At 43.0% G+C, this 70,686-nt stretch overlaps 2 long non-coding RNA genes across 2 annotated transcripts; one reads left to right on the top strand and one right to left on the bottom strand.

The window, feature by feature from the left end:
- The first annotated feature begins 21,696 nt into the window (after positions 1-21,696).
- LOC129624079 (uncharacterized) lies at positions 21,697-47,928 on the top strand. The gene is made up of 4 exons (XR_008700733.1): positions 21,697-21,932; positions 32,399-32,531; positions 33,499-33,766; positions 47,695-47,928. It is a non-coding gene; the product is annotated as an uncharacterized LOC129624079 (long non-coding RNA).
- On the bottom strand, positions 22,338-28,050 carry LOC129624080 (uncharacterized). Its single transcript, XR_008700734.1, has 3 exons — positions 27,951-28,050; positions 27,016-27,149; positions 22,338-22,622 (listed from the first exon to the last, which is right to left on the bottom strand). It is a non-coding gene; the product is annotated as an uncharacterized LOC129624080 (long non-coding RNA).
- Positions 47,929-70,686: the final 22,758 nt, after the last annotated feature.

Below are 70,686 nucleotides of genomic sequence, written 5' to 3' on the forward strand. Positions count from 1 at the left end.
GAAGATAAATCACTCCTAGTTTGTAAGTAAATAGGGGTAGAAATTTTGCAAAGCATTTTTGGAAGAAGCAGGTAGGATAAGTAAAGTTATGCTGCAGTAACAAACAACACAAAAATTTCTGTGGCTGAACACAAACAAAAGTGAATTTTTGCATCCATCATCCATCGTCAATGTGAGGTGGTAAGACCTCATTCTACTCATTTTAGCTACCCCAGGATGCAAGTTCTATCTCAAAATGTGAGTCTGTGTTTGTTGAGGCAGGAAAGGAGAACATGGTGAAGTATGCACAAGCTCTTAAAGACTCTGCTTGAGAATGATGCCATCGCTTTTACCAAAGGAAATTATTAATATATGGCACATCTAACTTTAAGAAATCATGGAAGTATAATCCCTACTAACCTACTGGAAGGAGAGCGGAACAATTTGGGGAATCATCCTAGTAATACAATTGATTCAAAATTTGTACTTAGAGAATTTTGAGCAACCATAAATGTATACATAAATGCAGTGGATATGTACACAGTATGGATCATACTGTTATGGCCAACAGCAGATGAAAGCTGAGACAATAGAAAAAGAACAACAGGATTCAGCATTAAAAGAAGAAATATGGATTTAAGTCAGATCAGATTTGTCACTGAAAGTCGCTCAGTCATGTCCAACTCTTTGTAATCTTATAGACTATACAGTCCATGGGATTCTCCAAAACAGGGATCGAACCCAGGTCTCCCGCATTGCAGGCAGATTCTTTACCAGCTGAACCACCAGGGAAGCCCAAGAATACTGGAGTGGGTAGCCTATCCCTTCTCCAGCAGATCTTCCCAACCCAGGAATCAAACTGGGGTTTCCTGCATTGCAGGTGGATTCTTTACCAGCTGAGCTACCAGGGAAGCCCTTCTCAATTGGGGTTTTGTGAGAGATTTAATCCTGAAAGTTCTATGCATCAACAATAGCACTAGGGTATTAGCTGTATTCCCTCAAGACAATTGAAAAAATAGTCTCTCAAATAACATTCTGTGGAGCTTACTCCTGTCATGGAACCCTGGTTGAAGCAAGGCTGTTTGTCATACATGTATAAATGTTTTCACCATCCTTAAGTAGGGGGGCATGGGAAGCACTGGGGAACCAAAAAATTCATATGACCTGTTTTTTTTTTTTTGTAATATTTGCTTTATTATAGTGGTCTGAAACAGAATCCACAGTATTTCTGAGGTATATCTGTAATGAATATATGTACATCTGTGGCTGATTCATGTTGATGTATAGCATAAACCAGGACAATATTGTAAAGCAAATATCTTGCAAGAGAAAAAACAAAAAACAAAAAAACATAATTGGGCCAGAAATCCCTTCCTTCAGGTAAAAGAAACTCAGAGAGTTGAAGCTTCTTTATTAAAATAACAGGGACTTCCCTGGCAGTCCAGTAGTTAACACTCCATGCTTCCAATGCAGGAGATGTGGGTTCCATCACTGGTCAGGGAACTAAGATCCTACTTGCCGCTAAAATTTTTTAAACAAGAAAAATTAAACAGGAAAGTCCAACTAAAATTGAATCTGCTGGGTTGGGACCAAAAATACGTGATGGGTTATGAAAAAGAACTTTGTAACAAGCTGATGGTTTGGCCTTGGAGACACCTTCAGAGAGGTGCCTTTTGGGGGGGATTAGTTAATGTAGACTCTGCCCAGCTGGGATGACTTGGTTGGTGCAGCTGCATCCCAAATATCCAGTCTCTCTTTTCCTGGTACCAGCGGGCTAGTCTGCATGGTCTTCTCAAGGTGATGGGAGAAGTACAAGGAACCCTAGGAAAAATACATAAGGCCTCTTGAGGCTCTGGCTCTGGATGGGTACAGTATGACGTTGGCCTTATTGGCAAAAACAAGTCACAGGTCCAAACCCCAAACCAAGAATCACAGAAGTACATCCTGCCCAAATCGAGTGCACATTGCACAGTTAGGTGGAAAGAAGTGAAGATTCAAGGAGAGGTAAAACAACACCCCCCCGACACCCCAAACTGCAAAGAGCTAATAAGACTTTCGATCACAAATTCGAGTATATAAACAGATTTCTAATAAATAATAATTTGTACATTACATGTTTACCGAAGGAAGGTTATTTGCCTTCTTAGCAAGATTCTGATCCTATTCTTTCAAACAAAATCTATCTTTAAAAATGTGATGAGGAGTATTGTTTGTTTTTCTCATCTACCCGGAGTTTTGCGGCAGCGTAAGCTCTGGCTAATTTCTTTGCTGTCTGGCAAGAGCACAGCTTCCCTCTAAATGGTTTTGATTCAGTCTACCTCTGAGAAAGAGCAGGGCACGTAACAGCGACATGTGCAGGGTTGAGTGGAGGGGATTAAAAACATCTTTTTGCCACTGGGAGGAAAACAAAACAAAACTGTGTTTAGATTTTAACTTCCTTGTGGGCAGACATGTCTTACCCTTCTTTGGATTCCTGCCCGTGATAAAAACTGGGGGCAGAGGGCTGCGGTAGAACAGACACTGGCCTAGGAGTCAAAAGCCTAGATTCTCAGCTCAGCAGGTCACTACAGCTCATAAACTTAAACCAGTTGCTTTAGCTCTCCAGCCCTCAATATCCTGTTCTGTGAATGGGAACTGATGGTAAGGCGACCTACTTATCTCCAAAGGTGTGTGAAGAACAAATAACACAGCAAATAGAGAAGATGTGCTCCCATATACGTGCAGTCCGTCTAAATTCTGTTCTTAGGACATGAGCTTAAGGAGACTAAGGCTATGGATTTAAGCTCCTTAGGTTTCAGACTCAGGAAAAAGCTGCTCCAACACCTACATGTTGCTTCTTTCCCTGCTGATGAAATCAGGACTTAGGAGGAGCAGAGCAACCTCGATGCTTCTGGAAAGAGTGGTTCTGGGAAGCCCTGTCCCTAAGCAATTTGTTTTAACATGTTTTTTGAAGTCATGGACTACATTAAATATCTAAAGAAAGCTATGGCTCCTCTTTCCGGGGCAAAAAAAGTGCACCTAAGTCTTATGAGGTTCCATGGTGACTCAGTGGTAAAGAATCTGCCTGCCTGAATCTGTAAAGAGTGCAGAATTCGCAGGAGACATACGTTCGATCTCTGGGTGGAGAAGGAAATGGCAACCTGCTCCAGTATTCTTGCCTGGAAAATCCCATGGGCAGAGGAGTTTGGTGGACCACGTACAGCCCATGGGGTCACATGCAGTCGGACATGACTGAGTGACCAAAGAACCACCAGCACACGTCTCTGAGCACACGCTCCTCTTAGAACCCTTGCTTTAGAGAAATAATTGCCCTGAGCATAGTCTAGCGCTCAGTCCGGCACTCCTGGGAGCCCTATCTATATTTCCTCATGTCCCTTCCGCAAGACGACTTCACCAGAGCTCCACCGACAGAACTAAGCCCTCACCGGGCTTCTTTCTCTCGTTTTCTGCTTCTCCTCTCCACAGAGAGAGAGATTTAGCTCCGAGATGTTAGTGTATATTGGCCCAGGATGTTCTTCGAAGGCTGTTTTGCAAAAGGATTTTCCTTCAGCCATCCTCCTCTCCGCCCCTCCTCCGTCTCCCACTCCTCTTTTCCTTCTTCCAGTTCTTCTCTTCTTCCTCCTCCTCTTTCTCTTCTTCCTTAGAAACAGCTCTTTTCTATTATTTTACAGAGGCATACCATGATGATGCACCTACAGCGGTCCCCAACGTTTTTGGCACAGGGACTGGTTTCGCAGAAGACAGTTTTTCCACGGCCCGAAACGGGTGAGGGGTGAGGGGTGGTTTCAGGATAATTCAAACCCATTACATTTATCATGCACTTTATTTCTAATCTAATGTCCTTGTTGATCTGACAGGAGATACTAATCCACATTCAGAGGCTGGGGACCCCTGCCTCAACAGACGTCATAGAAAGGCACATCGTTAATTAGTATAAGCTCTGAAATTGTTTACTTTGGTCTGATAGCTCAGTTGGTAATGAATCTGCCTCCAATGCAGGAGACCGTGGTTCCACTCCTGGGTCAGGAAGATCCACTACAGAAGGAATAGGCTACTCACTCCAGTATTCTTGGGCTCTTCTGGTGGCTTAGATGGTAAAGAATCCACCTGCAATGTGGGAGACCTGGGTTCGATCCCTGGGTTGGGAAGATCCCCTGGAGAAGGGAAAGGCTACCCACTCCAGTATTCTGGTCTAGAGAATTCCATGGACTGTATAGTTCATAGGGTCACAAAGAGTCAGACACAACTGAGCTTCTTAAAAACAAAAGTAGGGAAAGAATCCAAGGCATTCATTTACATCCCTTCCTGTTCAGTTGCTCAGCTGTGTCTGACTCTGGGGCATCCTAGACACCAGACTACCCTGTCCTTCACTGTCTCCTGGAGTTTGCTCAAACATCCCTGGAGGTGAGTAAATCATAGCACCTTAAATAAACAAATAAGCAACTAGTCCCTTCCCTCCAGCGTTTCTTTTGGTGACAGAACTGCTAGTTTAGCTCTCCAGTATAGGTTACCAGTTAAAAGTACACATAAACTCGGTTATCATCCATAGCATCCCACCTTGGAGGACATTTAGGCTTATAACCACCGAAGGATGAGGATCACTGGAAAAAATGAGCAAGGCATATAAGGACTAAGTGCGGGAAAAGAAATTATGACTCCGAAAATTCGCAGACCATGACAATTGGAAAAAAGATGATATCAGCAAATGTGGTGATTTTTCTACAGCACTCAAATTCCTGTCTTGTATGTCAACTGAAAAGAACTTTGTCCCAAGGATATCACACCATAATCTACACACACGCTGAGGTTTTAAAATTTTTTTAAAATAATAATTGCAAAAATTTTTAAATAGTCTTCTACTCCAGTTCGTCCATTACCTTTCTTGGTGATATTTTCTGATGGTTGGACAAGTGATCATTTTATTCTATTGACATTATTTTATATCTGTATCATTTTTATACTTACTGTACATCACATTGCTCAGATTTAATTTATGAGCAATTAAACAGAGGTGCTGCCCTTTTAAAATATCTTTCTATGTGTTTAAAAGTTGCCCAGGGAAAGAACAGCAAAAGGAGGACACTGCTGAGCCATGGATTTAACGGTTCTTCTGCGGTTATGGACTTCATCGAATATCTAAGGTAAGTGATGGCTCCCCACCCCACTGCCCGCCCTGGGGAGGGGCACACCTATACAAGTGAGTGTGTGCTAAGTTGATTCAGTCATATCTGAGTCTTTGCAACCTCATGGACTGTAGCCTGCCAGGCTCCTCTGTCCATGGGATTCTCCAGGCAAGATGACGGGATTGGGTTGTCATGCCTTCCTCTAGGGGGTCTTCCTGACCCAGGAATTGAACCCACAGAACCTGAGTTTCTTAAGTCTTCTGCATTGGCAGGTGGTTTATTTACCATTAACGTCACCTGGAAAGTCCCGCACCTATGCATATGGACACACAATTTCAGGATTTACGTGGAGCTTTGCTCCTCCTAGAACTTCTGCTTTAAAGAATTTACTTACTTCCCATGCACTGGTAGGAAGATCGTAGTTTCTCTAGTTCATGCTTGCAATGATTGTTTTCTCCTTCTTCAGGCAATAGCCTACTGGAAATAAACCTTAATAAACAAACCAGGTGAACTCTAATAGAAAATAACCAAACTACTTAAAAGAAAATGAAGGTGAGCAACCACGCCGTTCTATGTGTTTTTATCTGGCTTTTATGAAAATGTTTTGGGTGTGGGAATTCAGCGTTTACAGCTGTGAGATTCTCTCATCCTTTGAACCCCGTTATATGTATAGCAGCTGCAGAAAGAGGTGAAGGTCACAGATAAAGATTTAATCATCCATGCAAACTACTTCACTGCATATTTTGCATAGCATTTCAAAGTGTTTCAAATAAGTGCCCACCTATTTGAGATGGCTGGTAAACACAAAAGAGAACTAGAAGACTGCATGGACCGTGATTTCCATACCATTTGCATGACTGTTAAAAGACATTGCTATTCGCAATGATTGCTCAGAACTGGTCTGAGAGGGGCATAGGTTTGGAAGAGGTATTGTTTACTCTGAAGGAAATATTGTTTCCTTTGTTCTATGGGTAAATATCTCATCTAATTGCTCTCATTAGATTTTTCTCTGGAGAAACTGGCACTGATCAATATTTCTCTGGAGAAACTATCGAGTGATAGATCATCTATATTTTTTTTTCTTTTATTTGCTAAGATTAAATCAATAAGCCTGCTGATACTACAGTAAAATGATTTACACATAAAATAAATACTAGTCAGATGTCCATGATCTAGACTTTTATTCCTTCTTCCTATTCCCTTTTCTTTTCTGCCCTTATGGAAATTAATTTTGAATAAAAATCTTTACCAAAGAGTGACCCAGAACCTGGGGAAAAAAAGAGTACATTTCAGCTACTGAGCTCTACTGGTTAAGAAAATCTAAAGGCAATAATTTGGAAGGAGATATTTCTTGTGGAAACCGCTACCACCATAATTATCACCACCCTGACCGCCACCAGCAACATCAACACCAGCAGCACCACCTCCACCTCTACTACCCCCATCATTACCACCTCCATCGCCATCGTTATCATCGCCATTACTGCCTCTATCATCAACGTTGTTAATATTATTAACCATTACTATGTGCCAGGAACTGTGCTGGGAACTTCCCTTGCAGTGTTTTAATAAACCTCCTCTTTCGCATGAAGCGGGGCATTTGCACACACTAGTTCCATTGCTCCAAGGCTCTTCCCTGCCCCTCTCTGATTAGCACTGATGAGTGAGTGACTAACCAGAGCACAGCATAGCATCCTTCAGAGAACACTTCAGACAACACTTACCTGGTGAAGAACCCCCCTCCCTGATTCTATGTCCTTCTGTGCCCTTTGCTCTTCTCCATTACTAAACTGTAAGCTCTAGGAAAATGGGGATCACATCACTTCCTACACACCAGGCAGCATGTCACGTACAGCACACCACTGAGGACTCAAAACTGTAATTGTTCAATACGTGCTGTGTTGGGCCATGTGTGCAACCACAGAGTGTGGAATTCAGGATGCCACTCCAGTACTTCCCAACATTAGAGACTTACCCGCTGTTGCTACACCTTCCCCGCTTCTCCTCTGCCTTCCTTCTTCTCTTCCTCCTAAGCGCAACAGTATAGTGTATTAGTAAAAGGGATGGTTTCATATTTAGACATCTGAGTTTAAATTCAGAAAGTACTAGAAAGCACAAGTGCTCAATGTTTATTATTACTTTGATTACTGTCCTTTCCACTTTTGATCTATGGGTTCAGCTCAGTTCAGTTCAGTCGCTGAGTCATGTCCGACTCTTTGTGACCCCATGAATTGCAGCACGCCAGGCCTCCCTGTCCATTACCAACTCCTGGAGTTCACTAAAACTCACTTCCATCGAGTCGGTGATGCCATCCAGCCATCTCATCCTCTGTTGTCCCCTTCTCCTCCTGCCCCCAATCCCTCCCAGCATCAGAGTCTTTTCCAATGAGTCAACTCTTCCCAGGAGGTGGCCAAAGTACTGGAGTTTCAGCTTTAGCATCATTCCTTCCAAAGAACACCCAGGAGTTATCACCTTTAAAATGGACTGGTTTTAAAAAAAAAAAAAAATGGACTGGTTGGATGTCCTTGCAGTCCAAGGGACTCTCAAGAATCTTCTCCAACACCGCAGTTCAAAAGCATCAATTCTTTGGCACTCAGCTTTCTTCACAGTCCAGCTTTAACATCCATACATGACCACTGGATAAACCATAGCCTTGACTAGATGGACCTTTGTTGGCAAAGTAATGTCTCTGCTTTTTAATATGCTCTCTAGGTTGGTCATAACTTTCCTTCCAAAGAGTGTCTTTTAATTTTATGGCTGCAATCACCATCTGCAGTGATTTGGGAGCCCCAAAAAATAAAGTCTGACACTGTTTCCATTGTTTCCCCATCTATTTGCCATGAAGTGATAGGACCAGATGCTATGATCTTAGTTTTCTGAATGTTGAGCTTTAAGTCAACTTTTTCACTCTCCTCTTTCAGCTTCATCAAGAGGCTTTTTAGTTCCTCTTCACTTTCTGCCATAAGGGTGGTGTCATCTGCATATCTGAGGTTATTGATATTTCTCCCAGCAATCTTGATTCCAGCCTGTGCTTCTTCCAGCCCAGCGTTTCTCATGATGTACTCTGCATATAAGTTAAATAAGCAGGGTGACGATATACAGCCTTGAAGTACTCCTTTTCCTATTTGGAACCAGTCTGTTGGTCCATGTCCAGTTCTAGCTGTTGCTTCCTGACCTGCATATAGGTTTCTCAAGAGGCAGGTCAGGTGGTCTGGTGTGCCCATCTCTTTTAGAATTTTCCACAGTTTATTGTGATCCACACAGTCAAAGGCTTTGGCATAATCAATACAGCAGAAATAGATGTTTTTCTGGAATTCTCTTGCCTTTTTGATGATCCAGAGGATGTTGGCAATTTGATCTCTGGTTCCTCTGCCGTTTCTAAAACCAGCTTGAACATCTGGAAGTTCACGGTTCACGTATTGCTGAAGCCTGGCTTGGAGAATTTTGAGCATTACTTTACTAGCGTGTGAAATGAATGCAATTGTGCGGTAGTTTCTGTGGTAGATCTGTGGGTGGGCTGTCAAATCAGACGTATGATCATGTCATTTGAATTAGCCAGGGCACCTGCCAATGAAACTGTTAATTTAAGACTGACAATATTGGGGCTTTCCTGGCTACCTAGTGGTTATGACCTTGAGCCTCCCCTGCAGGTTATGAGCTTGATCCCTGGTCAGGTAACTAAGATCCAGCATGTCATTCAGTGTGGCCAGAAAAAAAAATGGCAATATTGGTTCAGAGAGGCATATAACACAGAGAATTAGATGAAATTTACTTAATTAATAGTTTGCTATGACTATAGAAAAGGAAAAAGATTAGAGACTAGTTATGTAGATAATGGTGATGGAAGGAGGATTTTAGTTAGAGGAGGCTTCGACCAATTAGGAAAATTTGGGAGCTCTTTGAGTGGTTTTAAGTCAAGATATAGTGAAACCTTGAAGACCTTGCCCTAAGAACCAAGAAGGGCAGAGAGTAGAGGATGAGAGAAATGAAGGGTACCTACAAAAATTTCCGGAAATGGTTGGTGGATATTAGCAAGGATATGAAATGTGATGGGAATTTACTGCAAATACAGAGATTGATCCAAATACTAGGTGGCAAAGATAATTATTAGCTAAAATGGTGGTGAATTAAGATAAATTTTAAGATAAACCATGGATTTGCTTCATTTTTTCTTTCTTGTTCCTTTCTTTCTTTCATTTTTTTCCTCTTCTTTCTTCCATTAGTGTTTTCAAGGATTTGTTGTTGTTGTTCAGTCTCTGTCATGTCCGATTCTTTGCAACCCCACGCGCTGCAGCACGCCAGGCTTCCCTGTCTTTCACTATCTCCCAGAGTTTGCTCAAACTCATGTCCGCTGTGTTGGTGATGCCGGTTTATGCTAATACACTGAGTGTGTTATCACCTTCACATTAAAAATCAACTAACAAGGAAGGCTATAAAGCAGTATCAAAAACTCTCTTAAATTTAGTAAAATCATTATGGCATGACAAACTGGATTTACAGGGTCAATGTGTGAGAAATAAATGAGAAAATTGTATATATCAGTGTGCATGTTGCAAAAGAGAGAAAAATCAACATATCCTAGAAATTGGCGCTATAATTGCAGGTTTAATTTTACCAGTGGTTCTATTTCTCATAGTTTCCTGTGTTGGAGTTGATGGCATGGGAATGAATGACCACAGAATTAGTAATTATCCCATAATTTAAAAAGTGTGGTCAAATTTGTTTCTGTTAGCACTAAGTTTTCCACTTGCCTAAAAACTTACTAAACAAAATATTTGGGGGAAATGGACCAACCTTAGATTCCCTACACTAGAAGCTAGTGAAGATAACGATATCATTAAACTCAACATCTTTTTGAGAAAATGAAAAAGGATGGTTGATATTTATCTCTATATAGCTACATTCATTAAATCCCACTGTCTTGAGATGTGGACAGAATAAGAAAAAGTATTTTTTAATTTTAATTTTGCACAGTAAAATTGATTAAGATTATTCTGGCCATTCTACTTATTTATAGGATAAGAGTGACTTAAAAGTTGGAAATTCTCTGTGTAATGTTTCACCTACAGTAAGCTCACACTCTCATATTGTTATATAAATTTCTCTTGATTCTAATTTCTCAAGACAGGAAAATTGCAGTAATTTCTTTATACCTACAGCTTTACCAGATGTAGAGAGGATATCCAATGAGAACTGATTGATGAAGATAGATACATCTATGGTGTTGAGATTAAAGTTCTATAACACTAACTTAATGGCTAATGACCTGGGAAAGAATGTAGGTAGGGAGACCTGGATTCACCAACAAATTACAGAAAAGTCACAGAAATAGTCCTTTCCTTAAATGAAGGTGGAAGTGTGGAGTGTTAGGGAAGAAGGAGAACTGGATGCTTTTCTAGACTTCATCTGTTTGGTCTTCAGGTTACTTGTCTTGAACACACCAGTCCACATCACCTTCCAATGATGGTGATGGGCCCTCATCCTTTATTTTATTTTTTATCACTTAATTAATTAATTTTATTTTTCATTGGGCTGGGTCTTCATGCTGTGCTGGGGCTTTCTCTCATTGTGGCGAGCGGGGGTTACTCTCTAGCTGCAGTGCTCAGGCTTCTCATGCGGTGGCTTCTCTTGTTGTAGAGCAGGGACTCCAGGCACGTGGGCTCAGTAGGTGCGGTTCGTGCGCTCTAGAGCATGGGCTCAGTAGTTTTGGCCCACAGGCTTCATTCCAACTTGGCATGTGGAATCTTCCTGGATCAGGGATCAAACCTGTGTCCCCTGCATTGGCAGGTGAACTCTTATCCACTATACCACCAGGGAAATCCTGCCCTTATCCTTTAAGAGAAACTCTGAGGTAGATGGTCAGAAACTGTGCCTAGATGGAGCAGCTGGATGTAGATTATATGCCTTCTTCCTGTCTGCTCAGCCCAAGAAGAATATGGAGAGGCTCTTGGAAGGGCAGGTTGTCCCCCAGCCAGAGATGGCTGAGAAGCCAAACACTTCAAGACAAAGAACCTGGTTAGATGTTCGCTGACTCCAGCTACGAGGGAGGCAGAGCACCCCACTTCTTTCATATATAACTGGAAGACCCAGCCCCTCAAAGGACTGACTTAACCATTATGAACACAACTAGTTCTTTAGGTATTGGAGTAATTGGTATGTTTGAACTTGAAAGTAACAATGATTCCTTTTTCCTGATTCTAAATGCAATGTACAGTGATTCCAAACATTTTGTAGAATACAGAAAAATATAAAGAAGATAAACATTGGACTTCCCTGGTGGGGCAGTGGATAAGAGTCTGCCTGTAGGGGACACAGCTTCGATCACTGGTCTGGGAAGATTTCACAAGCCGCAGAGCAACTAAGTCCATGCTCCATAACTACTGAAGCCCTTGTGCTCTAGGGCCTGCGAATCACAGCTACCAAGCCTGTGTGTTGCAATCCAAAGATAAATAATTTTTAAAAAGAGTTTGAACTCCTTTTTTTTTTTTTTTTAAGGTAAAAATCACTTGGGATCATCCAGAAATTATAACATTTAACCTTTTGGAATTTGTCCTTCTTTTGTCCATAAAATATATGAATAAATATGTAAAAGCAAATATGATCATAATGTACATAGTGTTTATAACCTTATTTTTTTCCTTAATATACTATGATCACTATCCCATATCCTTACATGATTTTTAAAAAATTTTTATTGAAATATAGTTGATTTACAATGTTGTATTAGTTTCAGATGTAGCCTTAAATGGTTTTTAATGACTGCAGAGCGTAACTATATTTATCTAAACTCTTTTGGCCATGTAGGTTGTTTACAGTTTTAGAATTAAAAAGAATGCATCCCCGAAATAGTTGGAATAATCCTCCCACTCATTAGCCTATGAAATCACCCAGCCCATAAAAACAAGTTATGCTATATTTGGGGCCACTCTCGCCTTCTGAGATGGCCCACACTCTCTCTGTGAAGTGTGTTTCTCTCTAAATAAATTCACTTCTTACCTATCAAAAAAAATAATGTGATGATGAATCCCCTTGTCAGTAAATCTGTACACTTTTCTAAGATATCCGTATGGTCTGTTTCTCTACAGTGATCATGGTTTTTCTTAATTTAGAATCAGATAAAAACACCTTTAAAATATATTTTTTTTAAATGCCGTTGACCACATACCCATATACAGATGCACACTAGAAAAGGCTTAAGCAATTTAAGAACACCTCAGGCTTGTCTCAAAAGCGTTAGTGGCAGAATCTTCCACTCTTAACCTTTCCACACAGTCACCAATAAATTGTGACTAGGTAAGTCTGAGAAAGCACACCTCATTTAAAAAGCGTCATCTGGGGTAAGGTTACCTTGGAGAGTGATGGATTCGTGATATACTGAGAATAATGAAGTGAAGTCCAATTTGATAAAACCTCTCATCCCTTACTTCACTTTTTTTTTTTTTTTTGGCCTTAGGGGATGAAGGAGAAAGACAATTTTCAGAGCTGAATTACTGAGATTTTCCACAGGCTGGCATTATGCTCCATGCCCTTCAACCTGCCACAATGGGAGCCCTTCATTTTTAATTTCCTGGTCCCTGTCTTTCACTCCAGATGGAAAAAAGAATCTCAAAATCTGTCCTTGTATTGCCTCTAAAAAGGTTTTTGCAGGTTTGAAGTGAAATGTTCAGCAAATCACCAGGTATTAAATATCACCTGTGTCATTACTCACATGCATCATTGACACAGCCTTTAAAACTAGAAGTGAGGAAGCGGATTTTATTTCCATAACCTGTAAATCCACCACAAGCCTTGACCAAGCTCCCTGGGGACAGCCTGTGTCGTATGACTTCCTCCCAAGCCACCTTGATGTGACCTTGCTGGCTCAGCAGCCTGAGGGCCTAGAGTAATGGCAAGACAGGACTGACTGTGCAGAAGCTGAAAACCGTGAACACTTGGGAAGAATCTCAGTGCTGGGAGGCATTCAGTTCAGTCGCTCAGTCATGTCCAATTCTTTGCAACCCCATGAATCAAAGCACGCCAGGCCTCCCTGTCCATCACCAACTCCTGGAGTTCACTCAAACCCATGTCCATAGAGCCGGTGATGCCATCAAGCCATCTCATCCTCTGTCATCCCCTTCTCCTCCTGCCCCCAATCCCTCCCAGCATCAGTGAGTTCCTTGTCTCACTGTGCTCCACTAAATATCAGGTCTGTCCCTAAAGCCAACTTGGGGTGAAACCAAGACGGTGGTGATGTTGGTAAAATGTCGAATCCTGGCTCTTCAGCTGTTTTCTACCTTGATCCTACTTGGGTTGCCTTATTTTACTCACATGCTCAATTTTTTTTTTTTTTAATATCTCAGCATTAACTAGATTGGGGCTTCCCAGCTGGTGCTAGTGGTAAAGAACCTGCCTGCCAATGCAGGAGATGAAAAAGACATGGGTTCGATCCCTGGGTCGAGAGAATCCCGTGGAGGAGGGAATGGCAACCCATTCCAGTATTCTTGCCTGGAAAGTCCCACAGACAGAGGAGCCTGGCTGGCTACAGTCCACGGGGTTGCACAGAGTTGGACACGACTGAAGTGACTTAGCATGCACGTTAACAAGATTCTCTCTCCAGAAAGACTCTGATAGGAGGTTTATTACCCCTACCCCTCAACTTTAGCAGAAGGCAGGGTTTGGTAAGATGGTAGGGAAGGTGAGGGTACCTTGTTGCCCCAAATTTTACCAATCGTAGAGGGCTCCCCGAGAGTAATTTGGCTCTTTTTATTTTTACCATCTGTGGAGAATGTTTATTAGTGAAAATGGATTAGAGTTGGCATAGGTGACTATTCAAGAAAGAAAGCATGATACTTAAAAAAAATAAGACTCTTGCTCCACATAGTGTATTATTTGTTTGAAGTCAAGAATAAGGGTCATATAATAACAAAGATCCCAGTTGGTCAGCAGATACAATTACTCTCTCTTTGCCTTCTTCTTCTGGGTGTCCTTGAACTCTGATTCTTTGGACAGTGTTGCTGACTCATTTGGAATGGTGCAGACACCCACCTTGGAACCAAGATTCAACTGCTGCTCTTTGCTTCTTTGCTTCTCAATCCCACTCCTGCTTGAGTTATTCAAAGTCACCACTAGAGTCTTTCTACAATGCTAATGGCAGGCACCCTCTATTAGCTAAAATGCAATGTCCTTGAAGCATACATTAATTAATGGGGAATAGAGCTGTATATTAAAGTTATTTTCTAATCAGTTTCTCTGGCGTTACAGTGAACTACAACTCAATAAGCAAGGAGGTTAGTAAATCATAACTGGTGAGGAGAACTCATTTTCTAAACATCTTAAACATTCCAGGTTGGCTGCAAGGATACAGGGAAGAAAAGCTCGGGAAGGGAGGACGCCAGACGTTGAGCATGAAGCAATGCTTGCGAAGCTGCTGGGCACCTGTGTGTCTGTGCAGGCATGTTTTGGCCCATGTGCAGGGGCTCAGTGGGATGACTTTGTATAACTCAGTATCATGAAGACAGGATGGCCAGATTGGAACCTGGAAGCAAGAATCCCAACAGGCTGGCCTTTCTGATGCATTTTAGTACCATGTCCAAGAAAGCTGGACTTTCTCATATTCAAGGTTTCAAATAGTTTTTCTCCATGACTATCAGGAAATGAAAAGAATTAACCAAAATCTCTGTGGACAGTGACTGCAGCCATGAAATTAAAAGACTCTTCTCCTTGGGAGAAAAGCTATGACAAACCTAGGCAGCATATTAAAAAGCAGACACATCACTTTGCTGACAAAGGTCTGTAGAGTCAAATCTATGGTTTTTCCAGTTGTCATGTACAGATGTAAGAGTTGGACCATAAAGAAGGCTAAGTCCCAAAGAATTGATGCTTTCGAACTGTGGTGTTGGATAAGACTCTTGAGAGTCCCTTGGACAGCAAGGAGATCAAACCAGTCAATCCTAAAGGAAATCAAGGAGGTTAGTAAATCATAACTAGTGTTATGGAAGGACTGATGTTGAAGCCGAAGCTCCAGTACTTTGGCCACCTGATGTGAAGAGCTGACTCATTGGAAAAGACCCTGATGCTGGGAAAGATTGAGGGCAGGAATAGAAGTGTGTGACAGAGAATGAAATGGTTGGATGGCATTGTCAATTCAACGGCCATGAGTTTGAGCAAACTCTGGGAGACGGCCAAGAACAGGGAAGCCTGGCGTGCTCCATGGGGTAGCAACTGAACAACAACGGCAATTAGGAAATGAAAAGAATTAACCACGAGATAAGGACTAGTCTTTGAGTTACTGCTTTGAATTTTCTGGCCATGTGGGAGCAATTTGTTTCTCTGGTCTCTTATGACCTGGTGTTAGCTGGATAGGAGCTAGTGCTGATACCATTGGCCAGGTATGCCTTGTCTGTCTGGATATCAAAAAGTCTCACTGTTCATCTCTATCAATCATCCCATAGTGAAAGGAATTATTTCTGAAACTCTGAAGTCAGGATTTGTTGTGGATTCAACTGAGACCCACCTTGACTTGTCGAAAAATGGGAGGATTACTTTTTCTACAGACTGGAGAGTGATCTTCAAAAACACTGGTCAGGAGTAGACTCTTTTGGCCAAACACAATTTTATGCAGTATGTCAGCATGAAAAATAAATAAAAGCGTGTCTTCTCTGGCACCCCTGGCATTCAACCATGAAACTCGACAGCACAAAGTCGTCTCTGGATGAGCTATACTAACCAAAGTGGAAAATTCCTCTCCAAATTTGTATGGAAGCAGAACCTGCTTGCGCTAAGCGGTAGCCCATGGAAAGAACCTGGCAACATTGACGGATGTCCTAGAAGCAACTCCATGCAACTCATTTTGTGTTTACAGTAGGGATGTTGTTAAGGATGTGGTTGATGACATCCCACAGTGCTTCCTTTATGAAGATCTGCTGAAGACATTTTTCTCTTCCCTCAGGGCCGTGATTAACCACATTTCTCCTGAGCAGCTGGGTATAGCTTACATATTGTAGCTACTGTATGTTGAGGCCCATCCCTACCGATAGCCTGGGGCTCTATCACAAACCTGTAGCACAGGATTCTCCAAACTTGCTGCACACTAGGACCATCTGGGGAGCTTTGTACGTGCGAGTGTCAGGGCTGACCCCAGACCAATTGCATCAGAATCTCAAGAGGGACATTGGCATTTTTTAAAGTTTTCTGGTTGATTCTGACATGCAGCCAAGGTTTAGAACCACTGCCCTGGGGCCTTCTTGCACATACTATGGGCCCCACTTTTTTCTATCCAGTTGTCCAATTTGTTCATTCTGTACATGTCTTCACTAGCCTTGTAAATCTTTCTTTGAAAGCGAGCGGATGTACATTGTTGTTCTGTCTCCAAGTCGTGTCCAACTCTACGCCCCCATGGACTGCAGCATGCCAGGCTTCTCTGTCCCTCACCTTCTCCCAGAGTTTGCCCAAATTCATGTACAGTGCATGTGCCCACATACATATATACACACCTTGTTGATGATGATTAATGAATGAGTTAAGAATAGTCTCTTTTGGGTGGGGGAGAGGGGGGGAATCTAAGTTTTCCAACCAGGGATTGAACCTGTGCCCTCTGCATTGGGGGCATGGAGTCCTAACCACTGGACCACCAGCAAATTCCCAGTCACTGTTTTTAGATTAAATTCAATAATTCTTACCACCTTGTCCAATAGTACATGTGTTAGTCTCCAAGAAGCAGACACCAAATCTCAATTAGAATATCAGCTGCTGGAGGGCAAGGAAGCAATATAGAGCAAGCGTGAGGAATGTGGGCATCAGGATCCCACCCACTTGGGCTGAATGCCGGTTCTGCCCCTCACTCTATGACCTTGGTCTGTTCATTCATCTGAGGAAGTCTTTTTTATCTGCAAGAGGGAGTGCTCAGATCAGATCAGTCACTCAGTCGTGTCTGACTCTGCGACCCCATGAATCGCAGCACGCCAGGCCTCCCTGTCCATCACCAACTCCCGGAGTTCACTCAGACTCACATCCATCGAGTCAGTGATGCCATCCAGCCATCTCATCCTCTGTCGTCCCCTTCTCCTCCTGCCCCCAATCCCTCCCAGCATCAGAGTCTTTTCCAATGAGTCAACTCTTCCCAGGAGGTGGCCAAAGTACTGGAGTTTCAGCTTTAGCATCATTCCTTCCAAAGAAATCCCAGGGCTGATCTCCTTCAGAATGGACTGGTTGGATCTCCTTGCAGTGCAAGGGACTCTCAAGAGTCTTCTCCAAAACCACAGTTCAAAAGCATCAATTCTTTGGCGCTCAGCTTTCTTCACAGTCCAACTCTCACATCCATACATGACCACAGGAAAAACCATAGCCTTGACTAGACAGACCTTTGTTGGCAAAGTAATGTCTCTGCTTTTGAATATGCTATCTAGGTTGGTCATAACTTTCCTTCCAAGGAGTAAGCGTCTTTTAATTTCATGGCTGCAGTCACCATCTGTAGTGATTTTGGAGCCCAGAAAAATAAAGTCTGACACTGTTTCCACTGTTTCCCCATCTATTTCCCATGAAGTGGTGGGACTGGATGCCATGATCTTCGTTTTCTGAATGTTGAGCTTTAAGTCAACTTTTTCACTTTCCACTTTCACTTTCATCAAGAGGTTTTTTAGTTCCTCTTCACTTTCTGCCATAAGGGTGGTGTCATCTGCATACCTGAGGTTATTGATATTTCTCCCGGAAATCTTGATTCCAGTTTGTGTTTCTTCCAGTCCAGCATTTCTCATGATGTACTCTGCATATAAGTTAAATAAACAGGGTGACAATATACAGCCTTGATGAACTCCTTTTCCTATTTGGAACCAGTCTGTTGTTCCATGTCCAGTTCTAACTGTTGCTTCCTGACCTGCATACAAATTTCTCAAGAGGCAGGTCAGGTGATCTGGTATGCCCATCTCTTTCAGAATTTTCCACGGTTTATTGTGATCCACACAGTCAAAGTCTTTGGCATAGTCAATAAAGCAGAAATAGATGTTTTTCTGGAACTCTCTTGCTTTTTCCATGATCCAGTGGATGTTGGCAATTTGGTCTCTGGTTCCTCTGCCTTTTCTAAACCCAGCTTGAACATCAGGAAGTTCATGGTTCACATATTGCTGAAGCCTGGCTTGGAGAATTTTGAGCATTACTTTACTAGCGTGTGAGATGAGTGCAATTGTGCGGTAGTTTGAGCATTCTTTGGCATTGCCTTTCTTTGGGATTGGAATGAAAACTGACCTTTTCCAGTCCTATGGCCACTGCTGAGTTTTCCAAATTTGCTGGCATATTGAGTGCAGCACTTTCACAGCATCATCTTTCAGGATTTGGAATAGTTCAACTGGAATTCCATCACCTCCACTAGCCTTGTTCGTAGTGATGCTTTCTAAGGCCCACTTGACCTTAGAGGGAGTGCTACTGCCCTACAAAGTTTAAGGATTTGATGCATGTAAAACATTTAGTAGCTCGCTTACCTCAAGCACTCAGAAGTGGTCATTTTAGCCATTTAAAAATGTTTTTCGGTCACTTGTCCATAGAATATCTAGTACGTTAAACTTGCCCAAGTTGACTGGCTAAATTAGGGCTTCATCGAATGTTTATTTAATAAACTCAGATGTTCTTCTTAAAAAACAAAAAAGAGGAGGAAGGTGAAGCAGATGCCATGATGGGATGTATGTGCAAAAAAACTTGCCTGCAGAAACAACTAGGAGGGAAATGAAGGAGGAGCTGGGAAGGGCTTGGGGAACCAGCAATGCGTCTGACCTCAGGGAAGGAAGAAAAAAAAAAAGAATAAAGTGTAGGTGATCCAGGTGGTACAGGGACAAAGTACCTGCCTGCAGTTCGATCCCTGGGTGGGGAAGATCCCCTGGAAGAGGAAATAGCAATCCACTCCAGTATTCTTGCCTGGGAAATCACATGGACAAAGAAGCTTGGCAGGCTACGGTCCATGGGGTCACAAAGAGTCAGACACCACTGTGTGACTAAACACACACACACCAACGGTGAGTGTTGCGGCTCTAGGTAAATTTGGCAAGGCCAATAGGGAGCCCTAGAGCCCAAGTCACCAGTAAGAGGAGCTTGAGGACCCCAGGGGCAGGCCAGATTTAGGCCCCCCCACCATGCTCAAGCCTTGGCTGGGAGCCCCCAAGGGAAGGGTGGCCTCCTGCTAACAGGTTGGTAGATTTCAGACCATTGCACAGGACCCATCATCGGTCAATCATGCTTCCTGCAGCTGGAGAGCTGAGAGGCACATTTCTATGGCAGCCTCCGTACATCACCTGAATTCCTTTCCCATGCTGACTCTTGCTATTATTTGTGTTTAGAAATAGCCAAGGATTATGAGGGATGAGGATATATGACAGGAGGATGAAAGAAAACAGCAGAGCCACGAAAATGACAAACGTGGGTGCCTGGACGTGGCTGCAGGGGGCAGACAGGGCAGCACCTGGAGCATTAATTCTGGTTCAGCCACAGAATGAAGACAGAGAAGTGGGGCGGGGGCAGGAATGACAAGTGAGAGAAGAGTGATGCTTCCAGAATAAAGCATTTGAATGGGAGTGGGTGAGTGAAAAGGACTGTGCTGGTTAGCCCTTGCCAGGAACCACTGGATCAAAGTGTGGATGTCACTTGCACCTCGGAAATGGAGGCAGATTTCAGCCGCCTCACCTCCATTGCTTCAGCAAAACACATTTTGGGCTTTAATAGTAACAAACACGCTTTGGCTCTTTAGTGTCATGGTTTTCCATCCTGGTTCCATGTGGTAATCATTTGGGGAGCTTCAGTGTACTGATGCCTGAGACTCTACCTGGATAATTAAATCAGAATTTTTAAGGGCAGGCATGGATATCAGTATTTTTAAAAAATTTTTAATCGGAGGCTACTTACTTTACAATATTGTGGTGGTTTTTGCCATACATTGACATGAATCTGCCACGGGTGTACATGTGTCCCCCATCCTGAACCCCCCTCCCACCTCCCTCCCCATCCCATCCCTCAGGGTCATCCCAGTGCACCGGCCCTGAGCGCCCTGTCTCATGCATCGAACCTGGACTGGTGATCTATTTCACGCATGATAATATACATGTTTCAATGCTATGCTCTCAAATCATCCCACCCTCGCCTTCTTCCACTGAGTCCAAAAGTCTTCTTTACATCAAACTCTTTTGCCATCTCGCATACAGGGTCATCATTACCATCTTTCTAAATTCCATATATATGCTTTAATAGGACATCAGTATTTTAAAAAGGCACTTCAGGTGGTGGTAATGAGACTTCTAGGTTTAGCTGCTTCAGCAAATGGTTCCAAAAAACTATTAGCAGAGCTTGTGAAAGGCCCATGAATAAAATATACATTTATTCACATAAATATCCGAGAACAATCTGAGGGTATGAGCATTGTATAAGGAAGGTGCTTCAGAGTGCTGAGATTTAACATTTAAATAACCCATGAAAATTTTATTTTCAGCCTGGCTCTTTCTGTTTGCATCAAAGACCATCACACACACATCATCTGCTCTGCCACACCAAAATTAGAGGGAAAAAAATCCTTTCTCTCTGCCTTCTCATATTCTCCTGGAAGCAGGGTGAAAAATGGGTTTCCATTTCTTAACAGGCCAAAGCAGAGAGAAAGCAAGAGTGTGTGGGTCCACTGCATGGATGGCAGAAGCAAATATACTACTGAGGTTCATCTCAACAATTACTGATTCATTATTTACCCTGTGCCCGATGCTGGGCAGGGCACTGGCACAGAGGGGCCACAGAACAAGGTGAGTGGTACTTCTATGATGCCCAGACCCAGGCCTGCTTGAGAATGGAGGGCCCGACTGTGCAGCTGTAAAATGGCAGAGACCTACATAGTGGAAAGGAGAACGCCGTTCGAATAAAAACGAACCACCCAAGAGGCAGTCCAACATTGACTGTAGTGGTATTTTATGGTAACTATTTTCAGTACAAATCATCAATCATTAACTAATTAAGAATATCTTAAGGAGACTTCCCTGGCAGTGCCCGTGGTTGATACTTTGCCTTGCAAAGCAGGGGATGAGGGCTTGATCCCAGGTTGCAGAACTAAGATTCCACTGTGCCTTGAAGCCAAAAAATCAAAACACAAACAGAAGCAATATTGTAACAAATTCAATAAAGACTTTAAAAATATGGTCCAATTCTGTATAGCAAATAGCCGTCAATTAAAAAAAATTAGGTGGCAAAAAAAAAAAAAAATAATAAGGTGGCAAAAAAAAAAAAAGGTCCACATCGAAAAATAAAAAAAAAGAAAAGAAAAGAAAAGCAGCACTATGTAGGATACTTCACTGATTTGATAAAGGAAGCCCTGGGAATTTGTCTCATCTGTGTTGGGGGGGTTCCCATGCAGAGCATTAAGTCTCCTTTCCACCAAAAAGTCCTTGTCATAGATTGAGCAATGGCCCACACCCCCCACCCCCACCCCAAGGATGTCCTAATCCCCACACCTGCGACTATGTTGTGTTCCATGGCAAAAGGAACTCTGCAAATGGGAGTAAGTTAAGGACTCTAAAATGAGAGAGGATTATGCAGGTAGGTACAATTTAATCAATTTGATCACATGTATCATTAAAAGAGGAAAATCTTTCCCAGCTCTAGTCAGGGAGCTGTGACGATGGAAGGAGGGTCACAGGGACGGCAACGTGACCCGAGAGTGCGGGCTCTGAAATGGAGGAGGCAACTGTGAGCTGAGGAGTGCAGGCAGTCCCCGGAAGCTGAAAAAGGCAAAGAAAAGTGTTCATCACTAGAGTTTTTTGGAAGGAAAGCAGTGCTACTAACATCTATTTCAGTCCAGTGAGACTCACGCTGAATTCTGACCTACGGAACTATAAGGTAACAAGTTGGTGTTGTTATATAAACCGTTTGATTTCTGGTAATTTGCTGCTGCGCAATAGGAAACTGACAGCTTCCCCAGTGGGGAAGAATCTGCCTGCCGTACAGGAGATGAGGGTTCGATCCCTGGGTTGGGAAAACCCGTGCAGGAGGAAACTGCAATGCCCTCCCATTATCTTGCCTGGAGAATCCCATGGACGGAGGAGCCTGGTGGGCTACAGGCTATAGGGTCACAAAAGAGTAGGACAGGACTCAGCAACTAAACAACAACTACAGTCCCAGAGGATACCAAATCCACTTATAGAAAGATGACGCATGAGACTTGAATGCTTTTGGATTTTATTTTTTAAACTTTTTGAAATAATTTTAGACTTATGGAAGAGTTTCCAAATACTCTCTACTCAGGCTTCCATAATGTTAACATCACACAGAATAATAGTGACATGACCAGTGTTAAGAAGTTAATACTGGTACAATACTATAAACTACAGATTTTATTCAGATATTACCAATGTCTCCACCAAAGTCCTTTTTTTCCCCTTCTGATCCAAGGTTTCACTTTGCATTTCGTCATCGTGTCTTATCGGTCTCCTCCAATCCGTGACAGTTTCTCAGACTTTCCTTGTCTTTCATGATCTCTGGTGTCTTCAATTCGGGTTTGTGTAATGATTTCTCATGAGGACAGTGAGACTGTATTATTGAGAAGAACACCACAGAGATGAGCTTTTCTCAGGGCATCGTATCAAGGATTCATGATGTGGAGTCGTTACTAGTGATGTTAACCTTGATCATTTAGCTACAGGTTTTTCAACTGTAAATTACCATCTTTCACTTTAAAACTAGTACATATAGTTTTGGGAAGAGATACTTTGAAGCTACATAAATATCCTGTTTCTCCTTAAACATTGGCCCCACTAAATGCCATCTTCTATCCATGAATCTCACCTGCAACAATTACCATTGGAGTTTGGTCATGGAGACTTTCTAGTTTCTTTAGTCCTTCTACATTTGTTAGTGGGAGATCTATAGAGAGAGTTGCTCCTTCTCCAAGTTGTACTTATTTATTCAGTTACTTATTTACATGGACATAAGGGTATTTGCTCTATCCTGTGGGTTATGACCCAGATCCATTATTCTGTTGCTCAAACTGTTTTAGTTGGCCACTGGGGGCTCTTTCAAGTAAAAGTCGGTGCCTTTCAATATGCCTCAGAAAGAAAGTTTTTTTCTTTCTCTCTCTCAAGAAACTTTCTTTTTTGTTTGTTTGTTTTTGTGCATTGCTCATCTTGTATTTACCCTGCCCCACCCCTGGGATCATCCACCACTCCAAAGAGGACCCTGATTTCTTTCATTGAAGAAGAGTATTTGGAAGCCAAAATTTGGACTCTAGGACGGCTCATTGCTACTCAGGTGTCATGCTTCTAGTCTCTCACAGCAGACAAAGCTAGAGGTATGTGTATATGTACTCACTCATGCACACACACAGTTATATATATAGTTTCATATCTCTCTGTTTATATATATTTAAAAAATCAGTTCACACTGATTTCTCCAACTCCAATCTAATACCATAGGTTTCTTTCTTACCTCAACCCTTTCTTTTTGGAATATGTTTCTCCAATTATGAGAAACCTGGATCTCATTATCTACAATGTATTTATCTTTTTTATTTTTTGAAGACAAGTATATTTTATCTGCAACTCTCCCAGCTCCAGCAATCATACCACTGATCAGTCCAGGCTGGCAGTTGCTGGTTGGGTTCTGGGTGGAACGCTGGGGGCTTCTCCTGGTTCTGTTGTGGCTGGTGGATCCACGGTTACCAGGCAGAACCCTGTGGTAGGCCTAGTGTAATGCAGCGGCTGCGATCCTCTGTGGAGCCTGGCTTTGGGCTAGCCCTTTGGAAGGTGAGTGAGGTGGTAGTGAAGCCATTGCTCAATGACCTGAGTCCACGACTCACTTTCTGCAGCATTCAAAGGGAGGCAGGGATGTGTGTGCTTGCCATCACCTTATTGGTGGGTCTCCTATTTACATTAAGACTTGTTCTGGCTGTTAGAAGCCGACTTTACCTAAGACGTGAAAGAGAGCTCTCAGAAACAGTGGCTGCATGGATTAATGAGAAATGCCAACTCTCTGACAAGTTTAGGGTGGCTGAAAAGGAGTATGCAGAAACTGAATTGGTTCTAGAGAGTGCCAGGCTAGAAAAAGAGTCTTTAAACATAAGCCGACTTACAAATGCTTACAAGAAGGTGAAGAGGACCAACTTGATGTTGATGGAAAAATTAACTTCCTTGGTTAAAGAGCTGAAAGAGAAACCCAAACGCTCGATACAGAAAGAAGAGATAGAGGAGATGCTAATGATGCTTGAAGTCATAGAGGAGATCACGAGACTTAGCATCTCACAAAGAGTTTCTCTAACCCTGCCAGGAGGCCAAGAGTCAAGCCCAGGTGGTCGCTTTTGCAGGAGGGGTCCTAGGATTTAAAACAATGCTGTGTTCCGCACCCCCCGCCCCCCCCCACCCCCGCAACTCCACCCAGGCCTCCTGAGCTGCCACACTGTATTCATCCACCTTGGCCTCCACCTGCGGGGTCATCAAGGCCAGTGGATCCAGAGGAACACCCCATCAGATGGAGTTCCTCCACCTTCACGTGCTGGATTCAGCAATGAACTCCTTTATGGTCCATTCCTTCCTCCAAATCTAAAGAATCATGGACTTCCAAGAGCAAACCAAGAAATGCAGGACTTCCTCTTGACATAAAGTTTGTGGATTCTCTCTCATTAGCAGTGAAAAAATAGGTTGTACTTAAGAGACTAATCTTTTACTCAAGCTGAATCTTCATCAAACTGCATTTCTCAAGATAATGTTAATATCACTTATATATGATATCTTATAAGCGAATTCTTTATATTTTATTCTCTATATAAATATAATTTGAAAGTACATTTGATTTAACAATAAAGGCTTAGTTGTTGACAGTAATACTTTTTGGGTTGCATTATAAAATATGTTTACTTATTAGCTCAACCCTATAAAGCATTTCAAATAGTTTCAGAATTGTGAACCCATATCCTTGTGTGGAACAATTCACCAACTACAGTATTTATGTGTTCAGTTCAGTTCAGTTCAGTCACTCAGTCATGTCCGACTCTTTGCAACCCTATGGACTGCATCATGGCAGGCCTCCTGTCCATCTCCAACTCCCGGAGTTTGCTCAAACTCATGTCCATCGAGTTGGTGATGCCATCCAACCATCTCATCCTCTGTTGTCCCCTTCTCCTCCCACCTTCAATCTTTGCCAGTATCAGGGTCTTTGCCAATGAGTCAATTCTTCGCAACAGGTGGCCAAAGTATTGGAGTTTCAGCTTCAACATCAGTCCTTCCAATGAATATTCAGGACTAATTTCCTTTAGGATGGACTCATTTGATCTCCTTGCTGTCCAAGGGACTCTCAAGAGTCTTCTCCAACACCACAGAAGCATCAATTCTTCAGTGCTCAGCTTTCTTTATAGTCCAACTCTCACATCCATGAGAGCTTCCCTCGTGGCTCAGACAGTAAAGTGTCTGCCTACAATGTGGGAGACCTGGGTTCAATCCCTGGGTCAGGAAGATCTCCTGGAGAAGGAAATGGCAACAACTCACTCCAGTATTCTTGCCTGGAAAATCCCATGGATGGAGGAACCTGGTAGGCTACAATCCATGGGTTGCAAAGAGTCAGACACAACTGAAACTTCACTTTCTTTTCTTTCTCACATCCATACATAACTACTGGAAAAACCATAGCTTTGACTAGATGGACCTTTGTTGGTGAAGTAATGTCTCTGCTTTTTAATATGCTGTCTAGGTTGGTCATAGCTTTTCTTCCAAGGAGCAAGCATATTTTAATTTCATGACTGCAGTCACCATCTGCAGTGATTTTGGAGCCCAAGAAAATAAAGTCTATCACTGTTTCCACTGTTTCCCATCTATTTACCATGAAGTGATGGGACCAGATGTCATGATCTTAGTTTTTTGAATGTTGATTTTTAAGCCAACTTTTTCAGTCTCCTCTTTCATTTTCATCAAGAGGCTCTTTAGATCTTCTTCGCTTTCTGCCATGAGGGTGGTGTCATCTGCATATCTGAGGTTATTGATATTTCTTCCAGCAATCTTGATTCCAGCTTGTGCTTCTTCCAGCCCAGAGTTTCTCATGATGTACTCTGCATATAAGTTAAATTAGCAGGGTGACAATATACAGCCTTGATGTACTCCTTTCCTGTTTGGAACCAGTCTGTTGTTCCATGTCCAATTCTAACTGTTGCTTCTTGACCTGCATACAGATTTGTCAAGAGGCAGGTCAGGTGGTCTGGTATTCCCATCTCTTGGAGAATTTTCCACAGTTTATTGTGATCCACACAGTCAAAGGCTTTGGTGTAGCCTATAAAGCAGAAATAGATTTTTTTCTGGAACTCTCTTGCTTTTTTTATGATCCAACGGATGTTGGCAATTTGATCTCTGGCTCCTCTGCCTTTTCTAAATCCAGCTTGAACATCTGGAAGTTCATGGTTCACATACTGTTGAAGCCTGGCTTGAAAAATTTTGAGCATTACTTTACTAGTGTGTGAAATGAGTACAATTGTGCAGTAGTTTGAGCATTCTTTGGCATTGCCTTTCTTTGGGATTGGGATGAAAACTGATCTTTTCCAGTCCTGTAGTCATTGCTGAGTTGTCCAAATTTGCTGGCATACTGAGTGCAGCACTTTCACAGCATCATCTTTTAGGATTTGAAATAGCTCAACTGGAATTCCATCACCTCCACTAGCTTTGTTTGTAGTGATGCTTCCTAAGGCCCACTTGACTTCGCATTCCAGGATGTCTGGCTCTTGGTGAGTGATCACACCATTGTGGTTATCTGGGTCATGAAGATCCAGATATTTGTGTGTAGTCTTCTTATATTTAGCCTTATAGGATCCAGTCAAAACACTGTCTTCCAAAGATACTTAGGTCCGCTGCTTTCTTCCCCACTGCTTAAGTGCTTAACCATTTTTACAACTTGTCTATTATTTCAAAATATAAGATGACACACAATTCACTCACTTTCATATTCTCACCTTGAAAACATCCCTTTGGGCACAGGAATAGTGCTTTTGTACCTGTTCCAACTTTGTCTCTGAGACTGGACTTGGAAATCTTAGGCTCTAATACTTTGGCACTCAACTCCTTTAGTCCTGGGAAGCCACCAGTTCTGTAAAATAAATTAAACAGTCACTCTAAAGCACTCATAAATCCTGGGTAGCTTGGACAGTTCCAGCAGTAATTGTCAATTTCTAGTCTTACATCGTTATCTGCCATCTATGCATCTCACTCTTTTCTATTTCAAGCTCCCTGAAGGTATTCATTCCATCTTTACATCCTTTTAACAGTCCACCTTGGCCACAAGAGATGCTCCATATTAATAGTTTTTCCATCTTTATCTATGGTGAATTGAAGTACAAGATTATAGACACTAAGTGTGATGGATTTTGTGCCACCAAAAAAGAGGCAATAGCTTCTTTTACCTCGAACCCTTTTACCTGCATCCTTTTCTGTTCTCCTCTTGTTTGGGTAAAACTTCTGCTAGGTGTACATTCAGTTTAAGCATTCTTGGACTTCCTTTTCCCCTCTGTTGCCACTGGGGAGCCCAAATTCTCTTCTTTCAGACACTGTGTGCAGACCTCCTGGGTAAAATTTATGACTGCTGCTGCTAAGTTGCTTCAGTCGTGTCCGACTCTGTGAGACCCCATAGACGGCAGCCCACCAGGCTCCCCTGTCCCTGGGATTCTCCAGGCAAGAACACTGGAGTGGGTTGCCATTTCCTTCTCCAATGCATGAAAATGAAAAGTGAAAGTGAAGTTGCTCAGTCATGTCCGACCCTCAGCGACCCCATGGACTGCAGCCTACCAGGCTCCTCCATCCATGGGATTTTCCAGGCAAGAATACTGGAGTGGGGTGCCATTGCCTTCCCGGAAAACTTATGACACTGAGATATAATTGTTGATTTTCTTACCCACTTTCCTCACAAGGTATTGAGGCTTTATGAGTGCTGGCCTTGGGTCTTCTTCATCTTAGTATCCCCACCACATGGCTTCAGGGGATAGACGCTCAGCAGGAGTTCACTGAACAGAAGAAGAACACTAGTGGTTGAGGAGTGATATTACAGATGCGTTAACATGTGTTGTCATCTGGTCTTGGGAGCAGGACAGTCTGACCTTTGGTGACAAGTGGGCACTTGCACACAAAACCCAAGTGTGAAGCTGTCTAATGTGTGGACAAATGAATGACTGGGACCAGAAAATAATTAGAAAGATAAATGATTATTAAGCACCTAGTAAGTGCCAAGAATGACCAGATCCCTTGCATGTTCTATGTCATTTTAACCTTCAACAACCTAAGTCAAATGACTTTCTGTCTTTGCGCAGAAGAGAAGCACCCTGCACTGAAAGGTAGGTGGTTAATAACTTGTCTGGATCGCACAGCTCTTTGGTGATTGCAGTCCCCCTCCACCTTCCTGCAAAATCAATACACTTCCTACTCTACCATGATGTCTGAAGGGAGAGAAATGTATTACATTCATTTGCAAAATTACTTGAAATGTAAGTCAAAGAGCTTTATTTTGTAAAAATGCTGTTTTTTAGCCCCTAAGTCATGTTCAACTCTTTGCGACCCCATAGACCATAGCCCGCCAAACTGCTCTGTCCATGGGATTTCCCAGGCAAGATTACTGGAGTGGATTGCTATTTCCTTCTCCAGGGGGATCTTCCTCACCCAGGCACTGAACCCGTGTTTCCTGCACTGCAGGGGATTTTTTTTTTTTTTTTAACCACTGAGCCACCAGGGAAGCCATTTTGTAAAAATAAGTGAAAACAAATAAAAGTCCTTAAATTGATGTCAAGCTGCACTTTGTTAGCAAAGTAGTCAGATGCAAAATCTTCTAACACTGTCGATGGTACCCCTGACCAATCTACTACACAGTAACTGAGAGACTTGAGTGATTTTGTTCATGTCTAATACAGGCTTACAGGGTAAAATTTGGCAGGCACTTAGATAACCAATATGCCCATAAGAAGTGGTAGCTGTTATTATTGTCTAGAATACATGGCTGTCACTTTCTTTCCCCCAGAAGATTCAAACAGCCAAAGGGTCATGGTATCATTGATTTTGGTATAAGAATCCAGCTGAGTAAAGGCTTTCCTTTGATTTCTGTGGTCTCACTCATTGGATTGTAACAGCTGGATATCATTAGAATGTCATACAACTTTTATTGGGTCTAAACTTGACTCCATGAGACTAGACAGGGAGTGATTAGTAGCTATTTTTAATACCCAACTCTTTTCAGATGGATTCCTCCTAGACCACAGTTTCTGTTCGGCAAATTATTATGATTTTAGAAAGGGGGAAATTTGTTCCACTTCAAAAATCTCTCCAAATACTGTGTGTTGCAACTGATTTTGCTTTCAAGCCAATTTTCTGTGCTTGGCAAGCAAGGTATCAGCAAAAGCGTCTTCCAATGAAACACCAGCTTTCACTTCCCCATGGGTGACCACTCTTCCACTTCAGAAGACACTCATTGCCCCACAGGTTAGACATGCAAGAGGTCAGGCCAATTCTTTCCAAGCACAGGGTCCCACTGCTCAAGGCATAATTCGCCTGTTTCATCCAGTTGATTAAAATGTTTTATTACATCCTGTGACAAACAGCTTTCTCAACTCAGAGCAAAGAATGGTGAATGAGGAAGTAGACAATGATTTCAATCATTTACTGGAGGAGGACTATAAACAAAAAAACATTAGACAAAAAAAGTGTTGAGCATGTGTTTACAAGCCTTCTCTATTTCAGTGAAGTCAGTTGAAGAATCACGTCTGAGGTGATCAATTCAACACTTTTCCTTAAAGGCTTAGGGAAAAAAAAAACCACAAACCTCAACTTCCTTCTCCTTTACTCATGATTGTATGGAAGCATTTTAGATGATTGACTAAATGAAAGACAGACGGACAATCTACAAAATAATCTAAATTTAGAAGAAAATTATAGGGCTACCTTTTTGTGAAAGACCTGCTCAAGAAAAATCAAAATTTACCTTTTGAGCTAAGTCATTTTAATAGCCTGCTGAAATGAAAGCCTTAGAGCTGTGCTTGCTAAGCTTTTTTTCTATTCTTTTTTTCTTTTTCTCTCATGCAAATGAAACCAAGAAAAACATACAGCCATGCAAACCCCACTTCAGGCAAGTCTGAGAATATATTATTTCTCAGAACTCAGTTAGATTTATGGTCTATCTAATGTGGACTCTGCTCTTAGAAGATAAATATAGGAAATCATTTCAAAAGGATAACACTTTTGCTTAAAACAAACACAGTTTTCTGGCTCCTCCTGAGCATGCCTCTAGCTCTAGGCTTTATTATCTTCAACTCTAATTCTTTTTTTTTTTTCTCCCCTGTACTTCAGCTCTGGGCCTTAAGAGGGTGCTGGGTACATGAGATGTACTTAGGAAATTTTATGAGGTGAATTCATGAGTTTTTTAGGGGGATAAAAACCTTCTTGTTGAATACAGGCAAAAAGTTGCTTTGTCATTATTCAGATTTTCTCTCAGCATTAGCCAGACCACCACTGGAAACCACCAGCTCTATTCAAGCCGCCAGTGTATCACTGCAATAACGCTGGATTACCCACTTGGGGACCATAATGGATACAGTCAAGTCAAGTCAAATCAGGTCCCACCACAACAAACTCAGAGCTTTCCTCTGTCTCCTCATTAAAGAGATCAGGAGACACCACTGGCAGGTTTAAAAATAATTACAGGGAGCACTTTTTCTCCAAGCCCTCGCCCCATATGCCAATACATGTCACTCACACACACCCGTACCCATACCCCAGATCACATGTGAATGTCAATCGATTGCATATATGCTATGGCGTCATACAGGAATCCTCTCTCACTCTCAGAAATCATCTCTCTCTAACTCTCAGAAAATGGTTTTTGTGTGGCTCACCACACTCCCCCCATCCAGGGAAGGACAAACCATCATCATCCTCATCGTTGTTATGGGAATAAGCAAAGAATCTAATTTATTTGATGTGTAGGATGGACCAGATTTGTTCTAAGCACTTTACACCTATTGGCACTTTGCACCTATTAGCTTTTTTGATTTCCTACAAGGTTGAACTATTCTCTCCAGTTTACAAATGAAGAAAACAATGATTTAAAGAGCATATAACTGATATAAAGAGGAAGTGAGATTTAACTCCTGGCCATTTAGTTTTGGGGGCTTCCTCGATGACTCAGTGGGTAAAGAATCCACCTGCAATGCAGGAGATACAGGAGACCCAGGTTAGATCCCTGGGTCGAGAAGATTCCCTAGAGAGCGAAGTGGCAACCCACTCCGGTATTCTTGCCTGAAAAATCCCATGGGCAGAGGAGCCTGGTTACAGTCCATGGGGTCACAAAGAGTTGAACAAAACTGACTGACCAACAGTTTCATTTTTTTTTCCCATTTAGTTTTGGAGCCCCATACTTAAAAATATATATATTTATTTATTTTGGCTGTGCTGGATCTTCACTGCTGCACGTAGGCTTTCTCTAGTCTCGTGAGCCGGGGTTACTCTGTCGCAGTGCACAGCCTTCTCATTGCAGTGGTTTCTCTTGCTGTGGGGCACAGGTTCAAGAGCACATGGGCTCAGCAGTTGCAGCTCCCGGGCCCTAGAGCACAAGTTCAGCAGTTGTGGTACATGGGCTTTGTTGCCGTGTGGCATGTGGGATCTTCCCAGACCAGGGATCAAACCTGTGTCTTCTGCATTGGCAGGTGGATTCTTTACCACTGAGCTACCAGGGAAGCCCAGAGCACCATGCTTTTAATCATATGTTAAAATGCCTTAGGCCAGGCCAGTTACAGTATTTCTTATTCTTGACCAATGGCAATTGGTTGACATGTGGGCATGTGACTCAGTCTTGGCTAATGAAAACCTTCTCTGGGACTTAGGCTGGAGATACCAGGAAAGAGAAACTTTTTTTTTTTTTTACTGGAGCGCTAAGTTGGTTTGATATGCGTCTGGAGCTACTTGTGACCGCCTTTCCACTACTGGGAAGAGTGTGTCTGATAATGATGTCAACACAGTTGATAGCAGAGCTTACATTTAGAGAGAAGGAGATTCGGAAATACCTCATTTAAGCTTTTTAAATGAATTAGTATGAGTTGGTTTTCTTCTTTTCAGCTAGAATTTTAAATGATACACACCAGAATCTTACCTTACACATATACACTTTTTCTCTACATAACAGTCAGGTCCAAGAATAGCACTTGACCTAAATTAGGTCAATCAGAACAAAGGTAATGAATTCTGAAATGACTAAGTGGTTGAGAAAGTGGACTCAATATTTCTGGTTGGACCTAAAACCCCAGAAGATGTAAGCTCTGAATTTGCTGCCAATATTTTAATACCATTTGTACCCTGTATCTAAAGTCAACAGAGAAGAAGACAAAATTGTGAAATTGTGGGAAAAAGAAAAACTAAATCATAATGACGTTGTTTGGGCCCTGAATCCTGCTGAACCTGGAGTCGTCAAGCTCTGCCATTGGACGCTTCTGTTATGCAGGTCAGTGAATCCCATTTTTGTTTAAGCTAGTTGGTGTTGGGTCTTCTATCATTTGGAATGGGATGGATCATTTGTTGATACAGAATTCCACAGTCTGTCTCATTTGGCAAATTCTCTATCCATGCACAGCTTTTAGCCAGCGTAGCTCAGATACCATATAAATGCCATTAGTGATGGTGAAAGTCTCTCAGTCATGTCTCACTCTTTGCAACCCTGTGGCAAAGGGCTACAAAGGACTGTAGCCCATCAGGCACCCCTGTCCATGGAATTCTCCAGGCAAGAATACTGGAGTGGGTAGCCATTCCCTTCTGTAGGGATCGCCCTGACCCAGGGATCAAACCCAGGTCTCCTGCATGGCAGGCAGACTCTTTATCGTCTAAGACACCAGGGAAGCCGATATAAATGTAATTACTATACCTTTTTTTCCTTAGGTACGTAAAGGTCATGCTCTCTGGATGAGAGCACAGGGAGACGACGTGGGTCAACCTAGGACTAGGCTGATAGTGTGATAATGAGGATGATGGGCAGAATCGTCAAAAGCTAAACACTTCTTAGAGATGGTCTGAAAGATGCTTTCAAATGGACAGCTCCAGTGTAGGTGGGCCCAGCAGTCCTGAAGGATGGCTCAGCGTTCAAACTTGGAGTTGAGACCATAGGATGTCCAAGCACATGGTGAGACTCCTGGACACTGGATCCCAAGGGCTATGAAGGAGAAGGGGTTGACTGAAGCCTGGAAGAGGCTGTCAACCAGCCATGAGACCATTGGTTACCAGTGGTCACTGGAAGCTTCTGAGACTACTGTGTCCCAAGTACCCCTCAGGCTATTGCGATTACCACCACGTGACTGGACCATTCTTGCTGAGGATGTGTGTGTGGTTTGTGAGGTATACCTCAATGAAGTCTTCTGGACTTTCCAGATTGTCTCATAACCTTGGCCTTAGTGTTTCTGACCTGGTTTTTCCTGCAGTTGCTGGTTCGTGGCATTTGAGGATGTAACCCACTGGCAACCCTGCCCAGTTCGCTGACTCATAGGAAGGCTCACTCCATATGGAGGAAAAAGATGCCTTGTCTACAGCTCCATGGACACTTCTGCCTGTGCCAGGAAATGAGCTGAGCATTGCCGTGTCCTATTGCATCGACTCGGGTACTTGAGAAAGGAAGCTGAGGCTTTTCTGGACCTGGGACTATGCCACCTTGGTCTGATGGTCCTGAAGGTGCTGGCCATGCAGTATCAGGTGATGTACATGGCTTGTGTCCCTGGTCTTCTGCCCTGTATCACAGACAGCGTGGGCACTGCCATTCCACCATGAAGGGGTGGGATAAAGGCAGTGTTTTAGCTGTGGTGTCAGTAGATCGAGGCACTGTGGGCTGGAGCAGAGATAAGGCAGGATGTTGGCCATCACTGGGAAGTGGGAGTTAGAAGTGAAAGTGGAGTGAAGGCTTGGTGTGAGATGGAGGCCCCCCACAGGATGTGGAGGCTGGGCTCTACAGACATTGGAGGCTGGGTTCTACTCAGATCAGGGCCAGGGTGTGGACAGCCTTGGTCATGGAGAGAAATCTGGGCTAGAGAGACAGCAGAAACAGAAGCATGATCCGAAGCAAAACCAGAGATCAACTCCAACGAGTAGACGTGTTGCTTTGCTGGGACCCTGTAGCCAGCTGCAGATTTTTATCTTCCCTTATTCCCCTTCTTACGAGAAGGCAATGGCACCCCACTCCAGTACTTTTGCCTGCAAAATCCCATGGATGGGGGAGCCTAGTGGGCTGCCATCTATGGGGTCGCACAGAGTCGGACACGACTGAAGCGACTTAGCAGCATTCTCCTTCTGAAACTGTTCTGGGCCTTAGAAGTGTAAGCTTCTACCTTTCTGCGTCATTTTTCTTCAAGAATCTCGTGTGCTATTTAGTGTTCTCGTAACTGGACCCCTAGAGGTTGGATATAGGAAGTTTGGCTCCTCTGCATTTCATAGGTGAGAATGGTCTGGTCCTTCTGAAGCCTGAAATCTCCAGCAGACTATTCCTATCTACACCCACTTAACCTTGGAACGTGATTTCTTGAAATATTGGTGTGTGTTTGAGCCTCAGCTGTTTCTGTCAGAGAAATCACTTTGAAAGCTTCATTTTCTGGGATAATAGGACTTCAGAAATATGAAATTTCTCACTGTCCATAGTTATTGGATTATTTTAAGCAACAAAATCATGTATAAAATGTTACAAATTGTTTAGGGTTTATATCTTTCTTACTGACAAGCAGGGCTTGGCATAATCTGAAAAATAAGCATTCATAAACGGAGTCTACTGAAATGGAAAAAGAGAATTACACACTAAGCAGAAGGAGAAAGCCAAATGGGTTAGTTTATCTGATACATCTAAGTAAACCAGTTCCTTAGGAGATACAATCATTTCCTGGTACTAAAAGGAACATGTTGTGTATGTATATGTTCTAACACGCGGAACACAAAGCCACTTACTGAACAACATCTTCAAGTGCAGTTTTGGAGACAACAGAATGAGCCCAGGTCTGACATGGATTGTGCATGCTCAGTTGCTACCCTAGGAGGGTAGGGCGTGTCTCTGTGTGACTCTGGGCAAGTGGCTTAGCCGCTCTAGGTCTGTTTTCTTATTTGTAAAATGAGGACAACAATAGGGCCATTTTCATTTCATTGTCGAGGAGATTAAATGGATTAACAAATAAAGAAACTAGGATAGAATCTGGCTCATGGTGAACACCAATCAATGTCTTCCTCTTCTTGCTATTTCTCATACTGATACTAAATACAGACTCAGTTTAGTTCAGTTCAGTCACTCAGTCGTGTCCGACTCTTTGCAACCCCATGAATCACAGCACGCCAGGCCTCCCTGTCCATCACCAACTCCCGGAGTCCACCCAAACTCATGTCCATTGAGTCGGTGATGCCATCCAACCATCTCATCCTCTGTCCTCCCCTTCTCCTCCCACCTTCAATCTTTTCCAGCATCAGGGTCTCTTCCACTGAGTCAGTTCTTTGCATCAGGTGGCCAAAATACTGGAGTTTCAGCTTCAACATCAGTCCTTCCAATGAACACCCAGGACTGATCTCTTTTAGGATGGACTGGTTGGACCTCCTTACAGTCCAAGGAATTCTCAAGAGTCTTCTCCAACACCACAGTTCAAAAGCATCAATTCTTCGGTGCTCAGCTTTCTTTATAGTCCAACTCTCACATCCATACATGACCACTGGAAAAACCATAGCCTTGACTAGACGGACCTTTGTTGGCAAAGTAGTGTCTCTGTTTTTTAATATGCTGTCTAGGTTGGTCATAACTTTTCTTGCAAGGAGTAAGCGTCTTTTTATTTCATGGCTGCTGTCACCATCTGCAGTGATTTTGGAGCCCCCCAAAATAAAGCCAGCCACTGTTTCCCAAGTACCACAAGCACTAGCTCAAGAGGGGACCAAGGGCTTCTACAGATGAGCTTTCTAAAGCTCCAGGCTAATTCTGTCTGAGATTATTTCCGTAGTCATCCTCCATCTTCTGGGAAAACTTTCCTTCCGATGCCTGCCTTCCCCTTCCCCTCGGCCAAATCCCATACCCTGCATCCCCCTTGTCGTCACCCTGGCCTTGGACTCCCCTCTGCGGTGTGTGGCTTATGCCCCTTGTTGTTGGGTATTCCTGTCCTGTTGTTCTTTTTTCCTCTTTCACTAGCCTTCTCCAAGTACTGCCCCCTCAGGAAACTGGCATATAAATGTGATGGACTAATCCAAGCTGGTAATGGTTAATTTTATGTCAATTTGGCTACGATACGTGCCCAGCTGTCCCATCAAACACTAGTCTAGATGTTGCTGTGAAGGTATTTTTTAAGATATGTGTGTGCATGCTCAGTCTCTCATTTGTGTCTGATTCTTTGTGACCCTATGGGCTGTAGTCCGCCAGGCTCCTCTGTCCATGGCATTCTCCAGGCAAGAATACTGGAGTGGGTTGCCATTTCCTTCTCCGGGGGATCTTGCCAACCCAGCGATGGAACTCATGTCTCCTGCACTGCAGGCAGGTTTTTACCACTGAGCCACCTGGGAAACCTTTTTAAAATATGATTAACATTAAATCAGTAGACTTTGAATAAAAGCAGATTACTGTCTGTAATGGGGGTGGGCCTCATCCAATCAGTCAAAGGCCTTAAGAGAAAAGACTGAGATCTTCTTAAGAAGGAAGGAATTCTGACTCCAGATTGCTTTTGGACTCAAGATGACAACATTGACTCCTGCTGGAGTTCCCAGACTGCTGGCCTGTTCTGTAAATTTCAGACCTGTCAACCTCCACAATTACATGAGTCAATTCCCTAAAATAAATCTCTTTCATTCTCTCTCTCTCTCTCTATACACACACACACACACACACACACACACACACACCTCCTATTGGTTCTATTTCTCTAAAGAACCCCAACCAATACAATTATTGATGTGTGTAATGGCTAAATGTCTTTGCTTCCTCACTAACATTTGCATTTTAACAAGGGCTCAGATTTTAAAAGTGAGGAATTGTGAACATTGCTAAGTACTGTTGGAGAGCAAGTAGAGGGTATGGAGGTCCCTCCCAGTGACTTTGAAATCACTTCATACAGGTGGCAGCCTATTCTTGAGATGCGCCTGGGCTAGTCCATAAATGGATTTATTTCCTTCTCCTCTGAAGCTATGCATGGACTATGTAGAAATGACTTTAGCTATAGACACATACCACACACATTTATTTTAGTCTGGGTTAATATTTGGAAATCATCTATAAATAAAAAGTCTTCCTATTGCTTTGTGCACCTGCTGTGAACGTCGGTGTAATTCCCCTATTTATCATAATCATAACAGCAAGGTAAACATGAATCGCTGTCTCCTTAAGAGTGGAAAAGTAACAAATATTTCTCTGAAATTTCTTAGAGGAAACTCAATCTTCTACCCATTACATTAAGGCAGAAAAATCAATCAGCGCCAAATCCAAGTCCTTTTCTTTTTTAGTTTTTCATGTGGAAGACTCATCAATAAATCTTCCAGAGGTGTCATTGTTCTTACAAAGGTAATATCACACGCTTTCAGAAATGGCAGAACAATGATAATGTAAGGGCAAGGTGGACTTTGGAAAAGAAATGAACCTGCAATGTGATAAAATATCAAACGCTTCTGGTTTCTACAATGCAGACCATTATTATGGCGATGATGCTTCCTCAGCATGAAAATGTAAAAAATTGGTATTCACTGATGGAACATAGTGACCATATTTCTTTTTTATGGTTGATGTTTTGACAATCACTTATCCTCACCCATTCTTGCCCGCTTGCCCGCTCTCTCCTCCAGTTTCTGGTCTGCCTTGTGACATCATGGATCGCTCGTTCTCTAAGAAGCCAATGTGGTGAATCTTATCTCAAAACAAGTAAAGCAGGCAACCTTCTCTATGAAAATGAGAAAGTCCGCAAAAGAGGAACAAGGGGTAGAGAAATATTAAGGAAGGTTTACTGCTTTGGGACTGTGACTCAAGTCACCCTTACCCTAGAGGTGCTTAAGAGTTAACTTTTTGGAGAAGCTAACTTTTTTTTGAGAAGGCTTGACTAACCCTAGAGCTGACTGGGAGGTAACTTGTCTGGAAGCCACTGGGAGAAGGTGAATGTTGGTGAGGGAGAGGTGAAGTAGGAGCAAAAGGGAGAAGTGTAAAAGGAATGGGGGTCTGGTCCTCAACCTGATTCTAGGGGGACGTGTAGGGTACCACCAAGTGCCATGGGGCCCACGAAGAAAGAGTAACTGTTGTTTGATTAGAAATAATATGAAAGGTGAACCATTGATTCAAAATAATACATTGGGATAATTATGCAAAGGACTGATTAGTAAGTTTCTCCCGTATTTCTACACTTCAAAAATCCCTTAGCGTATCTCCTGAATGCTCCCCAAGCCTGAAGATAGAGTCATTCATGGGCCGCCCATGGGGGCAGCAGATACAAGTCTATACACACTGGGCAGAAGCTAAAGAGAGACATGTGTTTGGAAGCCAAGGGCAGGACGAGTCTCCCCAGCTCTCACAGACTTCGGGACAGATGCCTGCAGTCAGGAAGGGGAGGAGAAGGGAAGAGAGGGAGGGAGGGGAAGACAGAAGGATGGTGCAGCTTGCCCTCACCTGCAAAAAGGAGCTTCCTTTGAGCCAACTGGGAGCTTGCTGGATGCTGCATGGCCCCCAAGTGGTCCTTCCCGCTGCTCTCCAATGGACGATGCTCTTCCCATGACTCAGTTATCCTCAGGGTGATGTGAAGGTGGGGATGGTCTACCTTCAGTGGGACTGAGAAGGGACAAGGCGAATCTAGCTGAGGCTTTCTAAATTTTCAGTTCAGTTCAGTTCAGTTCGGTTCAGTCACACAGCTCTGTCTGTCTGTTCGCGACCCCACTGACCACAGCACACCAGGCCCGCCTGTCCATCACCAACTCCCGGAGTTTACTCAAACTCATCTCCATTGAGTCGGTGATGCCATCCAGCCATCTCATCCTCTATCATCCCCTTCTCCTCCTGCCTTCAATCTTTCCCAGCATCAGGGTTTTTCAAATGAGTCAGCACTTTGCATCAGGTGGCCAAAGTATTGGAGTTTCAGCTTCAACATCAGTCCTTCCAATGAACACCCAGGACTGATCTCCTTTAGGATGGACTGGTTGGATCTCCTTGCAGTCCAAGGGACTCTCAAGAGTCTTCTCCAACACCACAGTTCAAAAGCATCAATTCTTTGGCGCTCAGCTTTCTTTATAGTCCAATTCTCACATCCATACATGACCACTGGAAAAACCATAGCTTTTACTAGATGGACCTTTGTTGGCAAAGTAATGTCTCTGGTTTTTAATATGCTGTCTAGGTTGGTCATAACTTTCCTTTTGGGTTTTGGTATTACTCAAATTTGGGTTGAATAAATTTTTGTTGTAACATTGTTCTGTGCACTGTAGGATATTTAGCAATGCTTCAGAACTCTACCCACTAGATGCCAGTTTCACCCCCAATATCAGGTGAAATAACCTTACATATTGCTAGAAATTGCCCAGTGTTCATTGGAGGTCATCAGTGGCTGCCAGCTGAGAACCCTGGTCGCCACTGAACCAGTCTGAAATCTCCCTCTGAGCCGCCATGGTATATATCTATTTTTTTAAGTATAAGGTTCTTTTTTAGAAAACTGGAGTTTAATGGCTTTACAACGTTGCGTTCATCTCTGCTGTACAACGACATGATTCAGCTATGTGTAAACAGGCACCCCCTCCCTCTTGGAGCTCCCTTCACACTTCCCAGCCCACGCCTCTAGGTCAGCACAGCGCACAGAGCTGAGCTCCCTGTGCTGCACAGCGGCTTCCCACTGGCTCTCTGCTTTACACATGGTGGTGTATTCATGTCGAACCTCATCTCCCAAGTTCATGCCACCCTGCCCTTTCCCCCTGTGTCCATATGCCTGTTCTCTAGGCCTGCATCTCTATTCCTGCCCCAGAACTAAGTTCATCTGGACCATTTTTCTAGATTCTACCTACATGCATTAATATACGATATCAAACCTTTCTCTTCATTCTCCCTCTCTTTTTCTTTCTTGCTCTCTGTCTCTTTCTCTCCTCCTGTCCTCCTCTCCCTACCTCCTCTCTATCTCTACTACCTTAGTCTAAGATGCAGTCTTGTTAAACCTGCACAGCTGCTATAGCTTCCATCCTAACTGGTTTTCTGTATCCCCTTCACTCTCCAAAAATCAGTGTCCACCCTGAAGCCATGATGATTTAACAACAACAACAACAAAAATCCCTGTCCTGTCCTTAAAACCCTGTGGGCCTTCCCATCTCCTTAGGTTCCTTAGGATGAAGATCAAAGCCTTTGCCATTTGACCCGAGTCTATGCGATCAGGATGCTCTGCAGACTCCTCCCTCCATCATCATCTGGGCTTCAACAACCCTGCTCTTTTACTTTGCAGGTGGACCATGATTCATTCACCCACGGGCCTTTGCACACCCTGCTCCTCTGCCTGAGACCTTCTCCCTCAGTGCAGCCTCCTGATTAGCAGGCAGCGTTTCTCTATCAGCTGAAGCATCGCTTCCTTGGAGAAGCCTCGGTGAATGCTCAGAAGGAATCAGGCTCCTTCTGCCAAACATCCTCGTATCGGTATGGAAATTGGTAGGAGTTGTCAGAGTTGTGATTTTACACTAGAGGGCTGTAACCTCGTTAATCCTATCTCCTCCTCTGAGCTGTAAGATGTAGACTAGTGCTGACTGACTTCCTTCCTGCCTCCCTCTCACCTTCTTTCCTTCTTTGCATCTCCCTTCACTTTTTGTGGACACAAGTCCATGTGGGTCTACTGAGCTCCAGTCTGTAGCCCCCACACTGAACTCTCTAAAATACTATATCTGTTCTTTTATTATTTTTGTTTTGACCAATATCTAGCAACCTATCATCAACTCTCTGCCTTTTTTGTGGGCTAAGTTTTTTGAAGGAATATTAAGGTGCTGAAAAGATGCCACTCAAGCTCTCTTTGTGGGTCCCCTCCAACGCACCCCCCAGTCTTTTGTTCAAAGCAAAAGGAATCCTGAGCCTTCCAGTCATGTCTCAGCCATAGTGCTGCCCAAGCCTCTAGCCTATGCAGCTGATAATAAAAATGTTTTCTTAAAAATCATTGCCTGCATTTGTCAGGCGAGCTCTGCTTTAGCCGGGCTTTGGACAGTAGGCGAGAGAAAGCACAGTTAATAGCAATGAGCGATAGCAGTATTGCGATGGGTCATGAACTTGTCTGGCCCCTCTGTTTCTGGTTTGTGGTTCTATCCCAAGTCTGTAATGACATATAAAATAATAGACTGCTCATCCTCGTCCTTCTCCTTCATCACAAATCACTTGTCTGAAGACAGTACATGGAATTTCCAGGATGTCAACTTGTCACGAAGCATGTGCATCATTCAATAGGTTGCTACTGAATCAGGACATCACACCTCATGTTTAACTTAAACCTATTTCCTCCACGTGGTTCCGCTCGAAGCAAGCTTTCCTTGCTTCCCTTTCATCTTTCCACAGTCTATTTAGGCTGTTGAAATTCACTATTTCCAGAAGAAAAGGGCATTACTCTTTAGAGTAATGAGGCTGTGACCTCTTCCAGTCTTAACAGGACAGTGCTGGATATCTAGTAATCATAAGGCAGGGATATCAATGGGGATTGTTACAGGTCTTGACAGAGGGGAGGCACTTTTCACGTCCATTATTGCATTGCAATGGTACTGGCGGGATCCTAAGAGAAAACTCAAGGCCCCAGGCAGAGACGGGAGACTTGTTCACCTCAGTCGGAAACTCCATCTTCCTGGGATTTCTATGTAAACACCTGGGTCCACAGTCACATTTGCTTCACAAGCTCCAGGAGAAACGCTCACTGAGAACATTCACAGAAGAGCGAGAGGGGAGAATTGGGCTGCTGTCCTGGTAATTGGTTTAAGCTCCAGAATTGCAGCGACTGTCTGTTTTCTTCAACATCACATCCCTAGAGCCTAGCAGAGTTAATGTTTCCAGCAAATACCTGTCGATCTTCTGTGTCTGTAACACAACAGGGAGATGGGTGGGAAGCTTCCGGTGTTTATGGGAAGTAGGGAAGGAGAAAATGTGGAGAAAGAGGGAAAATGACAGCAAATAAGCCTACATTTGTGTAAGCTTTATTTTCTTTAAAAATATTTCTCCTACTGTTATATTTTCCTGAGAATGTCTTTAAGATGCCTTCTTATATGATGGTTAGTATTTCCATCTTTTTTTTTTTTTTATAGCCTGAGAAGGAAAAACAGAAAGTGTAGATTCCCTTGGGTCATGTGGTGAATCTATTTAACTCTTTTCTGTTTTAAAATATGCTTGTTTCCTGGTTGATCTTAAGTAGGTTCATGTCTGTCTAAAATTATCTGTGTTCTGAGACAGGGACAAAAACCGTGCTACTGAAAAGTTTAGTCTAGTCTCATATACCACAAGGTTACTTAGATTTAAGAAGAGTCAAGAGTTATTTGCATTGAAGAGGCAGCTATGATTACAGGAGTGGTCGTTTCTCAACTCGTGTGAGCAAGTTAAAATTCTCTTTTTGACTTTCCATGACATCAGACGCCCTCGTTCTGCTGGAAGAATTTTCCTGAAGTTTGGGGATGAAAGTTTATCCACCTTTTGTTTTCCTTTTCCCCAGAATATGGTAGACATCATAACAGGAATATGTTGTAAGGTGTTTCTTAAGAAAGGAGGTGAGGGGCTTTCCTGGTCGCTTAGTGACAAATCCACCTGCCATTGCAGGAGACACGTGGGTTTGATCCCGGGTCTAAGAAGGTCTCTAAGAAGGTCTCACATGCCGCGGACCACCAATGGCATGTGCCACAACTATTGAGCCTGTGCTCTGGAGCCCACGTGGCGCAACTACTGAAGCCCACATGCCTTAGTGCCTGTGCTCCACAGCAAAAGAACCTGCCTCAATGAGAAGCCCCCGTACTGCAAGGAAGAGGAGCCCCCACTCATGGTAACTTGAAAAAGCCCATGTGCAGCACCAAAGACCCAGCACAGCCAAAAAGAAATAAAATTATTAAAAAAAAAGAAAGGAGGTGAGACAAAGACAGATATGATAGGATATCACTTATATGTGGAATCTAACGATACAAAGGAGCTTATTTACAAAATAGAAATAGACTCAGACAAGAAAATGAACTGATGGTCACCAAAGGGGAAGGTGGGAAGCTAAATTCGAAGTTTGCAATTATACTCACTACTATATATAAACAACAAGGACTTATATAACACCCAGAACTACACTTGATATCTTACACTAACCTATAAGGCAAAAGAGTCTGAAATAGACATATGTGTGTGTGCGTGCATGTGTGTAACTGAATCATGCTCCTGTGCACCTAAAATGAACACAACATTGTAAATCAACTATCAGTTCAGTTCAGTCGCTCAGTCGTGTCCGACTCTTTGCGACCCCATGAATCGCAGCACGCCAGGCCTCGCTGTCCATCACCAACTCCCAGAGTTCACCCAAACTCATGTCCATCAAGTTGGTGATGCCACCCATCCATCTCATCCTCTGTCATCCCCTTCTCCTCCTGCCCTCATTCCCCCTCAGCATCAGGGTCTTTCTCAATGAGTCAACTCTTCTCATGAGGTGGCCAAAGTATTGGAGTTTCAGCTTCAGCATCAGTCCTTCCAATGAACACCCAGGACTGATGTCCTTTAGAATGGACTGGTTGGATCTCCTTGCAGTCCAAGGGACTCTCAAGAGTCTTCTCCAACACCACAGTTCAAAAGCATCAACTATAGTTTAATGGAAAAAAGAGAAGGAAGGTGTTTGAAAAAAAAGAAGGAAGCAACTAACTGGATGCCCAGGATATAAAGAATTGTAAACGTATGGTTCCATTGTGGAGCTGAAGTGTGGACATGAAGTTAAGTATCTAGTTGGGAACAGGATATTTGCATAATAACAATGTTGAGGACTGTACTTTCTGCCTACTTAGAGTCTTGCTGATGGTCTCTGCCACTTAAGCTTCTTATTTCTGTCACTTACATTGCTTCAGCTTCCTTCTCTTTTCCAATTCCCAGTCTACGTCATGGCACTGAAGATACAGACTCCCCCTCACACAAGAAATTCCATGGCTATTCTTTTAAGATCTCACATTTTTTTATTGCATGACCTAGCAGTAGTTATTACACTATTTTTGAGTCTGAATCACTCATTGTGAATTTGCAGGGTGATATCATTTAGATCATTAATCTCTCTGTGTCCATTTTTTTACATTTGCACCTTGAGAATGTTATTATTTATCCCATAGTATGGGTCTAGAAGGCTTCCCTGCAGGCTCAGATGGTAAAGAATCTGCCTGCAGTGCAGGAGACCAGGGTTTGATTCCTGAGTTTGGAAGATCTCCTGGATAATGGCTATCCACTCCAGTATTCTTGCTTGCAGAATCCCATTGACAGAGGAGCCTGTGGGCTATAGTCCATAGAGTCACAAAGGGTCGGACAGGACTGAACAGCTAGGCACACACATGTAGGTCTAGAGGAAGAAAAACAAGGAGATATAAAGAGGATGAAGCAAGTCTGAAGCTAGTCATGTTTCTATTCCCAAAGTAAATCCAAATAAGTTTTCAATCGCTACCATATTTCTTTGAATCTTCCTCCTTTAATTTTTAGCTGAGCAGTATTTCTGTATCACTAAGAAAAAACAGGGCTTCCCTGGTAGCTCAGCTGGTAAAGAATTCACCTGCAATGCAGGAGACCCCGATTCGATTCCTGCGGGAAGATTCCTCTGGAGAAGGGATAGGCTACCCACTCTGATCCCTGGTGGATCAGACGGTAAACAATCTGCCTGCAATATGGGAGACCTGGATTCGATCCCTGGGTTGGGAAGATCCCCTGGAGGAGGGCATGGCAACTCACTCAGTATTCTTACCTGAAGAAGCCCCATGGACAGAGGAGCCTGGTGGGCTACAGTCCAGGGGTCACAAAGAGTCAGACCCGACTGAGCAACTAAGCACAGAACAGAAACAAAGAGCAAGAAATGTTGTCAATTGAACTGTGACACGTTTTCTTAAAACATCAATTTTAAGATATGTATCAATGTTGGAGATGTTAAAGCGTGAAAAAAATAGACAAAACATGCATGTTCAGCTTATATCATTAGAGCCAGTGGTATGCCATGACCAACCCTAGCTACATTTTAAAAATTATAAGGTAGGCATTATCGACTACGTGTGTTTTTATTTTAGAAGCCATTTTTTACTACAATTATTGTCATGTTAATCCTGAAAGAACTGAAAGCACAGAGCTTCTGAGAGCTGTTTTCATGGGCAGTGGATGGACACCGTCTAACGCTCAGTATTTGACTTACATTACAGTTTTATTCAGCTTCTATGACCATTTATTTATTTTAAATCCAACATTCTTTCTCTGAGAATTTCTTTTAAAATAATAGCCGCTCTTTGGTGCCTCCCACAAATAACCATCCTTGCACGCTTGCTGCTGACTCGGCACTGGCAGTTAAACACAGTCTGTTTCCCAGGGCTCTGTCAGCTCTTCCATCCAGCAGGGGGACGCTGAGGCAGCCTGGGCCACAGCGCCGTGACTCCGATTGGCCTCGGTTGTACAAGCTCATCAATCAGAGTGTTGCATGGAAGAAGTATTGGGAGGTTTATACTTTCCAAGAGAAAAATCTAAATGTGTTGCCTCGTCCTTTTTTCATTTTATAATACCAATCTTTGCTCAGTGAAGAATATACACATTCAAAGCTGCGAAAGGTGACTTAGGAGCCACTGTGACCATCTTCATAGTGAACTGTAATACAATTTGGATGGTCTGCTTACACGTCAATCAGTCCCATGTTTCTTTGAAAGCAAGGCAAGAGTAATCAAGACAGATGGGAGGGGTTAGAGAACATTCTATATTCCTTTGTTCATACGTGCAACACTAGCTATGATTTTCTAAGTACTTACTATGTGCCAAGCACTGCTGGAAGGAAATTAATAAGCTCTGGTGACGAATTTCTTGTAACACGTATAAGAGGTAGGTGATACTATAAGGGACATCTCACAAAGAAAGAAACTGAATGTTGTATATCGATTTGCATCCCTTCAAAATTTTATGTTGAAGTCCAAACCCATGGTATGACCATATTTAGAGACAGTCTTTAAAGAGGTACAGTACAGTGCATGCATTCCAATCCCAAATTCCAACCCCAAAGAAAGGCAAGGCCAAAAAATGTTCAAACTACCACACAATTGCACTCATCTCACACGCTAGGAAAGTAATGCTCAAAATTCTCCAATCCAGACTTCAACAGTATGTGAACCGTGAACTTCCAGATGTTCAAGCTGGATTTAGAAAAGGCAGAGGAACAAGGGATCAAATTGCCAACATCTGCTAGATCATCAAAAAAGCAAGAGAGTTCCAGAAAAAAATCTACTTCTGCTCTATAGACTACGCCAAAGCCTTTGACTATGTGGATCACAATAAACTGTGGAAAATCCTGAAAGAGATGGGAATACCAGACCACCTGACCTGCCTCTTGAGAAACCTGTATGTAGGTCAGGAAGCAAGTTAGAACTGGACATGGATCAACAGACTGGTTCCAAATAGGAAAAGGAGTGTGTCAAGGCTGTATATTGTCTCCCTGCTTATTTAACTTATATGCAGAGTACATCATGAGAAACGCTGGGCTGGAGGAAGCACAAGCTGGAATCAAGATTGCCAGGAGAAATATCAATAACCTCAGATATGCAGATGACACCACCCTTATGGTAGAAAGTGAAGAAGACCCAAAGAGCCTCTTGATGAAAGTGAAAGAGGAGAGTGAAAAAGTTGGCTTAAAACTCAGCATTCAGAAAACTAAGATCATGGCATCAGGTCCCATCACTTCCTGGCAAATAGATGGGGAAACAGTGGCTGACTTTATTTTTCTGGGCTCCAAAATCACTGCAGATGGTGATTGCAGCCATGAAATTAAAAGACATTTACTTCTTGGAAGGACAGTTATGACCAACCTAGACAGCATATTGAAAAGCAGAGACATTACTTTGTCAACAAAGGTCCATCTGGTCAAGGCTATGGTTTTTCCAGTGGTCATGTATGGATGTGAGAGTTGGACTATAAAGAAAGCTGAGCACCGAAGAATTGATGCTTTTGAACTGTGGTGTTGGAGAAGACTCTTGAGAATTCCTTGGACTGTAAGGAGGTCCAACCAGTCCATCCTAAAAGAGATCAGTCCTGGGTGTTCATTGGAAGGACTGATGTTGAAGCTGAAACTCCAATACTTTGGCCACCTGATGTGAAGAACTGACTCATTGGAAAGACCCTGATGATGGGAAAGATTGAAGGCTGAAGGAGAAGGTGATGACAGAGAATGAGATGGGGGATCGCATCACTGACTTGATGGACATGAGTTTGAGCAAGCTCTGGGAGTTGGTGATACACAGGGAAGCTTGGTGTGTTGCAGTCTATGGGGTCACAAAGAGTCGGATATGACTGAGCAACTCAACTAAACTGAACACAACAGTGCGTGCATGTCCAACTTTTCAGCCCTGGGGGCTGTAGCCTGCCAGGTTTTTCTGTCAGATTTCCCAAGCAAGAATAATGGAGTGGGTTGCCATTTCCTTCTCCAAGGGATTTTCCCAACCCAGGGATGAAACCCATGTCTCCTGTATTGCAGGTAGATTCTTGACCAACTGTGTCATCTGGGAAGAGGTAATCAAGTTAAAATGGGACCTCTAAGTGTGGTGCCTAGTCCAATAAACTGGTGTCCTCATGAGAAAGGAAATTTGGACTCAGAGACAGGCATGAAGGGAGAGCCCCAACATGAAGACAGCCATCTACAAGCCAAGGACAGAGGCCTGAAATAGACCCTTCCCTCACAACCCTCTGAAGGAACCAACCCTGCAGACACCTTGATTCCAGAGTTTCAGCCTCCCAAACCATGAAACAATAAATTTCTGTTGTTTAAGCCACATTCATGGTACTTTGTTATGGCAGCCCTAGCAAAATGGTCAAACCAAACTAATGGAGGTAATGCAATTTGCCAAAGATGGCCCAGAGAATGGGGTCTGTAGCTCACACTTGCATTTCTGTGCCTGAGTCCTGGGCTCCCCGTAACACCACTCCCTACAGCCTCTACTCTACTGAGGACAGTGGACTCTCTTCCCTGGGCTTCATGCTCTGCAAAAACGGATGAGCCCATCAGTGAGCGGCTGGTGGTTCCTGTAAAACTTCATGTCACACAGCCATTATTGACCTGCCATGCCATACTACTGGTGAAATACTGGTTACATTATTACTCCCCAGGAAAAAGTGAGAGCCAAACTGACCCCATCCATCTGTCCTACAGTCTGACCGTGGGGCCAGAAACAGTCTTCAGGGACACTCTTGTCCAAGTCATCTCCTGAGTCTGATCGTTAGGGTCTGCAACACGGGGACACTGCCTGAGGATATATCAGATCTCAAAGTCCTGATGGGGTCATTCAACGGGATGAAACCCGGATGACCATCTACTGCCAGGATGTGTGGAATAAAGTCGCTGATTTCCAGCTCATATAGGCATTACCCTGGCCTATGTTTCCAGACCTCATTATAGCGCTGACCCCTTTCCTCCCCACACGTAGGCATGTACAAGTCCACACACAGAGACACGTCTGGGCCCGCCGTCACGCTGGCCCACCCCCTTCACCCAGGACTCTCCATGCAGTCTCTCACACCTGGGCCCTCAGTTCAGGTACCTCCTTGATCTGAAATTTCCTTCTTTTCCTTTATTCATCTGTTGACACTCTGCTCATGACTTGCAAAGTCCAGTTCAAACCTCACATTCGCCAAAGACATTTCTTCTATCCCTTCAAATAGAATTATTTCCCCTCTAATTCAAAGTCCCAGGCCTATTTCCCAGTCTGTCTTCAAATGGGGATAATTATGAGTCTGTAATCCCATGAAATCTTAGGGGAGAGAGACTTTGTTGTTTTTTTTCTGTGTCCACAATACCTAGAAAGGACGTCTTTACACAGTAGGTTCTCAATTAGTTTTTGCTGGATTTACTGTAGTCTCCCAGGTTATCTCCATAAGACTTCTAAACTAGCTCCAAAAACTTCACCAACCTTCAGGAACAAAAAGCAAAACCCTGGAGCCTTGCCTTTGGCTTTCATTTTAAACAGAGCCAGCTCATAAGGGCAGAGAAACTCTTTCTCATGTTTTTCCTGGAAGACAAAGTATGGGCCTGTGATCACTAAGTACGCTTTGTGGTCTCAAGTTCATTGTCTACCAACTCACAACATTTTATTTTGTTCCTAGACTTAACTACTTCGAACTCCAGGAGTTGGTAGGACAATGCACCCAACAATTCCTTCCATTTAGGTTAGGTGACAATGACCACTCAGGTAACATGGTGGCCCCAAACAGAAATGACATGCAGCGTCAGAGTGGGAGCTGCGTATGGTCAAAGTCTATGTCATTTCTCTAGGTTGCTTTCTTCTTAAGAAATGTGAAGAGAGCACAAAATAAATCTGTTTCCCAGCTCACAGGCCTCATTGAGGCTGACTGTCCAGTTCAAAATCACACCAATTACAATTGCAACAACTTCACGAGAAGCATGACCAAAAACTTAAGTCTCTTTTTCCTGCAATATGTTGCTTCTGAACTTGACGGCAAGTATTCAGTTCTCAATGGTGCTTGTGCGTGTTCAGTTCTCAGTTGTGTCTGACTCTTGGTGACCCCATTGACTGTAGCCCACCAGGCTCCTCTGTCCATAGGGATTCTCCAGGCAAGAATACCAAAGTGGGTTACTGTGCCCTCCTCCAGGGGATCTTCTCGACCCAGGGATCGAACCTACATCTCCTGCGTCTTCTGCTTCGGCAGGCAGATTCTTCACCACTGCTCCACCTGGGAAGCTGTCAGCGGTAGCTGGGTATAATTGTTAATTGCAGGGGACCTGTAACCATATGCCTCCAAAGAAATCCTGGGGGTAGCACTAATTAAATCTTAGGGACCTTTGACTTTCTGGGCCTCAGTTTCATTACCTGTAAAATGGAGGCAGAGGACTGTTTTAAAGGAAAGTATGATGGCCTATTAACTGAGTCAAAAAAGGGTGAGTCAATAAAGAGACAGTACAGTGACTAGTAGCCAGAACATAGTCAGTGTTGGGTTTAATGGTCGCTGTTATGATTTCAAAATGTTCCCTTCACCAGAGACAGGAAGCAGCAGAGAATATTATTGGCTTCTGTTATGGATGCCATCTCAAGCTTCTTTCCTTCTGCTTTTTTTTTTTCCTTTCCAGAATACGTTGGAAATTATAAGCAAATATGCAAGTGATGCATGTATATTTAGTTTCACATAAAACCTCATTGTTACTTCCTGGCGTGTTTCCAAGGTATCTTACAAGTTATCAATCTCACCAGGACAGAGTGTGTTTTCTGACCACTTCCCCTTTGCAATTAAGGACTCTGACCACTCGCTTACGCAGACTGAGACCAGCATCCGTAACCCCAAAGGAGGTCAGAAACCCCCAGCTCTTGCCGCCAAGGGGGCTAGCTGAGAACCCGACACTGTGTGTTTCAGGGCTGTGGCCACGACCGTGACCATAGGAACTGGGAACACCCACCAACACCCTGCTTCCCCCAGCCCCACTTCCTTCGCTCCAGTGCCATTAAGTATGGTTGCAGTGCCTTCGTGAATGTTTTGAGTGGAGTTAGGTTTCTGGTGTTTATTATTGAATTGCTAAAGATTTGGAGAGAAGACAAACAGACAGACGAACCAGCAAAGCAAGACAGAAGACACCCTTGACGGACACGCACTAAGTGCATATCTGGGGTCTGTGACGGTCTGGGCTCTCACCAGAGTCCCAGGGTTTTGTCAGTGGCTCTGCAAATAAAACCTGCCCTAGACACACACAGAGGAGGCTCTATTTGCCTAGGAAACCTGCCACTCTGGCCCTGCAGATAGCAGGCCATAGTCAGGGGGCTGGTGAGTTTTCCTGTTTACCTTCCACCTTCACAGAAGTATTGAATGCAGGACCTGGGGAGGGTCTGGGAGGGCCAGCCTGTCTCCTCTTTTCCAGACTGGGGTTGCGATTAAATCCCAGCCGTTGCCTCTTTGCTCTCTGTATCGCCTCTCCTCAACAGCATGTTGAACACAGAGAAGTTAAACTCACAGTGACTTCCCTTCTGAGGATGTGGGAGGGCTTGAGGGTCGGGCTGGTCAGGCTGGCAGCTGAAAGGCTGGGCTGCACTGTGTCGTCCACAGGCTCTCCCAGCTGAGCAGGAAGGCTTCCCCATCTGACTTCTTGGCGCCTCTTACACAAACTCCCTCAGCCACAGAAACTAAATCCACGTAGGTGGAGGCTGTGTCTATGTTCTTTGCCATTTGCAATCCCAACACCTACCACATATGTGCCTGATGCTTATCAGATTCTTTGTGCATGCTTGTTGAATAATAAATGTCTATTTTTAAACTTTTTATTTCATATTGGAATAGAGTTGATTGACAATGTGGTGATAGTTTCAGGTGTCCAGCAAAGTGATTCAGTTATACATGCACATGTATCTATTCTTTTTCAAAATCTTTTCCTATTTAGGTTGTCACATAATATTGAGCCGAGTTCCCTGTGCTATACACTGAGCCCTTGTTGGTTATCCACTTTAAATATAGCGGTGTGCACATGCCAATCCCAAACTCCCTAACTGTCCCTTCCCCTCTGGTAAGCATAAGTTCTTCTCTAATCCTGTGAGTCTCTTTCTGTAAGTTCATTTGTATCATTTATTTTTAGATTCTACTTAAAAGTGATATTGATAGCAATATCATGCAATATTTCTCTCTGTCTGACTTCCTTCACTCAGTATGACGATCTCTAGGTCCATTCATGTTGAATAAATGTCTACTAATAGACACATTTTGGCAATCTGCTGCAAAGAATTGACTCATTGGAAAAGACCCTGATGCTGGGAAAGATTGAAGGCAGGAGGAGAAGGGGACGACAGAGGATGAGATGGTTGGATGGTATCACCAACTCAGTGGACATGAGTTTGAGTGAACTCTGGGAGTTGGTGATGGACAGGGAGGCCTGGCGTGCTGCAGTCCATGGGGTTGCAAAGAGTTGGCCACGACTGAGCGACTGAACTGAAGTGAACTGAATAGACACATACACAACAGTTGATATAGTCTGGACTTAAAATATCCAGTCCCACTGTCTTCATATGCACATTTATATACAATCATGCTAGATTTTTGGTTTAGTCAGTATAGTCAGTGTGTCTGTTTTCTCTTTTTTATTGTTGAAATGGGGATGGCAACTTTCCAAGGGCTGGGGAGAGAATACGTTTGAGAGCATCTCATGATTTCCTGGGAGAATGGACTCCAAAGGCTTTCCAACATGGTTGAAAAGTCTTGAAGTGTGCAGGCTTCTGTGTCTAAGATAGACTATATATTCCTTGGGAGTCTAGAATCTTATCACTCCTTTGAGAGGGGATTAATGTTTAAAGAAACTGAAGTCACTGGATCTGGTGGGGGAAACTGAATGGCACAATTTAAGATTATGAAAGATCATGCTCTTTGAAAATGATGTTGGCTGCAAGAGTATAAATTATAGCTTAAAGGGCCTTAAAATTTTATCTTTTCATCTAAGAATTCTTCTAGGAATATAGCCTAAAGATATAATATGGAAATCAGCAAAAGATCCATACCCGGTCAAGTTCATGACATCATGACATAGGAGAGCCAAAAGCTGGAAACAATTTTAAAGTCCAGCAAGGGGCAATGGCTATGTAAATTATGGGGTATAATCATTAAAGTGGATGATAGAGCACTTCTTTGTGGCCATGGATATTTTCTGTCCCTAAAGAACAAACTACTCAATTCATAATTAAAAAAAAAAAAGTGATGTACTTAACACGTATTCCATCTCTGGAACACTACTTCTTCCTACTCTGACCCTAACCCCAGGACTTTAGGAATTAGGTGGATTTTAGAGGTAGGATGAGTCTGTTTGATGCACAAATAATCTGTAATTTAAAATCAAAAGCTTAAGGATTTATTTTTAGTGTCACCAAATAGCTGTGGATGTTAAATGTGACAGCCAAAAAAAAAATAGGGTCCAACTTTTACTTATCAGGGTAATATTTATTTATGAAGAGTATTTATTCATTTGGGCTTCCCAAGTATCCCAAGGACTTCCCTGGTAGCTCAGATAGTAAAGAATTGGCCTGAAATGCTGGAAACCTGGGTTTGATCCCTGGATTGGGAAGATCCCCTGGGGAAGGAAATGGCAACCCATTCCAGTATTCTTGTCCGGAAAATTCCTCAGACGGAGGAGCCTGGAGGGCTACAGTTCATAGAGTCTCAAAAAGTGGGACACAACTTAGAGACTAACACTTTCACTTTCAAGAGGCTCAGTGGTAAAGAATCTGCCTGCCAACACAGGAGACACAGAAGACATGGGTTCAATCCCTGGATTAGGAAGGTCCGCTGGAGAAGGAAATGGCAACCCACTCCAGTGTTCTTGCCTGGGAAATCCCATGGACAGAGGAGCCTGGTGGGTTACAATCAGTCCATGGGGTTGCAGAGTTGGATATGATTGAGCAATCAAGCATGCGTGTATTTATTTGTGAAAAGGAATACTTAAAATAATATCAAGAAAAAACAAGACACACATATGCACATACAATGCAATCTAAATAATATAAACATATTGATATGAATATACAGATAGTCACATGCCAAATTATTTACATGAATTTCACCAGTGAGATATGATGAGTGATTACTTTCTTCTTAATATTTTAATATACTTTTTCATATAGGGGCATATAGCTTTTTAAATTAAAAATTTATAATAAAAGTATTAAAATGACACTGTGCTGGATTGGGTTAACTACCAAGGAGAACATATTGATGGAAAATGCTTTTAAATACTTGAAATGAGATCCTTGGGTAAAATGTGTGGCTACTTGCTCCCGGGAGTTATGGAAAAAGGATGCCCACTTTTCTCCCTGAAAGTTTACTGAATCTGAGGTGTGGGCCATCTAGGTCACTGATAGCTCTTGTGTTCTAAATATCTGTTAAATTACGGAGACAGAGCAAGGATAGCTTAGCGTTGCAGCATGCAATGATCATGTTTTTTTCTCTTGACCATGGTTTTTCTGGAAAGTGCTTTACTACTGACAAGGCTTGAAAATTTATCCCAAGGACATAGCTCTGTTGGTAAGTTCTCTATTGTCTACTACTTTTCTATACTCAAGTCCCCTTGCAGTATAAGCCCCTGTTAGCCAAAGAATTGATGCTTTTGAACTGTGGTGCTGGAGAAGACTCTTGAGAGTCCCTTGGACTGCAAGGAGATCCAACCAGTCCATTCTAAAGGAGATCAGTCCTGGGTGTTCTTTGGAAGGACTGATGCTAAAGCTGAAACTCCAGTATTTTGGCCACCTCATGTGAAGAGTTGACTCATTGGAAAAGACTCTGATGCTGGGAGGGATTGGGGGCAGGAGGAGAAGGGGACGACAGAGGATGAGATGGCTGGATGGCATCACTGACTCAATGGATATGAGTTTGGGTGAACTCTGGGAGTTGGTGATGGACAGGGAGGCCTGGAGTGCTGTGATTCATGGGGTCACAAAGAGTTGGACACGACTGAGTGACTGAACTGAACTGAACTGATAGACGGTGGAACCCTTGAGGGTTGAGTTCATCTACTTCTCACAAGGCTTCCTATGCATTGTGCAGTGCGAGGTGCTAATGGATTAGATGACAGCTTTAGATAACAAAGCCAGAAGCAGCTTAAGCTGAATGGTTTTTTTTACCTTGCAATTGGCTGTGACCTCTACTCTCAAACACTGAGGTCCAGCTTTCTCAGGGATATAGACCCAGACTAGAATAGGTAGGCATCAGAAGAGGACAGGAGACTCTCCTAAGGTTTTCAGTTGCCTTTGAGGTTCTCAAAATATGGCCAGCTCTCTTTGTGACCCTGTGGACTGTAACCCACCAAGGTCCTCTGTCCATGGGATTCTCCAGGCAAGAATACTGGAGTGGGTAGCCAGTCCCTCCTCCAGGGGGTTTTCCCAGCCCAGGGATGGAACCTGGGTCTCCCACACTGCAGGCAGATTCTTTACCATCTGAACCACCAGGGAAGCTCAATATGGCAACACTAAATAACGAATGGAATCACATACTTGGGCAAGAAAATACATATTTCGGGAATAAAGTTAAAGGCAATATCATTCATTTCATTAATAATTTCAATTATTTGGGGGCAGGACATGGAAGAGGGTGTGTTATGGAGCAGGAATTTTATTCCCATGGATCCTGACGAAATACCACTTGGACCAGAAGCAGCCCGTATCAGTCTTCGTTTTCCTAAAGCCAACTTTGGGAGAATTGGCCTGGATGCCGGGGACCCCTCAGAGCTTCCCTGGCCTCTCCGGGGACAGTCTGGATCCTGAAGATGCTTCCTAATTTATTCTGGGCAATGGGAAAAGAGGGAGCCAAGGGAGAGAAGTAGCAAATGAATTGTTGTAACTGATTTGCGACATTTTGGGTAAAGGTTTCCAGGGGAGGAAAAACAGCTCCCATCTTGGGCAGAGGAGCGCCTTGGTGTTTTTTCTGGCTGTGTGTTCATGGTAGTAAAAAGAAGACAGCGGTAAAGAGGTCATATTCCTCCCAACGAGTCTATGGCCCTATACAGAGATGGAGCTGGAAGAGGTCTGTGATCATTTACTGGAGCTGCCGTAGCAAGGTGCCATGGACTAGGGGCTTAAACAACAGAAATCCATTTTCTCACAGTTATAGAGGCCAGAAGTCTGAGATCAAGATTTCAGGAGGGGCGGTTCCTCCTGAGGGCAGTGCGGGAAGGATGTGTTTCAGGCCTCCAGCTTTGGCTTCACACCATCTGCCCTTTGCATGAATTTGTATCCAAATTGCTTCTTCTTATAAGGACCCCAGTTACATCAGATTAGGGCCCACCCTAATAGTTTCATTTTATCTTAATTACCTCTCGTCAGACCTGACCTCTAAATATGATCACATTTTGAAGTACTGGGGGTTAGAGCTTCAAAAAATACAAATTTTGATTTGGTTTCTGTGGCATTCTTTTCCATTCTAAGTAAGGTGCTTTTATGTATAAGAGACTCATTGGAAAATACCCTGATTCTGGGAAAGATTGAGGGCAGGAGGAGAAAGGGGCGACAGAGGATGAGATGGTTGGATGGCATCACCAACTCGATGGACATGAGTTTGAACAAACTCCAAGAGGTGGTGAAGGACAGGGAAATCTGGTATGTTACAATCTATGGGGTCGCAAAGAGTGGGACACGACTCAGTGACCAAACAACAACTTGTAAATATGTTAGAGTAGATGCACAGTGCCTTAGAAATACTGTTGTTGTTTTTTTTTTTTTTAATGAAAACATCTTTATTTTCCCTAGACATAAGAGTTTTCCAAATTGAATCAAATTAGTGCTCTAATCTCAAAAAGATATAAATTTGGGAGGATATACAATTCGAGCCTTAACAAAGCTCATTCATTTCTGGCTGTGGTAGACTCTGGAAGAGGAGTATTTCTCAGTCTTTAGAGTCTATAGGTCTGGGGTTCTCCACTCTTTATCCTAGTGGGAGAGGGGCGGAGAAAACCAACCAGCAAACACATTGCATGCAAAACTTCAGTCTTACAACAGGGCACTGCGTGAACCACCCACTCAACCCCAGCCTAGACTGGGGACCTGCTCTCCTTCTAAATGGAGCAGTTGCAGAAAAAGCAAAGTTCTATGGTGAATCCAAAATAGTCTGAAACTATGAAGCTGGGCAGTTTGGCTGTGTGGTGGAGCCCATTAATTATAGTGTGCCCTGATCCTGTTTATTTGTCTAAACTCTTCTCAGTGTGGCAGAACTGCCCCACTTAGGCATTAAGCAACAAGAAAGCGAGAGCCCGTGTAGTGATGGTCGTCCGCCTGCGGCTGCAGGTCTTGGTAGGGAGGAGTGGGAAGGCACACCGCATCTCACTGGGCTGGAGCCCTGGGTGACAGAAGTTCAAGGGTCCCCTGGAGAGAGACGTTCCTGAGGCCCGTGGTGGGTTGCCAGGAGTGGTCGCCAAGACCAGCTGCCATCTTGTTTATCATCAGTCAAATGCTTTGTGAGCAAAAGCGATAGGTTGTGAGCCAGGGGGTTGGGTGACGAGGTGAAAGGAACACAAATCCTTTCCTAAAATGCTTTTGTCCCTGTCCCAGACTGCGGTAAAAGAGAGCAAGGACCAGCTGGCCAGACTTGTTTGTTTAAGCTGTTGACTAATCTCTGAGTTCATGGGCTGAGTTGGTTCATGAAGTTCTTGAACTTTTATTATCCTTGGACTTTTGGTGCAGTAAAAATGAAATAAGAAACTGGTGCTTTTCTTTAAAAGAAACGTATGGGATGGAGTGAATGAGATGTTTGAATTCAGGGACTCAAGGGATTCAAAGAAAATTTGCGTGATGTTTTTTGACAGATACCCTGTGTCAGGCACTGTGCTAGGATATGGAACTGGAGTCAAGCTGAATTTTCTTCTCAACTCCATTAAGAACTCCACTCACGTGGGCTAGCTCTAGAGTTATTGGGTCACAGTGATCCCGAGTTTCTGTGAAATGATGTTTTAAATGCAAAATACTAAGAAGCATTTCTAAATCAGTGTTAAAGAAAAGTGAATATAGATCTGTACTTTCCAATATGGTAGCCACCTATCTCAATGGCTGATGAGGGCTGAGGAAACTAATTTCCTCAGTTGAACTAGCCACACTTCAAACGCTCTCTAGCTATGCTTGCCTAATGGCTACCATATTGGATGACACAAATCAAGAACATTTCATCATGGTAGAATGCTCTGTTGGGCTGCACTGGTGTAGACAATGAACAAAGAAATACAGATTCATATGGAATATTTATCACTTCAAAACATTTTGCCAACTGCAGCCTATGACATCTGGAAAGGCCAGGTAAGATTTTACATTTATATCTCAGGACTGGAAACAACTTTAAAGATGACCTAGATCATCTACCTAGCTGATGATTAATCCACTCTGCAACAATCCTCTGTCTATTTGGGGCTTGAAAATTCTGAGAATAGACAATTGCTTTACAAGGCATTGGATTTTCTTCTGTGAATTCCCCCTAGTCCAAAATGGCTGGTATAATTCAGTACAAGGCCCTTAGCAATGTTACTTTTTTTTCTTTGAAAATATTAAAGAAGTCCATATTCTTATTAATACCTTTTATAGATGCCTCACACAATTTCATTACAATAGTGTATAGGAAGAATAAATGTCAAATGCAAATACAAATGTCAATAATAAAATGAGATTATGTGTCAACAAAGACCTACTGTACAGCACATGGAAATCTGTTCAATGTCATGTGGCAGCCTGGATGGGAGGGGAGTTTGGGGGAGAATGGATACATGTGTATGTATGGCTGATCCTTTCCCTATTCACCTGACACTATGACAACATTGTTAATTGGCTATTCTCCTATACAAAATAAAAAGTTTATTTTTAAAAAAACTGAGGTTGTGCAATTGTCTGCTCTGTGTCCTATGGTATGCTTACAACAACTTAAAATTAGGTTTGGACCTACTAACATGAATGACCAAACAGATGACTTACTACTAATACTGATCTTACACATTTCTCAATAATTTTCTTTCTCAAAAATATTTCACCGTTGAAAAATGAAGGAATTTTCCAGATAAAAAGTTAATAAGTTTTCTTTTTTACACTCCCACATCATCAGAATGGAAAATTCAGTCTTGATGGAAATATTTCCATAAAATGTCTAAGCTTAATTAAGCAGGGCATACTGACACAGCCAACTTTCTATGAGGGTCTTGCCCTCAGCCCTGGAGTACTGATCCCGGTCATCACACCCCCGAGGCTCACTAGCTGTGCAGCTCTGCAGCCACTCTGCTGTGCAATCCTTACTTGTTCAGTCATTCTTCCAACTCTTCCACTGCTCTCACCAATCATTTCTAACTGCGGTTGGCCATCCTGTACTACAAGGGAGATTTTCTTGTTCAACGCTTCTGTTTCTTTTCACATGCACAGAATTTATGTTTGAAGATAAGAACCTGAAACAACGATTCTTCTAAGATTCCTAATTACCGCCTCTAAATACAGGGCATAGGCTTTAGCACAGCTCTTTTCCTTCGTGCCTGTCCTCCTACTTCTAGTCCTGACTGATCATGACAGACAATCTCCCCGGCTGATAAATGATGCTGCATAGTACTCACAGGAATAATATCGAAAAGAGAAGAGGAGGCAGAGGGCAGGAGGGATGATGGGGAGGGCAGGAGGAAAGAAGAAGAATGAGAAAAACAGCAACATGCATGGCATCACTCACTTGCAGGAGGCAGAAACCTGTGGACGTCTTTGACTTGGTCCCTATTCCTCACTGTCCACAGCCAGCCAGTCACCAAATCCAATGCATTCCATTTCCTAAATGGCTCGGGAACCCATCGCTTCTCTCTACTGCTCTTGCCATCACCCGTATTCCCAGGTGGGCGATCAGAGAGGAGACCATCTGAAGATGGCATTAAGTGGACTCTATCCATGCAGATATAGAGAACATACTTATGGACAAGGGTAGGGGAGAGGAGAGAAAGGGTGAGATAAATGGAAAGAGCAGCATGGATGCATCTACACCACCATATGTAAACAGACAGCCAATGGGAATTTGCTGTATGACTCAGGGAACTCAGACTGGAACCTAGAGGGGTGGGAATGAATTGGAGGCGGGAGGGAGACTCAAGAGGGAGAGGACGTATGTACACCTTTGTTTAATTCATGTTGATGTATGACAGAAATCAAACTGATATTATAAACCCATCATCAATCAATTAAAAATAAATAAATATCTTTTAAAAGAAAGGAAAAAAAATAGCATTAAAAAATTAAATAAATAAAAGGACTACATCTGAAAAAGGGCCTTCAGCCAGAGACAGACTGTGGTCAGAAGACAATGGGATATACTTATTAGTTGTAGAAACTGAGGGGGAGAATTATAAATATTTAGCCAGAGGAGGGGGAACAACGGAGGCAGTGAAGGGGGGATAATGCACATTTTTTTTTCTTTTTGAATTTATTAGATTTCTATTCTTTCAATGTAACTGTGACATCTGTCTTAGAATGTAAGCTCTATGGGGACAACATCATACCTCCTACACCCACCACAGTGCCAGACTCATCGCTGGTGTTCAGTAAGTGCTTGTTGCATGAATAATAATCAGCATGAACAAAAAATGCAGGGGTTTGAAATAAATAGCACAGTGTATAGGGAAATTATAACTTATCCTTTATGTTCTAAAACTAGAACTTTAAGTTTTAGTTCTCATACAAGGCAGTGAGTGATGGGCGATGAGGCTAAAGGTACAAGCGGGAAAAAAATTAAGAAGGCGTTTGTAAAGAGCTCGGATTTTATCTGAAGTGATCATAGGCCACTGACCAGTTTCAGATGGGAGAATGACACAGGCAGCTGCTCATGATGATTAGATTCTTCTGGAAACAGGCTTAAGTAGCAGAAGGTTGGCAAAAGGACAGCAGGGAAGCCACTTTAGTATGAGAGGCAAGAAATGACGAAAGGCCGATTCAGAGACAGATAGTGGGGAACAATAATTTGGGGAAGATGGCAGCATCAGCAAATGTCTTTGTCACCCTCTGACTCTCAATAAAACAGATAATATGCAGGAGGTTTACCTGAAATTTCACATCCTGAGGACTCAGCAAAGAAGCTGAAAAGCATCGGCTAATTTCTGGATGAAATGACGTATGGCAATGTGTAGATCTAAGAATTAATAGATTCCATAAAATCTTAAAAAATAATCCCATAGCTTACTGAGAGACTCTGGCCAGGTGATACCCGTGCATCCTGAAACACACTGGGAATTATTTGAATCCCATCAGACTTTCCTAAGTCAGCCTCCTGGTGAGAAAACACCCTTAAAAAAAAAAAATTGGAGTATAATTGCTTGACAATGTTGTGTTGGTTTCTGCTGTACAACAAAGGGAATCAGCCTTATGTATACAGATATCCCCTCCCCCTTGAACCTCCCTTCCGACCTGGCCCACTTCACCCCTCCAGGTCAGCACAGAGCACCAAGCTGAGCTCCCTGTGCTATACAGCTGCCCTTTCACCCCCACTTCCTGTGTGTCCACCATTGCCTAAGACGCCTCCAGTAAGTGATACACACAGGTCAAAACATCACTGAAAGGCCCTCAGAAACTTGATAGAGGAGCCAGCCCAAGTAAACAAAAGAACTGCCTTGCAGAGTAGAGATGGATGTAAAAATGGTTATAAGGAGAATTCTTAAAGAGACACAAGAAAGCATTGCAAAAGATCAAAGAGGGAAAAAAGACTTCTTAAAATAAAATTTAATTCTGAATTTAAAAATCCAACAGATGACCTGAAGAATATGAAAGCAAAGACCTAGAAGATCAAATGAAAGTGCACATTCATGATGAAAAGTAAAAATAAAACAAAAGAATATTACAAGTTAAATGATCATGAGATCATTACAAGCAATCATGAGAGATACACCTGAGAGACCCAATATAGTGAAAATAGGATTTCCAAAGGGGAGGAAAGGAGAAATAATAATTACTTTCTGAGCAAAACTGAAGAGGGGAAAGATTCAGAAAACATTTAGGAGATAAATACAGTAAGGTTCTTCACTATCATTAATCCCATTTGATGATGTTTTCAGAAACAGCTACAATCCCTTTGATTAATTCCTGTATTTCCCAAAACTTTAGTTAAGAAGTCTAATACTTCAGATGATTTCATCTTAAGAATAAGTCTGCTGCTGCTGCTGCTGCTGCTGCTGCTGCTAAGTCACTTCAGTCGTGTCCGACTCTGTGCGACCCCATAGACGGAAGCCCACCAGGCTCGCCCATCCCTGGGATTCTCCAGGCAAGAACACTGGAGTGGGCTGCCATTTCCTTCTCCAATGCATGGAAGTGAAAAGTGAAAGTGAGTCGCTCAGTCATGTCCGACTCTTACCGACCCCAATGGACTACAGCCCATCAGGTTCCTCCGTCCATGGGATTTTCCAGGCAGGAGTACCAGAATGGGGTGCCAGTGCCTTCTCCGTAAGAATAAGTCTGAGATGATGAGTCTGAGATGAAGTTAATTAGTTAAAAACCTATCAAACACAAACAACAAATTCCCATTGCACAGCACAGGGAAATGTATTCAATATCATGTGAGAAATCTTAACGGAAAAGAATATGAAAAAGAACATATATGCCGGGGTCCAGCCCCGGTAGATCCAGGGAATTCGAAGCGGGGACGGCGTCGGCGAGGATCAGGAAACAACTGCTTAATTAAACGTTAATTAAGGATATAAAGAGTAATAGAATAAGGATAGCTCAGTGAGGAAATTCAGTGGAGAAAAGAGGCTGAATAATTCAGCCAGAAGGTGAGAGAAAGAACGACATGGGGAGACCAAGTTTCGGTGAACAAGGCCCGCACTTTATTTTTCAAAGTAGTTTTTACACCTTAAGTTATGCATAGAAGATAATGGGGGAAGGGGTAGAGTCATGCAGTAAGCCAGGCTTTCTTCCTGCAAACTTATCATATGCAAAAGTTTAGGTGATTTGCATCATATTCTGGCCCAGCGGCCTGTTAACATTTTAAGACCCTTTCTTCAGAAAACTTATTTTTATCTAAAGGTGATTAGTCAAGTGCCACCCTCCAAAAGCATTAAAGTTGCATTCCTATAGGGCAAAGGTGTGGTGGGCTACAACAAGAATTAACTCAAGGGTCCCAGGTTACAAACATTAAAGCTACTACTTACACCAATTATATTAATCAATACACTGCCAGGGACACAGCAGGTAAGGGATATGGAGACTTAGCAGCAAACATTGGCCCAACAAGTGAAAAACCCTTCACCAATACAATTTCTAATCAATCTTTTAACTACTCAAAGGAATCTGTGTTTAGACAGTTTAGAACATCTCCTGCCTCTCACAGTTGGGAGGCTCTGAACAATCACATGTGGCCAGAAAAACCTATTCAGGCAGGCTAGAGGATTTCCAAAGGAGTTTGTAGGTTGAAACACTGTCACACCCAGGAATTATTAACTGGAGCTGTAAGTTAACTCTTTTTTCAGAGAGAAGTAGTGGGGGAAAGCCCCCGTAAAGTCAGAAGTGTAGGTGAGAGCACAAAGCAGAAAGTAGGCAGACTCTGGTTTTGGGGGCAGATGCTCGAGAATTTCCAGGGGGACTCCTGAGGCTTGATCCCGCCTTTGCGTATGCCGAGCCTCCTTCCTCATGACCTCTGCCACGGGCAGAGTGCCTCACGCTGGCCCCTGGCAGTGATAGAATTCCAGTTGAGCTATTCCAGATCCTCACTCAATATGCAATATGCCGGCTCCCGGCACATATAGATAGATAGATAGATCTCAGTCACTTTGTTATAGAGAAGAAATTAACACATTATAAATAGACTATACTTCAATAAAAACTTGTTTTAAAAAGCCCTATCAAACACTGTTGCTTCCTAAAAAGCTGGAGGTAAAATTACTTTAGATAGTTCCAGCCTTGTGCATCAAGGAGACACACCGCTGCAGGGAGGTATACTTCTTTTGTACATGATCAAGATTTTTTTTCACCTCCACTTTACCATTCAAGATTCCCTAGAATCTCATGGACTTTACTGGTGGCGCAGCAGATGCGAATCCACCTGCCGATGCAGGGGACACGGGTTTGTTCCCTGGTCCGGGAAGATTCCACCTGCCGAAGGAAAACTAAGCCAGTCAGCCACAACTACTGAACGCTGCACACTCGAGAGCCCGTGCTCTGCAGCAAGAGAAGCCGCTGCAGTGAGAAGCCTGTGCACCGCAAGCAGAGAGTAGGGCCGCTCTTCGCAATTAGAGAAAGCCCACACACAGCAACGATAGACCCAGTGCAGCCAAAAATAAATAAATAATAAACAAAATTAAAAAAAAAAGAAATGCACTCCTTTAGGGATATAGCAGTAAATTTCACAACTGAATGCAAACATAAAAGCTTAATTCAACTGCCTTTTGACACAAATCAATGTTAACTTGTTACAGTTTATTAGTTCATTTGTTATCACAAGGGAATGTGATGAGAACAGATTGCTTATAAAGGGTAATGGAAATGATAGGTTAGATTTTTAGGGAGGTCAGACCCAGATAGGGGATTTCAATGGGTCCTCAGAGAACCATTGAAACAGCTTGGACCTTAGATCAGAAGAGGCAGGGATGCTCAGGGGAGAAAGAGTGCGTCCAAAATAAAACTCACCATATCTTTCTGCCCCAATCTACCTAACACCTAATTTTTCTCTTGTGTTCTCTTTCTTTAAGATTCACAACGACTTGGGAGTTCCCTGGTGGCCCAGCAGTTAGGATTCTGGACTTTTACTGCCTTGGCCCAGGTTCAATCCCTGGTCCACACAATACAACAAAAAAAAAAAGAGAAGAGATTCACAATGTCTGACTTCATGACTAAAACTTTTTATATTCTTTATATTCTGGGTTTAGGGCACATCCACCCTGCTACCCCAGCCAATACTCCTGTAAGCCACCTTCCATGTTCAGTCATCAAGTTCTATTTTCTCTCTTACATATTTAAAAATGTCTCCAAGACCTTTTGATTAACTGTTTGCCGTATCTAACACAACTAAGCTGTACTGTGTACAAAGTGCCAAGATGTGCCTCCATCTAACAGATTACTGCTACTGCTACTGCTAAGTCACTTCAGTTGTGTCCGACTCCGTGCGACCCCATAGATGGCAGCCCACCAGGCTCCTCTGTCCATGGGATTTTCCAGGCAAGAACACTGGAGTGGGGTGGCATTGCCTTTAGTGGTTCTCTAAATGTGGTCCTCAGACCTCGGAGGTCTCCGAGAACTTTTCAAGGGCTCCTCAAGATCTAAGCTATCTTTATAGTATTACTAAGATCATAATTTGCTTTTCTACTCTGTAGCCATTTGCACTGATGGGTAAGATGATGGAGCCATAGCATAAATCAGTACAGTTGATGTGAAAGTGAGTTAGCAGTCATGCGCTCTTCACTGCTACACACTTCAGAGTTGGTTTTTTTTTGACAGCTTCACTTAAGAATATCCTTGATGGAGTAAAAACTATTATTTTTACTGCCTTAATACTTGAATACACATCCTTTTTGTATTACATGGAACAAAATGGGATGTATGCCGTTAAGCACTTCTGCTACATAACTAAGTATGACTGTCATGAGAAAAAGCACTCAAGTGATTGGTTCGAGTTGCCAGATGAATTAATGGCAAACATTATGCTTTTCAGACTTGAGTATCTGGCAGATACTGTCTGAAAAAGGAACAAAGTGAGCCTGTCAATCTAAGAAAAGCAATTGGCAGTATTTTTTGCCAAGACAATGCAAGCTTTCAAGGACCAATTAGAATTTCAAAAAACTCCTATTTGCCTCTCTGAACTTAACAGCTTCCCAATACTAAAGACTTTTCTGATAAAATCAGTGGTGATATTAGTGAATGCAGGTTTTTGATATTGTATAATGAAATAGGTCAATACTTAGAAAATCTGTGGAACTTAGTAAATGAGTATTTTCCAAATGACCAATGCCTGATGTTACAAAATCATTCCTGGGTAAAAGATTTATTCAAATAAAAATAGAGATAAAGATAGCCTTGAAACAGAGGAGGAAAATTTCACTGAAGGTTTTAGATTCCACAGTACAGATAATGGCTAAGAAGTGACCAGTTGTTGAGTTTGGCGGTAGTATGGCACCCCAGTCCGGTACTCTTGCCTGGAAAATCCCATGGATGGAGGAGCCTGGTGGGCTGCAGTCCATGGGGTCGCTAAGAGTCGGACACAACTGAGCGACTTCACTTTCACTTTTCACTTTCATGCATTGGAGAAGGAAATGGCAACCCACTCCAGTATTCTTGCCTGGAGAATCCCAGGGACGGGGAGCCTGGTGGGCTGCTGTCTATGGGGTCACACAGAGTTGGACACGACTGAAGCGACTTAGCAGCAGCAGCTGCAGCAGAAAAGGAAAACACCCTGTATAATTGTATCAGGAAAAGCAACTAAAATATTCCTCTTTTTTTCGAACTATATGTTTGTGTGAGGCTGTATTTTCTTCATACATGTTGAGAAAAAAATGTCCCACATCAGTGTAGAAGCACTTAAGAAAATACAGATGTCTTCTATTAAAGAGATTTGCAAGCATAAACAATCCTATTCACCTTTATTTTTATTTTGAAAGTGATACATATTTCATAAATGATGTTATATATTGTTACCACAAATGAGTAGACACTTCTCTGAATTTTTAATATGGTAAATATTGACAGCTACAGGCTACATTAAAAAAAAAATGCTTCGGGAAGTTTCCATTGCAAGAAAGTCAACAAATTCTGAGGCCAAAAAGTTTGAAAGCTGCTACAGTATAGATAATTACATAAAACTGAAAGTCACCCAAGTTCAAATTTTCTGAAGTTCTACAAGCTTGATATTAAAATTTTACAAAATCGGCATTAAGATTTCTATATGTATGCCTCCTTATTGTCCAGGTATGATAGGCCCTTACATTTGCTGTGTGAATCCCCAGTTAAATTAGGTTATCGGTATAGAGAGTGATGTTATTTGAGGCGGTTTCCTATTTAACACTTAGTGTTCTCCCTAGTTCAGCCCTCTGTTATTGAAATGTCAGAAACAGATTATGTTCTTATACTTATTCATTCATGCCACAAACCATCATGAAGCACTGTGGGAAGGCAGAAGGAATACAAAGGTCATGACTTCCCTCAGGCAGCCTGCAGTCTAGTGGGTGAGACAGAGGCAGGGAAGAAAACGAAAGATCACATAAAGAAGTTTCACAACTATGATAAACATATTCACACTGCGTCATAAAGAATCAGAAGTAGCGCTCAGCCTGGGGGTGGGGGGCTAGCAGGAAAAGCTTCATAGGGACAAAGGACCTTAGCTGAGTGCTTGAAAATAAGGCAATGATCGGGTGAAAACGTCAGGGCAGATCAGTCCTGGCAGATGACATCGAATGAGCGCGAGATATAAAGGCATGAGGGGCTTTCCACGTGGCTCAGGGGTACAGAACTCGCCTGCCAATGCAGGAGATGCAGGTTCGATCCCTGGGTCGGGAAGATCCCCTAGAGGAGGAAATGGCAACTCACTCCAGTGTTCTTGCCTGGAGAATCCCAAGGACAGAGGAGCCTGGCAGGCTACAGTTCATAGGGCTAGCAAAGAGTCAGGTTGACTGAGTGCCTGTGCGCACATAAAGGCAAGAACATGCAAGGGTGAAAGCTGTCCCGTGTTGCTGGGGCATAAAATGTGAGGCCGGAGGGGAAAACATGCAGCAGGAAGGAAGCAGGAACCAGAGATGATCTAAGACGCGGTAACCAGCTTGAGAGTTCACTGATGGGCCAGTGGGGTTTAGGGCACTCCAAGAGGCCCTGGCAAGAACAGAAAACTGCAGGTTTGTGGCGATGACTTGGACAGCCAGCATGATGCTTTAAGAAGGATTTGTACTGTATAGCGCAAAGAACTCTGCTTGATACTCTGCAATACTCAAAGTGGGAAAAGAATTTGAAAAAGAACAGAGACATGTGGCTGTATAACTGAATCACTTTGCTGTACACCTGAAACTAACACAACCTTGTCAATCAACTATACTCCAATATAGAATTAATAAAAATAAATGGATCTGAATGCTTTTCTCCAGTTTGGCACAATCTTTAGTATCCTCCGTGGTCTTGTTCAGGTCCCTCCTGCTCTTTTAGTCCCTCTCAGTTCCCCCTTACTGACTATTTTACTGACACTCAGGCCATTTTTGTTTCACTGTCCATTCGTGTCCTATAGATACTGCTCATCTATTGTTGTTGTTGTTTTTTTTTACCCAACTTTGTTTCTTAAACCCTTGGTATGTGAAGCCTCCCTCCCCCTGGAAGAAAGATGAGAACTCTTTGGAAAACAGAGAATTCCAAATCCCTTTATTGGAGATTTACAAAATACATGTGTACATTAATGTCACCGATAAGACCTGTGTTAAACAAAAAGCAACTACTGTAATTTTGTTTAATGCAGAATTTTCCAAAGGAAGCCAACCATGGGACCACCTCATTTATTAGACAAATGTCAAATAACTAGGGAGTGGAATGTTGCCAAATTAACAAATAAATTAATAGGTCAGAAAGTTTCGTTACCATTGAAGAAGCAACACGGGGACTGACAGTGGGGTCTCCAGTCCAGCCTGTGGATGTGGGAACACCGTGGGATGGCATCTTTGGGATAAGAAAGGAAAATAACTGCCATGCAGGTAAGAGTGTCACATGAAGAATTCCATAGGAGTGTAATTTATGGGCCTATGCATGAAGCTACTGGGTCAAGCATTTGTTGTGGTTGCTGATTAGTCACTCAATCATGTCCAGCTCTTTTGTGACCCCATGGACTGTAGCCCGCCAGACTCCTCTCTCCGTGGGATTTCCCAGGCAAGATTACCAGAGTGGGTTGCCATTTCCTCCTCCAGGGGACCTTGCCAACCCAGGGATTGAACCTGAGTCTCCTGCATTGGTAGGCAAATTCCTTACCGCTGAGCCACCAGGGAAGTTTGGGCCAAATGCGATTCAGAGAGTTGAGGGAACTCCTTGTAATCTGATGAGCAAGATGCCAAGGAATAAAAGACTTGTATAAAGCATTGAAAAATGGGACTTCCCTGGTGCTTCAGTGGTTAAGAATCTGCCTTCCACTGCAGTGGACACAGGTTCCGTCCCCGGCCTGGAACCTAAGATCCCACACGCCCAGGGCATCTCAGCCTGCACACAGTAACTACTGAGCCAGCACGGCAGTGAAAAATCTCACATGCCCCAACTGACAGACCTGAGGCAGCCAAAAAGAAAGAAAGAAATATTTTAAAAAACACTGGAAAAAATGGATAGGGCTATATATGAAAATCACTGTGGGTTTAGTAGTTATCACACATTTTAAAAATCTTTGAACTCAATAAAGATCTGTGAAAAGGATGAAATATAGAATTGTTTCCCCAAAGAAGAAAAATAATGAAGAGGAAGAGAGGGAAAACAACCCTGATTTCCCAAAGTGAATAAACAAAAAGTAGGAAGAAACCCAGGACCTTGCGAAGTAGACACATGTTTGCTGTTTCTCTACTGGAATTTGAAAGCTGTTCTCCCGTTTCCCCCATCAAACTTGAGATGCATACACGTATACATGCTAAACGCAATTTTTAAAGTTTACTTATTTTTAATTGGCGGAGAAGGCAATGGCACCCCACTCCAGTACTCCTGCCTGGAAAATCCCATGGATGGAGGAACCTGGTAGGCTGCAGTCCATGGGGTCGCTGAGGGTCTGACACGACTGAGCGACTTCACTTTCACTTTTCACTTTCATGCATTGGAGAAGGAAATGGCAACCCACTCCATTGTTCTTGCCTGGAGAATCCCAGGGATGGGGGAGCCTGGAGGGCTGCTGTCTATGGGGTCACACAGAGTCGGACACGACTGAAATGACTTAGCAGTAGCAGTAGCAGTATTTTTAATTGGAGGACAATTACTTACAATGTTGTGGCTTCTGCTATACATTATCATGAATCAGCCATGGATATACATACTTCCCCTCCCTCTTGAACCTCCCTCCCACCTCCCACCCCATCCCACCCCTCTAGGTTGTCACAGAGCCCTGGGTTTGATCTGAATCGGAACAAATCATTTCATTTGTTTGGGTCCTTTTTTTAACCCATCCTGGTTGCTCTTCTTCAAAGCATGATGAGTTCTAAGTGTTCAACCAAGAACACAAACTTGGGTGACTCAGAGATGTGCCATTGTGAAAAATCTCCCCTCTTGGAAGTGTCCTTTCGAGAACTATGCAAAAAGGGGACACAAACTGAAAACATACGGACACAAAGTGAAAACATCCGAACTTTTTAACTGTGTTTACCTTGGCCAGCACCTCCATTCTCTCCTACTGAAAAAGTATCAAAATCTGTGAGCAATGTTCATATTTTCATTTTCTCGCCAAGGGGTACAATTCTGAAGAGAGACTTTTGAAAAGCCCTAGAAAGTTTTCCTTAGCAAGGAAACCCAACATTTAAGGCCAGCTCAGCTTTGGGTAACATTCTCCTTCCCTGATTGGCAGCAGGATGGGCCCTCCTGGGTGGCCCACCTCCAAGTGTATACTCTTATTTTTAGGACATTGAAGGAAAATAACTGCCAAGCGGTAGGAATGGCATATGACCCAACTCTCTTAACATCTATGGTCCTATATGTGACCTTACTGGATCCTCTCTCTGTACCATTTCTTTCTTCTTCTTCTTCTTTCTTTTAAAGTCTGACTTGGTTTCTAGAAGCTTCCTGCTGCCACATTCAAAATCTGCCTCATTTAAAGCCACTTTGAGGGTGCAGAAACCAGGGTTTGGGGGAGAGGGTTCTGGTTTCCTAAGCTTGCCAAAATACATAATCAGAATCTATATTTGGAACCTGTATGCTAGAGGCTGCACCCTCTGAGAGTGCTCCTGAGGATGCTTCCTGCAAAAAAAAAAAATGCCGGGGGGGGGGGGTCGTGGGAGGGAAGAGGAGGTGAGACAGGCAGGAAGGGCCTTCAGACATCACCAAGTCCGACTTTTTAAATCCTGTAGGGGAAACTGAGGCTCAGGGATGCAGACTGACTC

The sequence above is a fragment of the Bubalus kerabau genome, chromosome 12, assembly GCF_029407905.1.
Source record: "Bubalus kerabau isolate K-KA32 ecotype Philippines breed swamp buffalo chromosome 12, PCC_UOA_SB_1v2, whole genome shotgun sequence".
Lineage (NCBI taxonomy): Eukaryota > Metazoa > Chordata > Mammalia > Artiodactyla > Bovidae > Bubalus > Bubalus kerabau.